This window comes from Primulina eburnea, chromosome 13 (assembly GCF_022965805.1).
Source record: "Primulina eburnea isolate SZY01 chromosome 13, ASM2296580v1, whole genome shotgun sequence".
In the NCBI taxonomy this organism is placed as follows: domain Eukaryota; kingdom Viridiplantae; phylum Streptophyta; class Magnoliopsida; order Lamiales; family Gesneriaceae; genus Primulina; species Primulina eburnea.
The window spans coordinates 7,574,834-7,646,922 of record NC_133113.1 but is presented as its reverse complement, the minus strand read 5'-3'; the positions used below and the strand labels follow the sequence as shown (position 1 = coordinate 7,646,922).

General features: G+C 36.7%; 3 protein-coding genes across 15 annotated transcripts; all 3 read left to right on the top strand.

The window, feature by feature from the left end:
• Positions 1–11,747: 11,747 nt before the first annotated feature.
• On the top strand, positions 11,748–22,547 carry LOC140809584 (membrane-bound O-acyltransferase gup1). 11 transcript variants are annotated; one of them, XR_012113133.1, is made up of 21 exons: positions 11,748–11,911; positions 11,982–12,037; positions 12,372–12,553; positions 12,656–12,704; positions 13,197–13,300; positions 13,396–13,460; positions 13,645–13,715; positions 16,050–16,109; positions 16,227–16,340; positions 16,959–17,083; positions 17,201–17,252; positions 18,399–18,461; positions 18,564–18,673; positions 18,757–18,849; positions 18,948–19,029; positions 19,691–19,768; positions 21,241–21,316; positions 21,391–21,440; positions 21,521–21,579; positions 21,738–21,812; positions 22,068–22,326. XR_012113133.1 is itself a non-coding variant. In XM_073167272.1 (21 exons), the coding sequence occupies exons 1-19, from the start codon at positions 11,815–11,817 to the stop codon at positions 21,575–21,577; spliced, it is 1,584 nt and encodes a 527-aa protein (XP_073023373.1). In that variant the 5' UTR covers positions 11,748–11,814; the 3' UTR covers positions 21,578–21,579; positions 21,738–21,781; positions 22,068–22,326. The 11 variants fall into 11 exon arrangements, 7 of the variants coding, with proteins under 7 accessions (XP_073023373.1, XP_073023372.1, XP_073023374.1 ...); XR_012113135.1 differs by having other exon boundaries at positions 21,521–21,597; positions 21,738–21,781; XR_012113134.1 differs by having other exon boundaries at positions 21,521–21,604; positions 21,738–21,781.
• A 1,097-nt stretch (positions 22,548–23,644) lies between these two features.
• LOC140809583 (nuclear pore complex protein NUP98B-like) lies at positions 23,645–28,482 on the top strand. 3 transcript variants are annotated; one of them, XM_073167266.1, is made up of 9 exons: positions 23,645–23,769; positions 24,507–25,094; positions 25,183–25,398; positions 25,495–26,445; positions 26,546–26,603; positions 26,713–26,848; positions 26,960–27,076; positions 27,209–27,341; positions 27,762–28,482. In XM_073167266.1, exons 1-9 carry the CDS (start codon positions 23,748–23,750, stop codon positions 28,328–28,330), a joined length of 2,790 nt encoding a protein of 929 aa, XP_073023367.1. In that variant the 5' UTR covers positions 23,645–23,747; the 3' UTR covers positions 28,331–28,482. The 3 variants fall into 3 exon arrangements, with proteins under 3 accessions (XP_073023367.1, XP_073023366.1, XP_073023368.1); XM_073167265.1 differs by having other exon boundaries at positions 25,486–26,445; XM_073167267.1 differs by lacking the exon at positions 23,645–23,769 and adding an exon at positions 23,801–24,000 and having other exon boundaries at positions 25,486–26,445.
• Positions 28,483–29,776: 1,294 nt separating this feature from the next.
• Positions 29,777–31,429, top strand: LOC140809586 (germin-like protein 5-1). The gene is made up of 2 exons (XM_073167275.1): positions 29,777–30,024; positions 30,721–31,429. Exons 1-2 carry the CDS (start codon positions 29,901–29,903, stop codon positions 31,257–31,259), a joined length of 663 nt encoding a protein of 220 aa, XP_073023376.1. The 5' UTR covers positions 29,777–29,900; the 3' UTR covers positions 31,260–31,429.
• Positions 31,430–72,089: the final 40,660 nt, after the last annotated feature.

Below are 72,089 nucleotides of genomic sequence, written 5' to 3'. Positions count from 1 at the left end.
TTACAATAGCTGCGTTTTTTAAATATTGAATACCGATTAATTAAATCGAGTTTAGTTTTCAAACCAAGCGGAAGACATTCAAAATAATATTTCGGAAATACTAATTATATATTTTAAAAAATATTGAAAAGATATGACTACTATTCCAAACGGAAGAGGAAATTGGTTATACAATCTAGCGACTCTGAGGTGGATACTCATTCTTCTCCTCCAAAGAAGTCAGGGTTGTACCTATCTCTCAAGTACAAGTAGTCAAGGAAACTGATGAAAAAGCTACCCAAGAGCCTGTTGAGAAGATGAAATTGATAGTTGTTATAGCCCCCACCAAGAAAAATCAGTATGCAAACATCTCTCCCTCCTCCTCCAACCAATAGAAACATGATAATTAGAGATCTCATTCAGTCCACAAGGTCAAGACTGGACTCAAAATTCTCAGCCAAGACCGCATCAGGAAAAAGGCAAAGAAGAAACGACTGACGTTGTGGAAACTGAATCAGTGTCAGTAGTTCATTCCCAAATCGACCTTCTCATTGATGAAGTTAATGAATTTGCTGAAAGAAGGTGATTTTGTTTTATGAATGGTTAGATTTCAGGACAAATTTTTCAAAGAAATTGAAGAATAGGATTGTGCTAGACATATTTATAGCATTAGAGAAAGATGTGCTCAACCAAGTCAAAAAAGTGGTCATATCTAAATCAATTCAACTCAAAACTTATATGCTTGATATTCTAAAAATTCAAAAACTGACTACGGTTGGTGTTGAACGGAGATCAGATTATGATCCATCTTGCCAAATAGCATTTGATGATATAGCAATGATATTTCAATTGGATATGGATCTTGTATCAATACAATTGAAATAAAATTTTGGGAGAACGATTATAAGTTGTTTGAACCAGTAGATCCTCGGGCAAACAGACAAGAAAGCTGCTAGATCATCTTCTCAATCAGCTTCTGAGAACCCAACCGAACCAGTCACTCAAGAATCTCAACTGCCTGTACAATCAGAACTGTAACATCTTCTCCATTGAGACAGATTACTTTCGTCAATGTTGATGAAGTTGTGCAATATATCGTATAACAAAAAAAAGATGATGACGATGATATCATTATGAGCAATCTCAAGTCTGTCTCCCCAGTAATCCAAAAGCTTGATTTTGTGATTTCCGAAGATAAAGTCATCCTATATGAGGATGTAATTATGATAGAGTCTGATGAAGATGTTTTTGTTCAAATATTGAAAAATAAGTGGTTGAGATAGCAATGGCTGGTTGTAAGGCCCGAGATAATAAAGATGATATTATTTTAATCCGAGATTATGTAATTGGAAACTTTTGGAGTGTTGAATTATATTCCAAGATGTTTGCAATTATTAGGATTGAAATGGAATTATTTAGGATTGAATTGAATTAAAAGATTGAGCGGGGGCCAATTTGCAATTAGTGAAAAGTTGAGGGACTAAAGTGCAATTAGCACTTGAGTGGGACACTTGTCATGCATTGAATATATAAAAATCTCAATTCTCATTTAAAGGCAACAGCAAGAACGAAGGAAGTTCAGAGAATTCTCAAATTTCTTCATTTGTTTAGAATTTGATTTTTCCAGCTACAGTTATCAGAATTGTGATCCGAATTCAGTTCTGTGTTCCTATCGACGCAGGCTACAACTGGACGTAAGTTTTATTACGTGTAGACAAGATTTGAATTTATGATATGATCAGAATTGAATATGAATCAGATATGATGTTTCTGCTACCGTAGATATTGTATAACTGAAGTCAGATTAAAGAATAGACTGTTTATGAAATTGTTACGAATTTCAGAGTTAATTTGAATAAGATTCGATATCAGATTTGTGTTATCGTTGAGATTATGAGTTGTACCGGTATTGATTATGAGTTCTGGTATTATATCGGTGATGTTCAGATTGACGGGGTTATTCAGATTGTATTGTTATGCCGTCGAAACATCAGTAGATTGACATTGATCAGATTATGTATTGAGTTGAGTATTAATCAGAACAGATGATATACTGATATTGTATTTATGTGATTGTCATTACCAGACTGGGTATGGACAGATTGGAATACAAGACCTCGTCTTCGTCAGATCGAGAAGATAAATGTATAAATAAATGTTGATTCGGGATTGCACAACTCGAGTTAGGTTTGACTTGAGTTTCCCAAAATCACATACTTTATTTTATTTCATTGATATTTGCAATTATCAGATTGATAGGTTTAGTTTATTGAATTATAGCAGAGCCAGAGTTTGAGTCTAGGACAGATCAGCCTAGCTAGGGCAGAACCGCCAAGTCTTTGTCAGAACTGCTCAGACCCTAGACTTGTGGTATATCGATGAGCTTAGATGTAGGTCGACGTCTATTGTAGACACTCGATATAGAATGCCCAAGTCTAAGCCTTTGTCAGAACTGCTTAGACCCTAGACTTACGGTGTATCGATGAGCTTAGATGTAGATCGAAGTCTATTGTAGACACTCGATACAGCATACCGAAGTCTAAATTAGATCGGGATCCCTAGATTAAAATGAGAGATGAGTTGAGTCTTAGATATTGAGACTAAAATTTGATTTACAGATCCGTATTAATTTATGTTTCGTAGATTACGATTCATGTTTTATTTACAGACTGGTATTGATACATGTTGTGTGATTATGCTACATGTGATAAGATATAATTCATGCTTTTATGTTAATTTAGTTAACTGAATGTACACATTATTTATACTGGGATTTATTCTCACCGGAGTATCCGGCTGTTGTCTTGTTTGTATGTGTGCATGACAACAGGTGGGACAGGATCGGGGTCAAGAAGATGATGAGAGAAGAAGAGTTTAGAGTGGTGATTCCGGACTTATTGTAGACTTGGTTTAATACTTGAAATTTAGTAGTTGAACCTTAGACTAGTTTGCATAATTGTTGTACATTATTGTACTTTCATACTGAGATGTATATGAGTTAAATGCCATTACGTTCCGCACTTACATTCTAAAAAGAAATTTTTTTAGACCCTGTTATCTTAATTGATAATTAAATCCCAAAAATGATTAAGAAGATGATTAGCGTCCGGGTCCCCACAACAGGTGGTATCATAGCGATAGATCCTTTAGACTGAGATAGAAGAGAATGAGCGGGGTAGATTGAGTTTTCTTTCCTTACATGTGATTGCTAGCATGAGATTTATTTTAATGTGGACTTACATTGTGTGTGCTATCATGAGCTTATGCTTTACTGCTTTGAAATACATGTTATCTAAGTATTTGATTTGGATTGGTAATATGTATTATTGAATATGAATCAGATTTGATTCTTGATCAGCAGTAAGATGATCAGAGAAAGATTTGAACAGATTTGTAGTATTTGGGTACTAATGTTTTGATAAGCAGATATACCTCCACGGAGAATTCCAGAAAGGGGTAGTACTTCGACTGAACAGATAGATATATCAGAGAATCAGATGGAAATACAGTGGAAGAAGTTCCAGTCATTTCAACCGCCGATTCTGCAGGGTACTGTGACGCCGGTAGATTGTGAGAATTGGCTTGAAGACATAGAAATGCTATTCGAATTTCTTGAATTTACAGATGATTGTAGAATTCAGTTGATTAGGCATCAGTTACAGGAAGCTGCAAGAAGTTGGTGGCTGGTAACCAAAGAAGCCCTAGAACAGCGTAGTTCACTAATTACGTGGAAAATTTTTAAGATTGAATTCTATCAACGATTTTTCCCCGTATCATACAGACAAGACAAAAGTGCAGAGTTTTCAGATTTGAGACAGGGTCACTTGAGTATTGATGAGTATGTGGCTCAGTTCTTTACCTTGCTACGTTTTGTCCCTCATGTGGCTAGAAATGATGAAGCTATATCTAGTCAGTTTATTCAGGGACTGAATCCAGAGATAGGTACACTGGTGAATGTGAAACGACCGATTAGTTTTGCTGATACTTTGAACAGGGCCAAAAGAGCAGAAACAGTCCTGATGGGACGAAAGAAAGCATCATATGATCTTCCAGCACCGAATTCACAACAACTGCCTTCCAGAGCTGAGATTGGCAGTAGTAGAGGTGAAAAGACAGAACAGTTGAAAATTTGGAAGAAACAGTATAAGGAATTAGGAGGTGGACCGAGTAGTTCATCTAGCTTCAGTGTTTCCAGTCCAAGTTATACGGGAGTATATTACAGAACTTGCGGAGGAAGACATTCCACCGAGCAATGCCAAGGAGTGACTGGGAGATGCAATATATGCCGACAAACGGGACACTTTGCTAGAGTTTGTCCCCAGATAAGTTCCCGAAGATTTCAGGGAGCAGAATCATCTGGTGGCAGTGACCGAGGAACAGACCCAGGGCACAATTGATGATATAGGGACATGTACTGTTTTTTATGATTATGTTGCATATGTATTGATTTATATACTAATGCATTTTCTACGATTATCTTTGACTGAGTTGCATTGATATATGTTGTACCTGTTGGGTCTGTATTTACTGTAGTATTGATGTCTTTATCTTTTGGGAAAGAAAGATTGATATCAGAGATTTCTGTAAAATATTGTATACTACAGTAAGAGGAGAATGAGACCGAGTTAGATTATGATGTACTTGTGTTTTCTGATTTGACTGCATTATTGATATTAATATGCTGAACAAGTACAGAACTATATAGATTCTTTTCAGGAGAGTATAAGATTCCGACCAGAGATGGATGATGAGTAGAGATTTCACGGTAAGGATTCTAGATTCAGAATTCCTCTGATACATGTATTGTTTATAACTCGATTTATACAGAAAGGAACAGATGGTATCCTTATGTATTCAGTAGATGTACTGAAATCGAGCCAAGCATTGACAGATTTGCCAATCATGTACGAATTGGTTGATGTTTCCAGATAAGATTTCAGATTTGCTTTATAGCAGAAAGATATATTTCAGAATTGAATTGAGATCAGGTACTGTTTGTTGTTTTAGAATTCAGTACAGAATGATATTGAATGTACAGAATGAATTGAAAGATCAGTAGAAGAGTATCGACCAGGAGTTACATCTGATTTAGTATTCTCTATGGCATGTTTCAGTATGTTCAGAGATATTCTGATGATTTCGTGCTCGTTGTATCTATGATATTTTAATATATTCGCAACATTTGATTGATTGAATCGAATATCTGAAGATTGTATTGAATATTCTGGGAACTGTGATTATTGTATACAGAAATTATTCAGATATGGATCCTGATTGAAACAGATTGTATTCAGAGTATGCGTTATCTGAAATTAGTATACCGATTGATTTTGACACAGTTGAGATTGTGATCAGTGGCTGAGAAAGATACCGATATCAGAAAGATCAGAAATATCAGAAATGTCAAACATTTATTGTTAGGTCTGAATTGACAGATTATCATATACAATTGTTGTTTTTGTGTTTGCTTGAGTATTGTTATATTTCTACAGCCGTATTTGATACAGATCATTGTGAACCGTTGAGATTATATACAGTTCAATCCGAATCAGAGTTGAATTCGAGAATTTTAGTGATTCAGAAATGTGATCAGAATGTTCAGAACTAGATTTCGATAATCAGAACAGAGCATCGACCAGAGTTACAGATATGTGATTCGTACTGTATGAGAATGATTATCTTGTGATGTCAAATGTTTCAGAATTGTATAACAGAATTTGATATCGATAGTCGGAACCGAATACCAGGTAGGTATTTTTCTTTCATTTATATTATTAACTGATTTGTTTATATTAAATAGTTCGAGTCTGAAATGATAGATAGTGTCAGAAACACACAGTAGTAGATTCAGTTTTCATTTTGGTAACAGAAAGTGTATGTTAATTCGAACAGATAGTTTTGATATAGACAGATTAAATCAGTCGTGGCAGAATTTGTACTGAAATGTTGGCAGGAATTGTACTGAAATGTCTGAATTGCCAATAAATGAAGACAGAAAGATAGAAATCAGAAGATTTATTACAGAATTTGTATATTTCTGACTAGACATGGGGAGTATATTTCGATGAATTTCGTAATGAGATTACTGCAATACTTTCCAGATTGTGATATGATATGATTGTGATTGACAGATTGTTCAATCTATATCTATTAGTTGTACAAGATGACGTGCATACATGACCAGATGACAAAGATCGATGTCAAAGAAATGGTCAGATTGACCAGAATGTTGAAATAAATTATATCAGATTGTAAATTTTGATTGATTTTGTACTTGTGGCAGAATATACCATAAGCTTCCTCATATATTATCCACCGACTGACAGATAGCCAGAATGTACTATCCAGATATTGGAAGTTATCCAGGGAGCTGCAGAGCTGGATGCTAGCAGTAGTTGATATGACATATTGTCGCTGTGTGAATTATTGTACGATAATAGTTATCAGATTACCAGATGGATAATGAGATAGTTACAGACGACACATTGTACAGTGAGTACTGCAGATTTCTTTGGTATAAGAATAATATCTCGGAGATACCTGAGATAGGATCTGATACGGTCAAAGATATGACAAAGAAAATGTAGCTAATTCAGAAGAGAATGAAGATAACTCAGATCAGATAGACTTAATATGCCAACGTCGGATGATGACGATTGGTATTAGAGGATGGACATTTAATATATCCTTGAATGAGATAAACAGATTTGGTAACAAATGATGGTATTGATTTATTATGAGCTATGAATTAGTATATACGAATGTTATACAGCCAGTATTGCGAGACTGATTTTATTAGAGTTATTTTAAGGGGATATTACGATGTTATACTTCTTGAATTCTTATTCCAAATTGAAATCAGAGATCCGTAAAAGAAAAATATTTCAGAACGAAGATTATTCTGTTGTTGAAAACACAGTAAGATTGTCAGTAGGTCAATGAGACTATCTGAAAGACAGAATCTGATATGAGATTGAAATTTCAGAATTGATTCATTGAGATAAGTTTTCTGATTTACCTCTTGTATACGTTTCGTGTTGATATCTGACTTGATTACCTGTGATTTCGAGGACGAAATCGTATCTTAGAGGGGGAGAAATGTAAGGCCTGAGATAATAAAGATGATATTATTTTAATCCGAGAGTATGTAATTGGAAATTTTTGGAGTGTTGAATTATATTCCAAGATGTTTGCAATTATTTAGGATTGAAATGGAATTATTTAGGATTGAATTGAATTAAAAGATTGAGCGGGGGCCAATTTGCAATTAGTGAAAATTTGAGGGACTAAAGTGCAATTAGCACTTGAGTGGGACACTTGTCATGCATTGAATATATAAAAATCTCAATTCTCATTTAAAGGCAACAGCAAGAACGAAGGAAGTTCAGAGAATTCTCAAATTTCTTCATTTGTTTAGAATTTGATTTTTCCAGCTACAGTTATCAGAATTGTGATCCGAATTCAGTTCTGTGTTCCTATCGACGCAGGCTACAACTGGACGTAAGTTTTATTACGTGTAGACAATATTTGAATTTATGATATGGTCAGAATTGAATATGAATCATATATGATGTTTCTGCTACCGTAGATATTGTATAACTGAAGTCAGATTAAAGAATAGACTGTTTATGAAATTGTTGCGAATTTCAGAGTTAATTTGAATAAGATTCGATATCAGATTTGTGTTATCGTTGAGATTATGAGTTGTACCGGTATTGATTATGAGTTCTGGTATTATATCGGTGATGTTCAGATTGATGGAGTTATTCAGATTGTATTGTTATGTCGTCGAAACATCAGTAGATTGACATTGATCAGATTATGTATTGAGTTGAGTATTAATCAGAACAGATGATATACTGATATTGTATTTATGTGATTGTCATTACCAGACTGGGTATGGACAGATTGGAATACAAGACCTCGTCTTCGTCAGATCGAGAAGATAAAGGTATAAATAAATGTTGATTCGGGATTGCACAACTCGAGTTAGGTTTGACTTGAGTTTCCCAAAATCACATACTTTATTTTATTGCATTGATATTTGCAATTATCAGATTGATAGGTTTAGTTTATTGAATTATAGCAGAGCCAGAGTTTGAGTCTAGGACAGATCAGCCTAGCTAGGGCAGAACCGCCAAGTCTTTGTCAGAACTGCTCAGACCCTAGACTTGTGGTATATCGATGAGCTTAGATGTAGATCGACGTCTATTGTAGACACTCGATATAGAATGCCCAAGTCTAAGTCTTTGTCAGAACTGCTTAGACCCTAGACTTACGGTGTATCGATGAGCTTAGATGTAGATCGACGTCTATTGTAGACACTCGATACAGCATACCGAAGTCTAAATTAGATCGGGATCCCTAGATTAAAATGAGAGATGAGTTGAGTCTTAGATATTGAGACTAGAATTTGATTTACAGATCCGTATTAATTTATGTTTCGTAGATTACGATTCATGTTTTATTTACAGACTGGTATTGATACATGTTGTGTGATTATGCTACATGTGATAAGATATAATTCATGCTTTTATGTTAATTCAGTTAACTGAATGTACACATTATTTATACTGGGATTTATTCTCACCGGAGTATCCGGCTGTTGTCTTGTTTGTATGTGTGCATGACAACAGGTGAGACAAGATCGGGGTCAAGAAGATGATGAGAGAAGACGAGTTTAGAGTGGTGATTCCGGACTTATTGTAGACTTGGTTTAATACTTGAAATTTAGTAGTTGAACCTTAGACTAGTTTGAATAATTGTTGTACATTATTGTACTTTCATACTGAGATGTATATGATTAAATGCCATTACGTTCCGCACTTACATTCTAAAAAGAAAATTTTTTAGACCCTGTTATCTTAATTGATAATTAAATCCAAAAATGATTAAGAAGATGATTAGCGTCCGGGTCCCCACATTGGTCAAGCTCATACTGAAGATGATACAAATATGATAGAGCCAGCCAGTCAGTCAGGTAGAAGAAGAACAAATTGAAGCATTTGTCAACCAGACTTATCAAAGAATATCGATGATTGAGCAAGTTGGTCTGAGAAGAAGACTCTTGCTACATCAAAGGAAAATCCCATAATTAAGCCTTCTTCTCTAGACTTAGATCTTTTTGATGAGAACATGTTGGACATGATTCATTCGAGCCTAACAACTATTTTTTCTTCAATCGCAATTTTGAAAATAATCAATTTGAATATTGACGAAGATATAAATTCCTTGAAAGACAATGATCAAGGAGATATTTGATTTTTCAAGATGCATGATCGACATATTCACTTGTTTGGAGCAAATCAAGAAGACTCAAGAGGCTACTGTTATTCATCTTGGTGGCCAAATACAAACCAATAATATTCAGATTTGCACCAAGATTGAGGAAGTTCTGTGAAGACCCGAAATTCCGAAGCAAATCACCTCAAAAAGCTCGGAAAGTAGCTCAAAAGAAACTGATGCAATGAAAAACCATAAAAATTGAAGGGACGTAGCTCGGAGGAGGAAACTCTTAGCTCATAAGCTAAAACCATTAGCTCAAGGAAGCTCATTGATTCTTGGGAGGAAACCCCTAGCTCATAAGCTAAAACACTCAGTTCAAGGAAGCTCATTAATTCTTGGGAGGAAACCCCTGGCTTATGAGCTTAAACCCTCAGCTCAAGAATGCTCATCGATGTTTGTCCCAAAAGAGACAAAAATCCAGCCAAAAGAAGAGCTAAAAATGTGACATAATCAATGTGTAAATAGTGACTTTTGTGCACATCAAGGTGACCCATAGTTGTAGATAACCTTTGACCACGTGGAGGCCAATTGGACCATCAGCCTTGGGCATACGGAAGGTCTTGGGCGGCTGAGTAAGGGGGAGGAGAAGGGTAATTTTTCACCGATAAATATCCCCTATGTTGAGGCAAACATCACACTCCAATCCCTTCTTATTTCACTCCAAGCATTCGGCCAAGGTAAGGAAGAAAGGAAGACTTGTTGTGGTCATTCCGAGCCACAACAAAACACGTCGAAGTGCTGCTGAAACAACTCCAAACTCTACTCAAAGGATCGAATAAGTGATGTCTAAGTTCGGCTAAGGTTTTGTCCAAGTTGCATTCAAGTTCGAGCCGCATATTTGAACTAAGTGTAAGTGGGTTATATATGTTTTAAAGATTATGTACGTTTTAAAATACAGCTGTCTTCTGCATGTTTTGTATAAATTTTGAATTTGATCTTACTAACTTGCTTCAATTCGCATCGTTATGCCCAATTGTTTGTTTATGTCCCTCCGCTTCTTTCTGTGTTGGTGTCGTTCTGTTCGAACCAATCCTTCTCCGAATGAAAAGTTATAAGTTTGAATCTGATAATGGTGTATCAGGAAATCCTGTGAGGGAAAAAGGATCCAGAATGAGCATATCTATGGGAGGAGGCTCTAGAAAGAGCCCAGATGCGGGAAAAGGCCCAAGAGGGAGCCCATTTTTAGGAAAAAGCCCCAAAAGAAACCCATGATCAAAGATAGCCCACAATCATTATAATGTGTTTGCCTGATAAGTTTCTGTTCTGAAATGCTCTATTTGAAATTCTGATTTGTTCTATGTCTGATTTCTGTTCATTCGACTATGATAAATTATGCTATGTAAAATGAAGATAGTTTCAAAATGATGTGTCGAATTTTTTCTAGTATTCAGTCGGCCCCACTTGCTGAGTATTTCCCAAAACGCTCACCTCATTACGTCCCTCCCAAGATGAAAAAGAAAAAAATGTTGAAGAAAAGGAGTATGAGCAGTTCTGGGATTGGTAAAGAATCAGAAGGAGGAGGTTAAAGCACTCAATGTTCATGCTCATCAGGATTCCTTTGTTTTTCTTCACAAATTTTGTACTTCTTCTGTAAAGAATCGTTTCCACAAACTCTGTATTTTTCTTTATATGTAAAAAAATGGAATTTAATGAAATAGTCTGGTAATTGACTAAGTGCTACGATGCTTATTGTTATTTGATTAACAATGCCGGATGTCATTGACGCCTCAGTCTTGGGACGTGACATTTAAGTGGTATCAATGTCGTCATGTTAATAATCCGGCTGAGAGTTTGATAGACAAAATTTGGTGAAGTCAAATTTTGGCAAAAGTCCATGTCTTTCTATCCAAATCATTTTTGATACATCACACTCATCTCCTTTTGTTTAAATCTTTAAATTCAAGATGTCGCCATAATTGGATGGCTTATACTTTCGCATCTTCACAAAGCCACTTCCTACGACACTATTCAGAAATCATATATATAACATTGGGGTGCGCAATTTACGAAATTTGTGAAGAATCGTTCGTCATAACATGAAGGAGAGTTTACGCGATTGCACTCATTTTCCGATTTTTATCCCAACGAGTTTTTCCTATTAAGGTTTTTAACGAGGCAGTATAAAAACACATAATAGAGACAATCATTGTATTGTCATCATCGTCACAAGGAGTAGTGTTGAAACTAAGAGTTGAAATTATGAATGTTCAAAATAAGAGTTGTAAATATTGAAAATTAGTGTATGATGATATATGTACTGATATATTTATTTTTGGATTCTTTACAAAGAAATTATATAAATAGTTCTCTCAATTTGTGAAGAAAAACATAATTGATTGGAGAAAATTTTATAAAATATGTAGTTTAATATATTTTATGTGTTTGATTTTTTTATTTTTTATCGTTAATTTTTATTTTTAAAAATTACGGCCTTCTAGGATGTATAATAATAATTATTAATAATATAATAACAGATATATAGTTCATATTTTTGGTGTATTTACGAAGCGAGTCCAAGGAGAGCAATTTTCAACGCAAGCAACGGTGAAGATGGGCTCTTGGCGGCAGAAGGAGCTCGCATTTCTCGTACTATACGCCGCCGTTTTCTACCTCTACCTCGTTCGCCGCTCTCTTCAGCTCTCCCACGGTGCGACTTCTCTCCCACCTCAGCTTGTGTATGCATTGTTTTTTACGAATTTCGTTAACTGTAATGGCAGATCATCACGCCAAGCTTTATGGTCTGCGCCACGGCTGGATCGCTGGACGACTTAATGTATGTCAATTTGCTAAACTGGATTTTGTTATTTGAATTGTTCTTGACTAATTTTAGTTCCTGACTGTTTTCTTTTTCTTATTGATTTGAAACAAAGTTTTTGCCTTTTGAACAAGAACACGATGTGTGACAGCATTCTGATGCTACTTTAATGAACTTAGAGCTAATTTTAGACAAGATTTTTATTTGATTCTGTTGGTATCGGACACTCGTCAATGTTGTTTTTTCTTTAGCTATCTTGATTTCCCTTTTTGATTGATCGTAAGTTATTTGGGATTATTGAAATTTCTTATGCATTTTTTTTACTTGTGCTTCTCTCCTATTTGTTATATAGGATGTCTCCGATGCCCAATGGAGAAATTTTCGAGGGAATTTACCAATTCTCATCTTGGTTTTTGGGATTTTCACCTTGGTCGCCAGCATTTTCAGAAGATCATTTTGTTTAGAAGCAAAGGGGATGTCTATTGTTTGGGTTCTGATTTCTTTAGCTTATTTATCGTATCTACATGGAGCCTGGTATGCATTGTCAATATAAGAAAGATATATATGTTGTCTCCTTTTTAGCAGCATTTATATATATTAAGATGTGTCATTATGATGTTGTCTCCTTTTTTGCAGCATTATTTTTGTCATCTCCATTGCTTCATTTAATTTTCTTATAGTAAAGGTCCGTTTTCTTCTAGCTCTTGATATTTTCTCTGCCATTGTATTGTATTTATGTAAAGTTCTACTGATTTGTAGAATGATTTATAATTTTCACTTATTCTATATGCTCTTTTTTATTGAATCGTTAAAAGCGTGGCCTATGATTTAGTTATTTAATTTTTATTTTGGTGGGATAACAATGTTGTATGTTGCTCAGTTAATATTCTGTAAACTTCACAAAAAAGAGTTAATTGGACCTGAAAATGTCAAATGAAATAAATAAATTTGGTGACAAAACTTTCTCTGTTTTAGATGCCTTGCTCTTTTTTTATTTTGTCAAGTCTCAGTCATTTAGGATGGCCACTTTGTGTGTTAACTTCAATAAAGCTTCATGATTTGCAGGTTTCACTTTTTCATTTTGATTGCAGTTCATATTTTTAGGTGAAGCAGCTATTCTTGTGCATGTAATAATAAAACTTCTGATCTACTCATGTTTACCCATTAAATTCTGCAGATATTTGGAAGGACAAGATATTTCCCATTTGTGCTCTGGAGCTTTAACTTATTTTTTCTATTATTCAACCGTGTTTATGAGGGATACCGATTCTCTAGTTTTGGGTAAGGTTTGTTGTCTATATGATCTTTTTGAACTTTAAAAAAATGTGTTGTTTTAAATATTTTTATCCATGATCGTTTCAATTTTCTTGTTGTAGGGAGTACTGGTCTTACTTGGATAACTTTCGAGGAACTTTCAGATGGCATATCTGCTTTAACTTTGGTAGAAATCTTGCCATTTATTTCGATTACCTTATCCTGTCTAGAATGATTTCTTCAATTATTTAACCGGCCTAAAATATGTGCGCATGCTTTCAGGTGTCTTTTGGTCCTCACTCTATCACTGATTATTGCAAATTGTTTTTCTCTTGTCTGGCCTTTCTTCACACTTTGTTATATTTTGGCAGTTGTTCTGCGTATGATAAGCTTTGGTTATGACTACCATTGGGCTGAACAGTACAATCGTTTTGATAAAAAGGTATGGAGTAAAGTGTTAACTATCTGTCATTACTTATCCGTAAGGGAAATGTATGAGGTACAGCTTTTTTACTTCTCTGTTGCGCAGAGATGCGGGATCATTCACACATATTGTCTTCCAGTTATATCTTTTAAAAATCAAAACAGAACTTTGTATCCTTTTTCGTTTATTGAGTTTGCTCTAATCACATTGAGAGGTGTTTGTTTGAGCTCTCAAACTCAGCTCAATTAAAAATTCATAATTTTACTAAACATCAGAGTTCTCAGAAGCGCAAGGGGCACTAAAACAGGCGTGGGTTTTGGGGCCTAAGATCAAGACGCTAGCTCAGATCTTTCCCTTATAGTGAGACATACCGTAAAATGATATTTTAGAATTTAGCTATGTTAGGAAAAGTATATCATATATCATCTAATATGAACTTTACATATTATTGAATTATAAAACAAATATTCATTAATATATAAGCAAATATGAAAGTGTATAATACGATTTCATTAAAACACGAAAGCAAGGTGCACAAAGAGACAAACTTCATGGCCAAGCTGAACGCTTCACTAAAAAGGTGTGCCTTGAAATGCCAATAGCATTCGTTGGGCCTCCACTGATGAGCTTTTAATAACCATTCTTTACGTTCAAAACCTTCAGTTGGTTGGATTTTTTAAAATTTTCAATCAAATCGTTATCTTACATTTTGAAGTATTATCTAAAACATTTTATTGCCCATATTTTTTCTGAACCTCTTTTGTCCAAACAACATTTCGAAAAATACTCCAATTTTTTTTTTGTAATTTCTAGTTTAGTTGAGTTGAAAGTCTAATCAAACAACATCTTATTGTATTTTTCTCGCTTGGGTTTGTGTCTGAATGGAAAGAAATTAGTAACAAAACTGAAAAGGAAATGCTCTTTATGAGACGAATAAAAGTTGAATGTGTGGTGAGGTTAAACACAGTCCATTTTGACAGATGTATCTGATGTTTTTTCTGTACAACTGGACTAGATTTGACAGTTGTGTTGCTTGTACATTGCTAATTTTATAATCCTAGCACTATTACCCTATTCCTGCAGATCTTGTGTGGTTACAGTGATATTGACAATGAAAGTGCTTGTTATGTTCCACCTAAAAATAGAAGGAGCAGAATTAGAAATGAGGAGAATGACAAGTAGCTAATTGTGATTCCAAAAGCAACTTTATTTGAAAGCGGGGAGCTAAAAAAGGGAAAGGGTTGGGGAGCTACGAATGAAGACTTAAAAGCGGGGGATCTACGATGGAAAACAATGTAACAACAGTGGAGTTACATTAAATGATAATCAGGAATATTAAAGGAGCCAACTTCAAACAATTTCTACTCTCTCTCTTGTCTATCAATTTTCCATGTGTGCTTGCCTTTAATTACAACCTCATCTAGGACCTATCACTCCTAAAATCATGTATCGGTAAATCAATCCGTAATTCTTGGCTCCAAATCATTCCCATGATATTTGATTCCGTGGTTCTTGATTTTGAGTTGGCCCAGCTTAACTGGGTCGAACAGTTCTCTCTAATGTTATTTTTTGAATTCTGAACCACAAAATGGATCACATGGTCAGAAATTAATTTTGTGACGTGGACATCATTAACTTTTAGACTTGCATTTCTTTTGGCTTCCTGCCCTGCCGATTTTCTCTGATCAATGCCCTTTGGAGAACAATGATCATAACTGTCATTTCCTTGTAGTCCTTCCGCTCTTTAAAAAATGGAGTATATGTGTTGGTGAAAAAATTCACCTACATCCATGCTGTACTCTCTATAGGTCATGAGGAAGTTGCATGGTCTAAAATACGCACTTAGTTGGAAATTCCGTGAGGTCTTTAATTTGATGACACCTGCAGCAAAATAAGTCAGTATGCCACACCTTAAGGACCAGATGGCAATTTTTGATGGACACATCAGTTGGCTAATGTTTTTAAACTTGTCTACACTTTGCCTTGTACACTAAATGTCAAGACATGTTAATGAGAGCTGCTTTAGAATCTATAATTGGAAAGAAAAAAACTCCAAGTTTCTGGTGATTAAAGTAAGCAGTACATTTTAATTTTCGTGGATTATGCGAGGCATGCTGTATGTATCTTTATACTACTCACTAGGAAAAAAGTGCTTGTCATGTTTCTTGATTCTTCAGAACATTGCTAATTAGTTTAAAATAACTCTGAAATTTATTTACATAATGGCTTACCTGTCACCATGCATCATCTAATCTGGTGTTAGTTGTTCTGCCTAACAATATTGACCAAGGAAATTGCATACTTCTATTTTCTGGCACCTTTATGATAATGTATTTATTTTTCCATCTGAAGAAGCATATTCAGCATTGTGACCATTGTTCATTGGGCAAGACTTGTTACCTGTTCTTACAGGTAAATTGTCTTAGCAAGAGTTCTTCTTGTAATTAAATAGATATGTTGAGTTACTTCAACCTTTTTTAATGCTTAGATTAGATTCTTTTGGTTGGACTCTAATCTTACATTTTCCAGGAGCGAAGTGTCACCAATGACAAGTTCTCATTTTCAATATACTTGTGCTACTTGGTGTATGCGCCTCTTTACATAGCTGGTCCAATCATTAGCTTCAATGCATTTGTTTCACAGGTATTTTGAAAAAATTAATTTTTGTTTCTATTTTGTTATGGAGGGTTGTATTCAGTACAATAGCCTGTATAGAATTTTTAAAATTTTGTTATTATATATAATTTTGAATTGTATTATTATTATTTTTTCTTCCATATATTATGAAATGGAATGCTCTATGTTTGTCATTTCCATGAGTGACTTCTCATCTGGATATCAATTTTGGTTTTCCTTGTTGAACGAGGCTTTCACGTTTCAATTTAATCAAATGTCATTATATGGATATGATTTTCTCTCCAATCCTGCTTCATAGAAGAGACTTCAAAAGGAAATTATTATCTTTTTATATGAAACATATCATTAATGGTAAAATGAGAGTTGAAGGTACAAGTACACTGAACATATCATTATTGACCGTTGGCCAAGTGGTAATGAAGTTCTATCCATTCATATAGTTAGTTGTACATGGTTTTTATAATTAATCCAAAAAAATACCATATCATGTTATTTACTTATCTTTTAACCACAAATGGCATTTCTTGACCTTTAAAACAACATAATTTTCCTTGTGATCAATATCTTATTGTACCATATTGATGTGACAGGGAAAAAAATATGACTGACTCATTTTTGTGGCAGCTAAATTCTCCCCAGTCAATCTACTCATCTCGTGAAATCGCTTTGTATGGATTTCGCTGGGTTTCTAGTCTTTTCTTGATGGAATCGATATCACATTTCTTTTACTTTAACGCCTTTGCCATTAGGTGAGTCTTGTAAAATCAATGACGCCAACTGCTGTTTGCACTCAGTTATTTAACTTTATCTTTTGAAAATCATTTAACTTCTCTTTTTTTCTTTTTCTTTTTCTCTTTTGCATGCAGTGGCATGTGGAAACAATTATCTCCCATGGACATCTTTATCATTGGATATGGGGTAGGTGCTGACATTTGATTTGTACAGATTCTTCTCGACTTTAACCCGACTTATGTTAGGATCAATTTTTTCTGGCACTTCAAAAACAACAAGATGATTAACAGAATTCTAGTAATGAGTATAGACCGAAATAGATTGATTCACAGTCCGAGTACTGTCATGCAGACAAAGAAATTATTCCTTTACAACAGGCAATACAATATTCTCTTGCCCTAGCACAAGCTAGCCAAACAGGAAAATAATACTTGTATGCTCCTCCTAATGAACTCCAATCTTGTATATTTCCCCTTTTCCTCCTGGCCCAAATAACTCCTTCTAGGCCCAATTTATTCGAGCCCTTACTTTACCACCCTATTCAAAATCAGCCTTGTCCTCAAGGTGGAAGCTATGAAATTGATTTTCTATGGCGCCAGCATCCTTCCAAGCTGCCACTTTTGATGCTCGAAATCTATAAAAGGCCAAAATTCTCCCTCTTTTTTTGTAGCTAGAATTCATGAATTCAAGTATGGATTGATTGGTGCCATACTGAACAATCTAAGATTCTAGCCCCTCTCCTATTAAGCCACACTACTTCTTTTATGCCACTGTAAGCATAGAGAAAAACATCTGCTTTCTCCAACCCACTGATGCTGTTGGATTGGGAATAAATAGTAGCGACCAAAATCTTTCATGAAAAGTCTACTCCACTTTTACCATTAATGGTGCACTCTGCTGAAGGATAGTCAAGTGGGTAGATTGGGTCAGGTGGAGGGGTTGGAATGGTGTACTGTTGTTGTAGGAGGTTGTTTGGGTGGTTGGAGGTGCAAATGAGGAAATTGGCAGAGGTAGGAGCTGTACAGTAAATAATAGTTTTTGTCTCTGTTGAATTTACTTCATTCAATATTTATCATTTACAAAGTTTTGAGTAATTTCTAGAACCTCAACAGGTTTTCTGTGATATTCGATTTGGTTAGATGATTTAATTAACCAAAATATAAAAGGCTATTCATTGTGCACTATATCTGAAGCTCTTGGACTGGTAGTTGTTAGATATAATACTCGCCTAATGATTGGCAGAGTCATCGATTTTCTGTAGCATTCTTCTGGCTTTTGAAAGTTTAATCATGGTGTAATGTTCATAACCTTATGGTATATTGATATTAACAGGTTCTAAACTTCATGTGGTTAAAGTTTTTGCTGATCTGGCGCTACTTCCGATTCTGGTCACTGGTGGGTTTTGACACAATCACTCATTTTCCTGGTCACAGCAATTTAACAGTTCCATACATGTGGCATGAGAGAGTGCCCTTTAACATTAACATATGCGTGTAGATTAACGGCATTGTGGCTCCTGAGAATATGCCCAGGTGTATAAATAACTGCCATAACTTAGAGAGTTTTTGGAAAAATTGGCATGCTTCATTCAACAAATGGCTTGTTAGGTAGCAATCTACTTTCGAGGTTACATTTATTCTTGGTCTTATATCTTTAGTCAGGCATGTATGACATCTAATTGCGGTTTTAGGTATGTTTATATCCCTCTTGGTGGTGCTCAAAAGAAGATGCTCAACGTTTGGGTCATCTTCACGTTTGTTGCAATATGGCATGATTTAGAGTGGTACTATTTGCTTCTGGGAATTAAGCTGAGTAAATAAAGTTATTTTTACTCTATCACCACATAGTTGCTTATCTAACATCAGTTTGTGTCTATTAAAGGAAACTTATTTCCTGGGCATGGTTGACATGTATATTTTTCATACCAGAAATGCTGGTAAAATCTGTGGCTAAGGGCTTTCAGGTATCTCCATATTTCACTCACATATTTTGTCTCCACACTTAGGTAAATTATCTACTTGTCAGTTAAATTTCAATTTGCAAATTTGTTTCGAGTTTTTAGGATATAGAATAGACTGGATGGGTCTTGTACATGATTTAATTGGAGAAAAAACTACCTATATTAGTTATCTCTTGACATGATGGACCCAAAGCATTGAGAAATTACGGTCCTAGATAGAAAGAAAAATGATTGGGATAGCAAGGCTTTAACTTAAATAACTGTGCCATGAAACTACTGAAGAATTGCATGTAAGAGATGCAAGTAAACTAACTAAGAGACGAAGAAAAATGGACTATTATATGGAAAACAAGGCAGAATCATATCAGAAAATTTCATTTTTATTTTCTATTAGAAAGTGTGTTTCCTAAATAAGGAAACCCTATGTGTGCTGTAATCTTGGAAGACAATAATTACATATGGATAGTCGTTATGCAATTTCTGGGCTTTTCTGACATTTTTGAAGGGGATAATTATGTTATAACTCATACAGGACTTACCATTCCACCCTAGCAAGCAAGTAAATTGATTAAGTAAACAAAGAGAAAATTATGTGCATGCTCATCTTTATGAGTTGGCAACTCATCACAATTCTCACATGGTTCTTGTGTCACATTTATTTCAGGTGGAAGGTGCTCTCAACAGATTTATTTTCCGTGAACTAAGTGCTGTTGCTGGTGCAGTAACTATAACATGTCTCATGGTTTGTCTTCAGCTTATTCATCATTCAGCCAAACAGTGCATATTTTATATTTTTAAAATCATCATCCTGGGTATATGAGAGGCATCTAGGAAAATTTGTGCATGTCTGATAGGAATCCTTGTACGAGTGAGAAGCAAACACGATTATCAGAATCGCACCCTCAACTCAATAACAAACAAGGATCGATTTGTTGTCCCGATCTTTTGAAACAAGTAACGATGTGTGATATTCACCTCTAAGAAATTAATTCTTAGCAACAAACATCAACGAGGATAACAATTGAATCAAGAACGAACCTTTAAAGAACGATTCCTATGACAATCCGTGCGAGAAACAATCGACAAACGCCACAAAGATAAAAATCTTTGATAAGTTTGATTTATGTTGTGAAGAACAAATCCATGCCTTCAAAGTTGAGATAAAACTCAATAATTATCATTCATCTGAATTGTGTCTCGTTCTTGGTTCAATACAATGCATTATATAATAATAAAATACAAGAAAGTAGTGTAGAAAGCATTAAATAAATTAACTAGCAACTTTGACACGGAAGTGCGCGCGGTGGCGCGAGATCTCGCGCTGGGGCGCGCTTGTTACTGCCTTGTTCTCTTCTCTGGGCGCGCGGTAGCGCCGAATCACGCGCGGGGGCGCGCGCTATACTGCATTTCTGCAGCACCCGGCGCGCGGTGGCGCAACTTCTGGCGCTATGGCGCACGCGGGCGCGCCACTTCTGGCGCTGGCGCGCGCGCTGTTCTGCTCTCCTGCGCGAGCGCGTGCTGCTGCACTGCTTCTGGCGTGCGCACAGTTCTGCCCATCTGCGCTAGCGCATGCTGCTGCTTCTGCACATCTGCGCTAGCGTGTGCTGCTGCACTGGTTCTCTCGGGCCATTTTCTGCACTCACATACTTGGTTGTTTGGGACTACTTCATAAGCTTCCAATTCATCCTCTACTTGATTGTGATGCAACCCGAACCCCTCGGGCCTTGTTTCCAAGCTTTCATTGGTTGGATGAAAGGTAAAATTCAACATCTTTAATCGTCCTCTCGGGATTGGTTCTTGGAACGCATAGTAGCTGGCTAGATTCATATCAATGTCGGTACAGTGTTGTTACTCTTTCCTAGTCACGTCTAGTCATAATAAATTAATAATATTTTCCAGAATAAGTCCACCCGTGAATAGAATTTTTTACCATATATGCCTATTCTATCCACCTCTTAGAGAATGATTTGTTCTCAACTTTGCGGTGGCAAATTAACTGAACCGTGGATCTTGAAAAAAATTATCATATTGAAGTTATTTTTGGGATATTTGCAAAAAATTTACATGCACTTATGAAAGACAGCAATATTTTATGCTTTGAAAGTCGAATGAATATCAGATTAATCAAGTTATTATGACCTTGTTAGCACCTTTGTTGATTATGAGCACTCGAAATTCAAATCAGGAGAAAGTAATTTAGATTTTTTCCTGAAGGTGGCTAATCTTGTCGGGTTTGTCATTGGGCCATCGGGCATTAATTGGTTGGTTTCTGGATTCCTCCAGGAAGAAGGTTTGTTTCTCTTACTTCTTGTCTTATAAATGGTATATTACTGATTAAAAACTACCATTTTCTGAGTTTTACAGGACTTGCTACGCTTGGTGGCTTGTTATTTTCGTTTTATGTTGGAACCAAGGTGAAGTGGCCCTGGAGATTTTTAACTGAATCCTTAGTTTCTTGATTCTGTTTAATTTGATTTCTAATCTAAACATGCAGCTTATGTTTCACATATCTGATGCTAAGAAACAGAAGAACAGATTAGATGAGACATAAAGGTGCATTCCTGTCCTAAAGTAAATAGTTAAGTACCAATGTGGAATCTTCCCTTATGATATGTTAAATCAATACTATGAAGGAGAATGGCTTAATTTCCTTTAGCAGTCGAACTATTTGCTAGAATGGGGACAAGTCTCATTATCTTTATCGTAAACAGGACTGGCACTTCCTAGGAGGCTTAAATATAGAATCTTCCATGAGGTTTGAATAAAGATCCTCTGACTCATCAAGGGTATATAAATATGTCTTTACAATGTGTCATTGTAATTGCCCAACCTCCTCAAGAGGAGCTTGTTTAGGCTTATCTCACAGGGTGTTGGTGTGGAAAATAGTATGTTTCTTGTAATACTCAGTTTACGACATCGACATTATTTCTGAAACTTGTCACATTTTTGGAAAGAAAAGACAATTTTTTGATGACCGAGTTTGGTGACGTCTTTGATGCCTCGGTACCCATTTTATAACTTTTTTTTTATTACACTTTCAGATGCTGTTAAGCTGCACAAGTTTGCGTTGAAATTTGGTGGCGAGAACTGTCAGAATGCACCTTTTAATTCCTCGGAAGTAGCTTATTTTGTCCACAAATTGACTGCTTCCTGTTTGGTGTGCTCCTTACTGCTGGAGGATGCTCCTTACTGCTGGAGGATGTCCACAAATTATTTATTTTTATTTTAATATTTTAGGTTGTACTAACATACACATTTGCAGGGGTGTCGGTCTATTCTATGAAATTTTGTTCTTGTGCCCTTTGTCTCTATAGTAGTTTCAGTTAAGTTAGAGTTCAGTTCTCGGTTTCTTGTTGTTTTCTCTCAAGGCAATCGCAGCTGAACATAAAAGAGGAAAACATGTTTGTGGATCTAAATTATTATTTTAGGAGTGGGTTTTTTTTTTTTTTTTTCCCCTTATTTGGTTTGGAACAAGTTTTTCGATATTATGGTAGTTTTGGTATACATTGATTCAATTTCAATTTCTATATAATTCCTAGTCAAATCAAGATCCAATAAAACCATATAAAATTGTAGGCCAAGAAGTATCCATGACCATGGTTCGAAAATTGATAGTTTCGGTTGTGGAAATAAAACTAAACCGTTTGGATTAGGACTGTAAACGAATCGAATCGAATCAAATTTTATGAAATTTTCAGTATTCGAGCTCGAATTCGAAAAACATATTCGAAGCTCGATTCGAAACTCGAACTTTTATTATTTTCGATTCGAATTCGATTCGAACTGAGGCTCGAGTTCGAATTCGATTCGAACTCGAATAATATTATATATTATAATTTTATATATAATAATAATATTATATATATATATTTAATAATATTATATATATATATTTAATAATATTTTATTTATTTTTAAAATATAATGCTAGAGTTCGCGAATAATCGAACAATATAATTTTAGCTCGAATTCGATTCGAAAAATATTCGAATATGTTCGAGTTCGGCTCGAATTCGATAATTTCGAATTCGAATCAAATATTATTCGAACCGGCTCGAAAAGTTCGTGAACGTGTTCGGTTCGTTTACACCCCTAGTTTGGATATGGTTCCGGTTTATGGTGATTTAAGTTTAGATTGAAATTGAACTATTAAAATTTTAAAAATCATGAAAAAAATGGTATGATTTGTGTAGAAATAAAACTTACTAAAGTTTATAATTTGAGAATTATATTATCAAGTATTCTAAATATTAAATTTTATTAAAAAAGCAGGATCCTAGGTATTTTGAAGTTCTTTCAATATTTGTAATTGTATTATATTTTTTATTTAAGGATTTTTTTTTACTAAATTTCTCTGACTTAATTATGCTAATGGTTGAATGTTTCTTTGAGTTTATTTTCTACTAAGAAAAATTCACTTGGAATGTAATATAATATGTATTCATATCAAAGTGAAGGGCTAAAATGTAAATTTAAAAAGTGGATTTGCACCAGAAATAGAATTAACAAAAATCCATGGGCGGCAGTTGAAAATATCTCAAACCGTTTCTGTTTCGTAGCTTTAAACATAAGCTACGAGGTTAAACACCGCTTTATAACTAAGCTACTCGTCACGTCAACCCACCCCACCACGGCCCACGCCATATATATATATGTATGGCACTTTTCCCATATTCGTCATCTTGAATATTTCCCTCTGCTAAACTTTTTGTTTTTGAAAGATGGAGACTGCTTCAAGTTCTTGTAAGTTTGATCTTTCCCTCCCTTTCTGTATATCTCGTTGTGATTCTGGGTTTTTTTGTGTTGAAACTGATTTTGGTTTTTCTGAAACAAATTTGATGCTGAATTGCTGCATGCAATGGGCTGGAAGCCTGAAATCTTCTCGTTTTGAGATTCTTCCTGTCGCCTTCTTGCAGAACAAATAGATGGTCTTATGTTTTCTGGGATTTATGTTGAATGAATGCCTTTGAGACTGTAAACAGATTTACTGCTTTTGTTTCTTGCAGTTGTCTTGGCTTACTGAGATTTGTCATTATTAATTTTTTTTTGTTTTTACTTTTTGTGATAAAATTTGTGTGGTAATGATGAGTTCCCTTGTTTTCTTTGCGCAAGGTTCCAACAGAAGAGAAGAGGGGAATTTACTCTTTTTAATATCTTACATTCTTGATGTTTTCTGCTGAGTATCAATGAATTTGTGAGATTCTTCGAGGGGAGGGGAATGCAACTGGGGGCGGAAGGACCCGATGTTCGGAACGAGGGTTGACTGAATGATTTTTAGGGGCAATGTTTTTATTGTTACAAAAATTTTGGATATTTTTTGTTTGATGGAAGTAAATGTGCCTACTTGAAGTTGCAGTATGAGAAATACGAAATTCAAGATCTTGTTTTGTTTGATATTATATTCTTAGCATGTTTTAATCTACTCCCCTTATTAGTTATTACAGAAACATGCACGATGACAAGTTATTTTTACCTTGCAGGGAATATGTTTTCTAATCAGAACCAGCCAAATCCATTTCAACAGCCAAACACTCAGTTCGGTCCTTCAACTCTCTCTCAGCTGTCAAACCAAACCTCTGTCGCCTCACCATTTGGAACCACAGGCCGAGTATTCGACACCCCACCTGCCAGTTACAAAAATCTTGATAAGCCTCAGAGCAACTATGTTTCTGGTGCACCAAGCACAAATATCTTTGGTGTTCCAAGAAACTCGGGATGTGGTACACCTCCAATTTTCCAATCAAATTCAGCTCATGGTAGTACAAGTTCCATATTTGGCATACCTAGCGTGACATCTCTTGCACCTGAGAGTGCAAACAGTGGTTTTGGCACAATTATGTTTAGCCATCCGAATACGAACAACACCATTGGATCTAGATTTCCTTTGTTTGGCTCAACTTCATCATCTGTTAGCAGCGGCTCAACTTCATCATCTGTTAGCAGCGGCTTATTTGGACCTCAAAGTTCTAGATTTTCTTTCTCGGCCCCATTTCAGAATAGCTCCAATTCAGCTTCAACGTTCATTAACAGCAGCAGCAACAGCAGCATGTATGCAATTCAGAATTCTGGTGAGAATTATGTCTTGAAAAAATATTGCATTTTGATTCTTTAATGACATTAGAAACCTTCATCTTAATTTAACATATCATACTGCAGGATCACAGGGTAAAACATCGCCATGGGCAATTGGCTCAATGACTGGTAAACAGTCTGAAGGAAGTAGTGTTGCGCCTTATTCTGCAACACGTGAAACCAATGGAGGCAGTGGTAGGAATTATCTTGAGAAAATGCAGTCCATTTCTGCAATGCCTATTTATAGTGATAAAAGTCATGAAGAGTTGAGGATGGAGGATTATGAGCTGCGGAATAAAGGTAAAACTTTTGGGCTTTGAATCAGCCATTGTTGTTCTTCTTTGCATTTAGATACAAAATAAAAGTTCTAACTATCCGTAATATTAGTTTCTGCAGGTGGAAACACTTCTCGGGGTGGTCAATCTGGTTTCAAGCATTTTGCTACAAAAGAAAGTATCTTCAATCCAGCAGCATTTGACTTTTGTGCTTCTAAGACTCTCTCTAATTCTCAACATTTCTTTACTCCAGCTGCTACGACCTCCAGTGCTCCAACACTTACAAAACCAGCAAATAGCTTTCCTCCTTCCTCCTACACATTCTCCCCTCAATCACATTCCTTTCAATCTCAAAGCAATGTAACATCTTCTATTTCTTCATTTACCTCGGCTCCAAATCCGTTCTCTTCATTAAATCCTGTTCGTCACCCAATTCCGTCCAATAATCATCAACTCACACCATTTTCCACGGCATTTACTTCTTCGCCTTTTGACACAATTTCGTCAAACAAACAACAGTTCACATTCTCGCCATCTATACAGTCTACCTTTCAACCTCAAGGCACTGTAACATCTACTAATCTTGCATTTTCCTCAACTCCAAATCCGTTCTCTTCATTAAATCCTGTTACCAAGTCAATGACAGCCTATAGTTGTCTCCCTTCATTATCAAAAGCATTCACTTCTTCGCCTTTTAACCCAGTTTCTTCTAGTGAACCATCATTCACGTTTACGCCATTCGTACAGTCTGCCACTCAACCTCAAATCTCCGTAACATCCTCTACGCCTCCTTTTACACAGTCTATAAATCCATTCTCTTCTTCAAATCTGGTTGATCAGTCAATATTGTCCAATAATTTTCTATTTCCCAAATCATCTCCTGTTCTAACTTTTCCGCTGCTCAGCAAGATTTCTTCATGTGAACCTATATTCACATTCTCACCCTCCATATTGTCTGCCTTGGAAAAGACATTAGGCCCTTTCCCATCTTTTCTGAGTACTTCACATACTGGACAAGCTGTTCCAAATGCAAATTTCTCATTTACTACCAATCAGAATGAACCATCAATAGGTAAGCGAATCTTCTAAACGTGTCATTCATTTTCAAAGATCACTTGACATTTCATTGATGTGACTTGTTTTATATATAATATTGTTTTCCTTTGGATCAGCCCAAACTGCCTTTACAAAGGTCTCACAAGTTGACAGTCAGAACGTCAATGTACAACAGTAAGTGTCATTTGCTTATTCGCTCTTTTTATGCTATTCTTGAAATTTGTCGTTACGCAAATGATTTGTTGGTATTTATAAATTGGTTGTAATTTCTGAATGTTAATAGGTTTGTGCCTTCAAGCACTGTGAATGAGCAGCTATCATGTATCCAAAATCCTTTTGGCCCGCAAGTCGAAGTAAATATATCAAATTGTCAACCGGATTCAATAATATCCATACAAAATGGAATTTCAAGCTTATCTGTAAGTCTTTCAGTTCGCCAACTAATTCTTAGTTTCATACTGTGGAATGCTCTGAAAGATGTGAATATTCTTGTAAATTTCATCATTAATTTTTTAAATGAATGTGTGCAGGTTTCAAACAATCTTTCACCTGTCAGAAAGGCAACCCATTTGAGGATCCGACATTGGTCCTTAAGACAAAACAGAAATCCTTCTCTAGGACTCAATTCTGGAAGCAAGGAGGTTAAGGTGAGAATCACGATGGTGCATCATCATTTGTGATATTCAGCCCCACACTTTTTGATTTTTTATCACAGAAAACCTGTCTATCCTGTATTTAATTGTTTCTTCTTTATCTATGACAATTAACTTTTGTCGCAGGTGCCATTTTTCAGAGATACAGAAGACAAACCTTGTACAGTAGCTCCTTTGATGCCACGAATGAACCCCAGATCTTGGGTTGTAAACTCAATGCATGTGGTCGACAATAAACTTCTTAATACTTGTGACAACAGTAAGTCTTCAATTAGACTATCTCAGTATATGATCTTCAATTTCATTCTTTACTGAATTCGTTTTGATAGGTGCATGAACAGAATCACTTGATTCTTGAGCTAGAGTATACCACTTTTGAGTTATCGGCACTGAATTCTAATTATTAAAATCTGCCGAAGGTACCCTTATAATATAGAATTTACCAGAATTACAACATGATATTGAATCAATATTGAGTCACTAGCACAATTACATCAATTATAAATTTCAGTAGTAGTAGTCATTGCGGCATATACACTTATCATATTTTAGTTAAAGGAAAACTTGAACAAATTGGAGAGTGAGTGACAGAAGGATGTCTATTAACTTATACTTCTCTTTCTATCCCCGAATACTGTTCTTTAGTTTCATTCTAATTCTCGATGTTTTATAATTTCAGGTGCAAAAAGTTCTGAAAACAAAGGCTTGGCAACTTCTTCCTCCCAACCAGAGGGGACCTCCCCTGAGGCGACTCATGAAACTTCCATCCAAGAGAAAAACTTTGATAATTTGGTACCACTACTTCCAAAGCTCAGACTTGGAGACTATTATACCGAACCTCCAATCAGCTTGCTGGCAGAAAGTGAAAGGGCAGAACCAGGATTTTGCAGCCATGTGCATGATTTAGTGGTTGGCAGGCGGGGTTATGGAAGCATCAAGTTTTTGGGAGAAACAGATGTCCGTTATCTTGATCTTGATTCTATTGTCCAGTTTAACAAACGTGAAGTGATCGTTTATCTAAATGATCTTAATAAGCCTCCAGTGGGACAGAGCCTAAATAAACCCGCTGAGGTCACATTACTCAATGTCAAATGCATTGATAAAAAAACAGGGATTCAGTACATGGATGGCGGGAAGGTTCGCAGGTATACAGAAATGTTGATCAAGAAAACGGAAGAAAAAGGAGCTGAGTTCATTTCATACGATCCAGTTGAAGGGGTGTGGAAATTCAGGGTGCAGCACTTTTAGTCTATATTTAGTTCACCGAGTGATTCTTGCAAGAATTTTCTGCATTTGTTGCTGTGTGGTTGCTACTTTGCTATTATAGAGTTTGTTTCTGATTCAGGCTTCAGTCTTCACTAAAACCTTTGCTAATGTTTCTGTAAATCAACTTTTCGTCAGTTCCATGTTTCAAGTCTTTTGTTCGTTTGAATCATCTTATTCCAATTAAATTCAAGAAAAAAAATTATGGCATACTTAGAAATATCATAAATTAAGAGGAAGACAATGTATTTTTGAAGTAAATTTCATTTTCAAACAGAATGAATATGAAACAGGCATTTTTTTAATCTCCTGCGAAGTGAATGTCGGCTTCGCTGGAAAACACCTCGGACTGTAAGAAAAAGGGAAAATCGAAAAGAAAAAAAGCCATTTTGTTGGTAAAAATGGTAGATGTCACCACCATACATTGACAATGAAGGTAATTTATATGATGACAATATAGATATGATTTCATTTCCTGCAGAATGACAAAAGTCTTTGAAAGCTTAGTTCCAACATCTTATGACAACATAAAGAGGAGAGATGAGATGTCTTGTATTGCTAAAATGGGAAGTCACTGCCTTTATTATAATATAAAAAATTTAAATATATGCTTAAGATACACCTTATGCCATCAAATTTAAATAACATATAGTAGCTAGATAAAGTTACAGAAGGGTTAAAATACAAGTATAAATAGATTGGTTATTGATATTGATAATAATAATAATGATAATAAGATATTAGTGGGTAATTTTATGCATATAATAGCAATTTAGATATGATTTCAGTTCATTCCACCAAAGAATATTTGTCACAACTACAATAATAAGGTCGGCCAATGTTCAATACCAACATCCTTTGCTACATAAAGAGAAGAAATGTCTTGCAAGGAATTGAACTACTAAACCTATATTTCAATATTATAAGATAAGATAGATACATCAAAGTTAGGTGATGCAATACATATGTATTTTCATAATTGAATTAACTTTGTTTTAAGGAAAACAAAATATAATAAGATTGAAATCCAAACATTAATTTTAAACATAAAAATTTATTTTTCTTATGATATTCACTGAAAATTTAGAGTCCGATTCCAGCAAGTGACACTAGTCCAGAAGCAGGTTTCGAATTTGCCCTAAGCCTGAAATCACGAAGAAGACCGTTAGAAGGGGGCCGGGAGGGTGTCCCGGCGTAACCCCTCCGACCTTCCATTTGGGTTAGAGATGGACCAGAGGTAGTAAACTCATCCATGATGTATCATCTTGGTTTTTATTTATTATGCGTGCACTAATCCATTTAAGACTTATATTTTATGTATCCATCATTCATCCCTTAACTTTGGGTTTACGAAGCCATGTTGTTTCGTGCTTTAACAAACACAGTCTCCCACTTTCTACTCTTTATTAATTTAACTCCAAAGAAACAAAGGGAACTCCCATTTTCTAGGCATTATTATAAGTAACACACCAATATCTCTCTTTACCATCCTAAAAATTAATTTTGCATTATATATTATTACACCCTTTTCACTGTTTATTTACACAAGCCAGCAATGGTTTATTCTCGTGGAGCTGGGATGTTTATGTTTTTGGCTATAGCTATAGTCGTGTTTACAAGTAGCGTTTCTGCGGATCCAGACTTGCTTCAAGATATTTGTGTTGCTGATCTCACTTCTGGTAAGCATTCATTATGCGATACTCATTCCTCTTGCATGTCGAGATTTATTCAGTGGGTAAAATTGGGAAAATGGCTAATGATCTGTGAGTTAATATGTTTATTTTCGAAATTAAGGTCGCGCTGATGTTATGAAATTATGTACAGTAGAGTCGTTAGATCTCGTCGATCGAATCCAGAACCAATATTATTGATATGACGTGGATAATTGTTTGACGTAGTGTCGGATTTTGTAAACAATCATAAGGGAGTAAAAGTTCAAAAGAATCCAAGATAAATGTATGAAGATGAGTTCTTTAATTAGAATATAAAATCAATTTAGGCCAGCACCAAAATTTTAATTTGCATTGGTTAAGTACACCAACTTTACTTTCATATAAATTTTTCTCTCAAAATATCTAGTTATGTTGGAGTGTGTACATTTAATTTACTTTTTTTTACAGTAAGTTCTTTTAAAAAAAGAAAAAAAAAATTGGGAACTCAACCAAGAAAATACAAATCAAAGATATTATTACAATGTAATATATTATTTAGATGGAATGAAATCATATATATATGTTCCTTTATGTATAATTTCATTCTATATAAATGTATGTGGGACAATTAGACAAACATACTCGATCATTTATTTTTGCAAATTCTTGTATATAATTGAAAAGTATTCAAAAAATATATATTAAATCTCTCTCATTGAATAGCCGTGAAGTTGAACGGATACCCATGCAAGTCCAACGTGACGGCGGAGGACTTCTTCTTCGCCGGCCTAGCCAAACCCGGTGCCACCAACAACTCCGCTGGGTCCCTGGTCACCTTAGCCAATGTGCAGAAAATCCCGGGCCTCAACACCCTCGGCGTGTCCCTCGCACGCATCGACTATGCCCCCGAAGGCCTGAACCCACCGCACACTCACCCACGTGCCACTGAGGTTGTGTTCGTCCTCGAAGGGGAGCTCGACGTGGGCTTCATCACCACCGCCAACGTCCTCGTATCGAAATCTATCAAGAAAGGGGAAATCTTCGTCTTTCCCAGAGGACTAGTTCACTTCCAGAAGAATAATGGAAAGAGCGCCGCCTCGGTGATCGCCGCCTTCAACAGCCAGCTCCCCGGAACGCAGTCTATAGCTGCCACACTGTTTGCTTCCACGCCGACGGTGCCGGATAATGTTCTGACGAAGGCGTTCCAGGTGGGCACGAAAGAGATTGACAAGATCAAGTCCAGATTCGCACCCAAGAAATGAAAAGATCCAAGGCTTTTAATTGTATTTGTATTGTTGCTAATCATCGTTAAAGAAAATTAATTACATAATTTGTATTATTAATGTGGTGAATATTTTATTTCAAAATTATATAAATGTAAAAATAAATTGTTTATCATTTATATGTACAAATGATAATAAATTCACACTTATTTGTACTAATTTACGGTAACATGAGTAGGTCTTTTGTGAGACGGTCTCACGAATCTTTAACTATGAAACGGGTTAACCCTACCGATATTCACAATAAAAAATAATACTATTAGCATAAAAAATAATATTTTTCATAGATAACCAAATAAGAGATCCGTCTCACAAAAACGACCCGTGACTGTCTCACAAGAACGACCTGTGAGACCGTCTCACACAAGTTTTTGTCAATATCAATTAGTTGTTCCCAATAATGATGAATTTCTAGGATTAAGTTGTTTTATAGATAAAGATCCGTGAGATCGTCTAACAAAATAACTACTATAAGTAATTTGAGTACAAAAGTACATCATGTGGGAATATGAATAAGTTTATATAGTGAATTTAAAAAATTCAGAGATATATTTTGTATAATTTTTTGGTAATTAATTTAAATAATTATTTAGATACGATATTGGTATTTTTAAAATTAACGATATTGTACATTTAGTAATATTAACTAGTTATTTTCATAATCTGTTTTGCTACACCTATTTGTATTAGTATACTCTTGATCAAGAGTAGGTCTCTTGTGAGACGGTCTCACGAATCTTTATTTGTGAAACAGGTCAATCCTACAAATATTCACAATAAAAAGTAATATTTTTCATGGATGACCTAAATAAGAGATCCGTCTCACAAAATACGACCCGTGAGATCGTCTCACACAAGTTTTTGCCATTAATTAATGGGAAGAACACTGTGAATATACATAATTTTTCATTATAAAAAAATTATGAGTTTACCACTAACTACTTTACCACGTTTAGACTTCTCTCAGCATGGTAATTACCTACTAAAATCAAAATATTATATTATAATTCAAAGACGTAGACAAAAGTGTGATTGCTCACATATTCGTATTCGTTTAACGAAAATAATTAATCTAAATTGTTATAATATACAAATATGAAGTCTTTTCAGATTCCTGGAGTACTAAAACGAATTGAAATGTGAAATTGAGATTTTTCTTAAAATAGTGTGTGAAATGTAAAATAGTTAAGGGGTGGGAAATCGATTATCACTTGTTTATCAAGTAATGAGAGTGCAAAGAGACAAAGACATGCCGATTGCCAGTTCTTGTCGTGTTTAGTTGGTGGGATGGTCAATAATTGCACATTAATAATTCTAAATTTAGTCATGTAATCCATATTATATCATAAGCTATTATGGATCATCATCAAATCTTTGTCTAATGAACAATGTCACACCAGCAACAACAGAGAATCAAACTGACATTTCCGATTAGAATGAAAAATGAAACCAAAGCTCAATTATGTATAACTTGGATTCAACATTCATTCATACCAAAATCGATTGTTCCAATTTCAATAGAAGATGGAACCAAAATCAAAATACTCCTTTGTTGGGTAATTTCTTGAATGACTGGCTTTGATGGACCACTGAAAATCAATAAATGCAAAAATAGTCTGGCTTGATTAGTGATATAGTATTTATTTGATGTAATTGATAATTAACAAGAAACGGCTGGATATGTAAACAAATAAAATGCGTAAGGTAAAAAAGGATAAAAATTTATGAATTTTCGGAGATTAATACTCTTACGTCACACTCATTATTCCTCTTATTCATCAAAAGACTTTGAATTTATAACTCTTTGGAACAACCAACTTCAATTAGGACTTATAACTGACTAAGTTGAAACTCTTAGTGTTCTATCAACAAGTCCTATATGTTTAAGAATCCTCGGTTTACCAGAAAATCCAGTAATACTATCTTACGGTCAGCTTTGAATGACTTGAATTGGTATGTACTATCAAACGGTAAACTCTGAACGGATTGAGTTGGTAGGTGTGAGGCCCAATATAATTAAGCAAGGCCCAGCCCATTTCATTTAATATTTAAATAAACCCAACTCATATGTTAGAAGTAGGAAATCAGAAGCGTTAAATCCAGAAACTCTTCTCTAGCCTTGCCCGTCGTTCTTTTCTTCCTGGTTCAGTCGCGCAGCGTTGTATCGGTCAGGGAATAGTGCAGCAGCTTAGCAAACTTTCTTCCTCCATTCTATTAGCTTCTTTCTTGCTATGTATTGGAAAGTTTTGAGCTCGATTGTCATGATTTCCAGAAGCTGTGCGTGAGCTTCGATTCGGTTTTTAGGTAAGCTTTTGACTTCGAATTTTGGTTGTTCTTGGTGGATTAGTTTGTATAAGTGAAGAATTGAGCTTTTCCCCTAATTTCCAGCTAGGTTTCCGGCGTGAACAGTGTTTCCGGCGACTTTTCCGGCGAGCCATCTTTGCGAAATCACCGTTGTGCATTCTAGCCTCGAGTATTGAGGTATTAAGCTTGAATTCCAGATTTTGAAAGGTTTTATAGGCTGCCCGGGTTTCGGTTTTTAATCGAGCCGATTTAATTTGATTTAGTCGGTTAGAATGCATTATATTAATATAGATAGCGAATTTATATTGTAGGTTTGGTTGTTGGACGAGTTTCATTCGATAGCCTTTAAGATTTACCGGGGTATTGTAAGTTGTAATTGAGGTACGCTCAAACCTATATCATTATGACGCTTATATTGGCGTGTAAGAATATTCGGTGAATGTTGTTTGCTATTATGTGCATTGAATGTTTATTTTGATGCATTCATGCATTAATTATGTTGGCATAACATATTGAGCCTTGACTCCTTTGACGGCTATTTATGTTGATTCTGTTGAAATATTGAGTCATCAGAGGGACGAGTGGGTTAGGATTAGCCACATTCCCAGATGACAGCTAGGGACGAGCGACTTAGCTACTCGCATTCCCGATGCTACGTGCATGGACGAGCGGCAATTTGATGCTGCATTCCTGGCACGGGTGGTCACTGTCACTGTTGATGATGCTATTCGTTTGGACTCCATTTGGTATCCATTATTCCGTTGTTACCATTCATGCATCACATAGCATTGCATTTACTTGATATTATTACATGTCTTTTATTTACGTCGTGATTTTTACTGTTTTGTCGTACTGGGGTCCGACCCCTGTTTTCTTTTGATGTTGTGGTTGTTTTTGATGCCATAGCAGGTCATTCCAGGGGTTTTGACGCGTCTGGTGGAGCGTCAGCGAGTGGTACCCAGTAGTCAGTCGGTTGTGTCGGAGTTCCCAGATATTTATATATATATATATTATTCTGGTTTGGTACATTTGCCAGGGAGATGCCCTGCGTAGCTGTATGGTGTTGTTTTTATGTTGTATTGGATTTTATTTGTGGTATGTTGTGTCTAGTCCTGGCCAGTGCGGCTATAGGATGTTTGTGTGGTTGATTGTGAACTTGATGATATTTTCGAGCGTATATTATTGTTGTTGTGTTTTGAGATTTTTGGGATGTCCTACTTACGGGGAGGTCATGCCGAAATTTTTGTAGGCCCAAATTAACGTTTTAAACTCGTTTTCGCTGTTTACACCATTTAATCCTTGTTGTGTGGTAATTAAATATTAATTAAGTGCACGGGCCCTGACAATAGGTTAGAACAAGATGATCCTTGAAAATCTGATAGATTCTGATAGATGTGTACTAAGTTGAGCAGCTTAAAGTTTGATCTCTTAAGTGTGCTCGGATATCTTGTATATGCAGACTGTAAGATCGCATACTTTTATTGATATGTAGGTTTAGAGCAGAGAGAGCTTTTTTTTCTATCTTGAGTCCGCATACTTATATTTGAAAAACTCAAACGGTCGGATTTGCTTTTCAACAATCATCTGTACTCTTTCCTGATAGAGTAGCCTTGTCGCTTCCGGTCATCGTGTATATCATTAAATTTCCATTTAATACTTATTTTCTTTTGTGAATTTTAGCTCCTAGCTTTTGAAAAAGTTGATAGACCATTGATGATTTAGGAAACTTTATGTAAATCGGGTGTTGGTGGGGGTAATATGTAATCATACTATAAATTGTAGTTGTTGAATGATTTGAATTGCAATATCCACCTTGATTTACTTATATCTGACCAGTTGCAGTTTAACAATTTATATTCATGCACTTTGTTTAGGACTGATCCGGTCAGATGTCAAATGATCTCTTGCAGTTAGAGTTCTGAACGGCTTGAACACTTGGTAATATGTTTGAGTGGCTTGTCTTGATCTAGCGGTTGGAAAACCTGTAAATATATACGAGAAAATGCTGGATCTTGAAACATCTCGGTGCTATTTATTTGTCAATCACAAAAAACATAGGGTAAAAGATATTCTAACAATTCTTTCTTTTTTTTCATGACAAAATCACGCTGGATGACTAAATATATCTGTTACAGATATAACAGAGATGTTAGAAACAAATGTATTTCACTGAGTAGATGAAATATCATTAATACAGGTGCAAGAAAAACACAGAAAAACATACCTATTACACCTTAATAAAACTTATCTACGGTGACTTGAACCCCTGCAACCTCCTCCTCTTCTTCTTTCTTTCTTTCTTCTTCTTCTTTTTCTTCTTCTTCTTCTTCATGTGTACGCCTAACTTCTTTAAACATATATCTATCTGCTTTTCTCTTCTGATCTTCTAGGTTCTTCTGATTTTTTTTCTCTTTTTAACATCACCACACTGCATGAATTCAATAACTTCCTACGGCTAGCTATCAAGAGTATTTTGAAGTAGATCAATTTGTGCGTCCATATGAAGCTTGACTTGAGTTATTTGTCCAAAATGCTCAAGAATTCATATTGGAGGCTTGAGTCTTCATTGATGTATGGCTAGTGTTCATGAGTTGAATCATACTCGCAGTACATGACTATTAAAATTTTCGAACGTGACAGAGTGTGCAAACTACTTAATCTCTATATTGTTGATCTTGGATGAGACAACATGCATGGTGTGCTGTCGTTGACCACCAAATTAATTCCTACTTTTTTGAATAAAAAACTAGTGTAATGATGAGTAGGGTCGAATCCACAAGGAACGGTAGATTTATTTCTTTCGAGTAAAATGTAAATAAAAGGGGGATTTTGGATATGAATTAAATAAAATGCTAAACTAAATTTATCTAAGAAAGTAAAATAATAAGTTAAAATTGTAATTAATCAACTAGAATAAAATGCAGAATTAATATGAGAAAGATCTGATTCAAGGGAGTTCTACTATTTAATTATATCACTGGTCATCGGCAAAAAAATAATTTATTCAAGTTTTTCCAAGCAATTAACCCAGCATCTCGTCAAAACTTATCAATAACTAACTGGGCACGATAGCGTTCCATATTAATTAAAAATAGCATTTTCGTTTCGTGAAAACAGTTAATTCTAAAATCTAACAACCGAGATAGCTGCAATTGGAAGATTTAGTTCCGTCGATTTATTTAGATTAAATATATTATGATAGCACAATACATCTAATCTATGCTACTCATGTACCAATCATTCATGACAATTACGGATCAATGAATTTATGGTTAGCAGTAGAAAATCATACATCGAATTAAATTGTCAGATTAAACGATATACAATATTCATATTATTAAATCATAAATCAACAAATACTTGGAATAAAAAGAATATTAACTCTAAGAACAAATACCTCACAGTGATAAATTAAACAGTAAAAATATCTCTTAAATCAGAAATAAAACTTAGCCAAATAGGGAGAGAGTTGGAGAGAAAATTTCTGCGCCCTTTTTTTTTTCTTCCTTTCTCGTGAGATGTTGGAATGAAATTGGAGAATTGTGAGTTGAATGATGAAAAATCTGCTGCCTCCTTTCTCTTTTTGTTTTCACGTGAGATTGGGGTAGTCTTTTTGGGTCTAAAGCTAAAAAGCCCATTAATCCAAATTAAAACCTAATCAATAAAAAATTAAAAGATAATATGAAATATCTACTAAAAAGTATATAGTTTTTTTATGGAAAAAAAACTCTATCTTTTATTTCTTCTTTGATATGAAAATTCTTCAATTCTCACTAAGCAGCCAAGGAGCATTCATAAGGTGTGATCACGCCTTATCCAAAAACCAGTTCTGAATTTTTCTGTTCAAGTCTTCCACTACGATCATATCGAAAACTTTAATTGTGATATAAAATCACATTTTTAGCCCAATTTTATCGCATGAACAGAAAACTTCATCCTACAATAAATCACACAAAAATGTGTCAATTAAGCACGTTGAAAGTGGTAACAATGAGAGATATGACAACAAAAAATACAAACTATTATGAGCCTATCAAATCTCCCACACCTAAACCATGCTTGTCCTCAAGCATAAAGGAGTTCAATTTATTATCTCAACTCATTATCCTCATTCTGATTCATTTACTTGTCCGTAAAATATATTTTTTTTTATGCACCAAAGCAATTTAGTTGTTAAGCATCTAACTACCAACATCATGAGCAAGTACTTCCATCCGAATGTATAGAAATAAAAATGCATAGAGTCCAAACTGTGGGGACCCGGACGCTAATCATCTTCTTAATCATCGTTGGGATTTAATTATCAGTTATGATAAACAGGGTCTAAAAATTTTTTCTTTTTAAAATGTAAATGCGGAAGGTAATGGAATCTAAATAATATACATCTTTGTATAACAACTACAATTCAGTAGAAAAGTACAATACTGTACGACCTAAGTCTAAGGTTTAGTTACTAAGTTCAAGTAATAAAACAAGTCTACAGTAAGTCCGGAATCACCACGCTAACTCGTCTTCTCTTATCGTCTTCTTGACCCTGATCCAGCCCCACCTGTTGTCATGCACACATACAAAACAAGACAACAGCCGGATAACTCCGGTGAGAATGAATCTCAGTATAAAACATGGTAAGCATGTATAGAAACAATCTAAATCATAAAACATGCTATCATGATCATATTCAAAAGTAATAGATTTCATAATCTATGAAATCTACTCAAAATAAACATGTAACTCAATTCAGATAAACATGCAATTTAAATCAAATCATATAAACATGCTATCATGACTGAAAGCAATAAACATGGGTTTCATAGTCTATGAAACCACATCTATAAACGCATGCAGTTCTAGTCAAATCATGTCTAGACTCGACTCAACTATAACTCTAGGGATCCCGGTGTGAATAAGACGTCAATGGCTGTCACCTACCCTCCCACTCGGGGTGACTGTACGTCTTATTCCTAGACTTCGGTCTGAGCTGTATCGAATAATCTACAATAGGACAGTGTCTGCTCCTATGTAACGATACACCGAACGTCTAGAAGTTTGACTGTTTCTGTCAAACTTTCCTATCTCAAATGCAATGCATAGAAATCTATAAACAAAGCAGTAACATATCAGCATATAAACAAAGCATATTCATATCAGAATATAACAATAATCTAGTATGTGATTTTATTGGAAAACTCAAATAGGATCTTATTTGAGTTATGTCTTCCCGTATATCACATGAATTATACCTTTTTCGTCCCTGTCTGACGAAGACGATGATCTGTATTCAATTCTGTCCATATCAAATCTGAAATGACAATATCGAATACAACGTATCAGTAAATAACTCAATACACAATCTGTTTTGATCAATACTCAACTCAGTACATAATCTGATCAATATCTGAACAAGATACAATCTAAGTCATGTCATCGACATTACAATACAATCTAAGTAATTACTGAGTCTGATCAATCTCAATCAATACTGAATCTGCTCAATCTAAATCAACTGATGTTTCGACAGCATAACAATACAATCTGAATAACCCCGTCAATCTGAACATCACAAATATAATACTAGAACGTATAATCAATACTGATATAACTCATAATCTCACCGATAACATAATCTGATATCGAATCTTAGTCAATATCTTTCAAAAATAATAACAATTACAGAAACAGTCTGTTCTTTAATCTGACTTCAATTCTATAATGTCTACGGTAGCAGAAACGCCATATCTGAATCATATTCAATTCTGACAATATCATAAATTCAAAACATGTCTAAACGTAACAAAACTTACGTCCAGTTGTAGCCTGCGTTGATAGGAACATAGTACTATAGTCGGATTCAAATTCTGACGGACGGAATTTACGTAACAATCAATTTTCTCACAAAAGGAATTTGGAAATTTCTTCCCTCGGTTTCCTTCTTTCTGATTCTAATGGAAATTGCTCGTGTATACATGTGTATATATATACATCCCGTGCAAGCAATGCAAGTGGCGTCGTGTATACTCTGCACGTTGCGCGCATATGCGCCAACAATGTCGCGCATATGCGCCGGTAGCTCACACCAGCATTTTGCCAACTCGCGCATATGCGCCATTTATGTCGTGCATATGCACCCAACCCGCGCATATGCGCCATTTAAGTCGCGCGTATGCGCCGATCATTCTGGACGGGTCGCACATATGCGCGCCTTATCTCGCGCATGTGCGCCGATGCTACTGGATGTTCCGCGCATGTGCGCCAATCCTACTCTTCACACAAAATGTGAATTCTTTTCCGGCTCTCCCGAACTGATCCGTTCCGCTTATAATCACATCAATTATCATCCATGATTATAATAATCATTTCCAAATCTTTTCAGATTAACCGGATTAATTTCTCGGGCCTTACACAAACACTCCTCACAGGATTCGCTCATTTCACTCGTAAGTGTCTAGGTATGTATCAAGGAGCTCTCATGTCAAAACACTGAAATTTTTTTACCATAAGCTTGCAAATATATCACATCCTCCACCAAATGAATGAATTCAAATGCATAAACAAGGGCTGTAAATGGGTTGTACCGTGGTTATAGGTCAGGTAGGAAAGAAGTACAACGGTTTATGGAACTGAAAAACACATACACACTTTTCACAGAAACAATTGCATCCTGCTAACAATAACATCTTCAATCTCATTATAACATCCAAGAACATTTTTTTTCGTTGATCTTATTTTCCTTCTCACCCTTTTTTTTTCTTCATTTTTTTTCAATATAAATATATATTTTTTTCTTTTTTTTTTTGTTTTTTTTTCATAAGGAGTTTTTGAGACAACAATTTCGAGCATTAATCCTCGATCTCAACAATTTGCACTTTCTAGCTCAAAGCGTTGTTAAATGCGAAAAGTTTGTATGATTCTCCAATTCAAGGTTCAAATAGAGGAATAACAAAAAAAAAGGATTTTATCATGGCTTGTAACGTGGTTATTTTCCAACAAATAGGCTCAGGCTCGAACTTGGCTCACTAGGGGTAAATGAATCAGGGTAGGCTCAAAAAGAACGGCACTGATGATGCGAAAAAAAAAGGTTTGAACCTAATGCCCTTTACTTTGTTTATGGACCTAATCCATCACAAGGTATCAACAAAGACATGTATAACAATGCAAGTTCTAGAAAAATCAACAATGTATGACTAACACACAATCAAGAAAAAATTGGAGCATGATATGATGATTGCTCATAGGCCCAAAGCTCACAAAAAAATGGTATGTGTGTTAGACCACATACACTTGTCATTTCAACACATCATCAAGAGCAATTTCCCATAAATGTAGCAGGAAGAATGCAAAATCAGTGGCACACAGAGAATACATCAATTTTTTTTTCATAGACTCGCATCAGAGGCATTCAAGATTCAAATGAGAGAGATAACGAATAAAAACTAGATGCTTTATGGATCAAATAAATTCATTTTGCCGGACTCCCTCCTCTCTTTCTTCTTTATTTTTTTTCTCGAATAAACATGCAAAAAAATTTGAAAAAAATAGAACTTGAAACGAGAAATAAGGCTATATACCCCCTCCCACACCTATACGTGGCAATGTCCTCAATGACACAAAAATTAGATGCACAACGTAGACAGTAAAAACGCAAAAGAAGTTAGAAAACTCCCCTGAAAATTGTTGGACATCATGGAGCAAAGCTTTATATTGTTGTTGCGGTGTTAACGAAGCCTGCGAGAGAAGATGTAAAAAAGGGTGAGAACAAATAGGGTTAGATAAAACAAAAAAAACTCTGTTTTTTTTTCTTTCAAAAATCAGAAGATGTTTTCTCACAAGGCATGATCACGCCTTGTTAGAAAACATCTACTGCGTATAAGGAATATATTTTTTTTTTCAGAAGATGGTTTTGGACAAGGCGTGATCACGCCTTGTCAAAAGACATCTACTGTGTTTAGGGCCAATTTTTTTTTTTTTTGGGTGCAGAAGTGATATTCTTGTAAGGCGTGATCACGCCTTATTAGAAGACATCTTATGCACAAAGGTAACAAAAATTGTACTTTTTGAAAAAAATAAAAATAATAAGAACAAAAAATTTGGGTTGCCTCCCAAAAGCGCTTGATTTTTAGTCGTCGGCTTGACCCTCAAAAATTCTCATTCAAAGAGCGGCTGACGCCCAAAGTACGTGTCATATGACACCATATATGGGTCTTGGTTCCATGTGCTCTCAATTTTGGCTTGATATATGCAATGTAAGCTCGTCTCCTCAACAAAACGTGACTTCAAATAATAGGCATGAGATGAGTGTATCATAGTTAGCTCTTGAAGAACAAAATCGGTTGAAATCGGCAATGGAGAAAGACAAGGATCTCCTAGATGTATATATGATGATATTATCTACGAGCTCAAATCGATAGTCTCAGGAGCTTGTTCATCTCTCAACTTCATTGGTGTCTCATCTTCGTTTGATATTTCTTCCAAAACTCCTTCAGACTGAGGCTCGACATTTTCCTCATTCAATGCCACGCGCTTGTTTACCATATCATTCAATCGAGTTATGATTAATTCAAGACTACATCCCTCATCTTCTTGATGCTCGAAAGGTTGGTCTGTAAAATCAGATTGGCTAATTTCTGGAAGGTATTGGTGGCTCCAACTCTGCAGCGAAGGATTCCAATATTGATGGTAGTCAAAGTCGGCCATATCATTTAGCAAATATATCACACCGTCTTCAGGTCGACTAAGTAGTGGACTACCAGTTGTTAGTGCTCCATTAAATACCCATCTTCGTTTAACTGCATCCAAACCTTTAAGGAAAAGTCGAATAAGAACATAGTTAGAAAAATCATGATTCCTGAATGTTTTTGTTAAATTATTGAATCTCTCCCATGCTGCGTAGAATGGCTCTCCGTTTTGTTGGGCAAAACTTGTGAATACTTGTAAGGCCCAAGACTCTAATTACCGTAATCTGAAATGATTTGGGTATAATTACCGTAATTTAAGATTAATCTGGAATGATTTATTGATCAATTGACATGATTGAGGTTATACAAACTTGAATGAAGAAGGCGGGCATCGTTACATTATGAGCGAAGATGTTCAACCGAACATCTCAAGATGTTCGGCCGAACATCTCGGCGCATATGCGCGAGATAAGTCGCGCATATGCGCGACCTGTCCAGAAGGATCGGCGCATATGCGCGGGAGGGACAGTAAGTTCGGCGCATATGCGCGAGAAGAGTGGCGCATATGCGCGAAACGTGCAGAACATGCACAATGTCAATTGCCCTTATAGTATGCAATGGATATATATATATATATATATATAGACAGCAACGAAAAAGGGGAAGCAAAAATCGAAAAGTTCAGAGGAAATATTGCTTCTTGATTTTAGAAATTGATTTGCGATCAATCCGTCCGTTAGATTTTAAATCCGACTTCGGTACCGTGCTCCTAGCAACGCAGGCTACTACTGGACGTAAGTTTTACTACGTTTTGACATGTTTTGAAAATATGATGTTGTTAGAATTGAATACACGTCATATATGTTGTTCTTGACATGTTAGACAGCGTAGAATCGAAGTCAGATTAAGAAACGGATATCATCTGGAATTGTTATGAATTTCAGAATGAAATTGACTGAGATATGATGTCAGATTTGTATGGTGGTTGATTGTAAATTATTGGAATTGGTATATACTGATATAGTAGTACCGGTGTAGTCAGATTGTACCGTTGTACCGCCAGAATTTGATTAAACAGAGGTGTTGTGATTTGATTTGAATATTAATACAGAATATTGGTATTGTCATTATCAGATTGAGTGTTGACAGACTTTGAGTCGAGACTTCGATTGTATCAAAGCGACAGCCAGAAAGGTATAAATTAATGTTGAGTTGGGATTGCACAACTCAAGTTAGGTTTGACTTGAGTTTCCCTAAATCACATACTTTATTTATTGCATTGATATTTGCAGATTATCAGATTGATATGTTAACGTATTGACTTAGAACAAAGTCAGAGTCCGAGTCTAGGGCAGACAGCCTAGCTAGGGCAGAACCGCCGAGTCTTTCTCAGAACCGATAAGACTCTAGACTTACGGTGTATCGACGAGCTTCAGATGTAGATCGACGTCTATCTCAGACACACTCGATACAGCATACCAAAGTCTAAATTAGATTGGGATCCCTAGATTAGAATGAGAGATGAGTCAAGTCTTAGATAGTGAGACTAGAGTTTGATTTACAGATCCGTATTAATTATGTTTCGTAGATTACGATTCATGTTTTATTTACAGACTTGTATTGATACATGTTGTTGATTATGCTACATGTGATAAGATATAATTCATGCTTTTATATATGTTTTATATGCTTGCATGATTACATTGTTTATACTGGGATATTTATATCTCACCGGAGTTATCCGGCTATTGTCTTGTTTGTATGTGTGCATCACAACAGATGGGGCAGGATCGGGGTCCAGAAGAAGAGGAGAGATCAAGATTAGCGTGGTGATTCCGGACCTGAATATAGATAGGTTTTATTACTTGAAATTTAGTAGTCGAACCTTAGATTAATTGAAAGACTATTGTACATTATTATATTTTTGTACTGAAACGTAGTTTATACAGATATGTATATTACGTAGATGCCATTACCTTCCGCGAGTGTATTTTAAAAATAAAAATTTTTGGACCCTGTTTACCTTAATTGGTAATTAAACCCCAAAGATGATTAAGAAGATTATTAGCGTCCGGGTCCCCACAACAGGTGGTATCAGAGCCAGGTTTCGATCCTGGGATATGTCATCTAGTTCTGTTTGTACGTAATCTGGTACAAACTGATAGATATAGATTGAGAAATCTGTCAATCATAATCATATCATATCAAAATCTAAATAAAATGGCTGTAATGTCATTACGAAAATCATAGAAATGTACTCCCATTTCTATTCAGAAATATACATATTCTGTAACCAATCTTCTGATTTCTATCTTTCTATCTTCTTCTGTTAGCAACTCAGACTTATCAGTATGAGTTCTGCCAACATTTCAGCATAAATTCTGCCATAACTGATCTAATCTGTCTATACCTAAAACTATCTGTTACCCGAATGAAAACTGCATCCATCACTGTGCATGTCTGACACTATCTGTGATATCTGATTGTGATTTTGATGGAGTTGTACTTGTGATAGACTATATCATAAGCTCTCTTGTGTAGATTTATTACAGATTGGCAGGTAGTCAGAGAGATTGACAGATAGTCAGGGGGTAGTAATCAGATATTAGTCAGAGATTGGAAGATTTTTGTACAGCTTTAGTGCTGGATGTTAGCACTAATTGATATGACTTATTATCATGACATGACAATAGCTATCAGCTTATCAGATGGGTAATGAGATAGTTTTAGTCAGGACAGTATACGGTGAATACTACAGATTTCTTTAAAAGAAAATTAGAATGAATATGAAGATAGTTCAGAATGGACAGACTTAAGGAACCAACGTCGGATGATGACGATTGGTATTTGAAGCTGAAGATGGTATATGTCCTAGATCGAGAGCAACAGATTTGATGATAATTGGCTGTATTGAATTATTATAGACTATGGAGTGGTTCATACGGATGTTGTATAACCAACAGGGCCAGATTGACTTTGTCAGAGTTAATTTGAGAAGTATTATGATAATATACTTCATGAAGTCTTATTCCAGATTTAAAATCAGAAGTTGATACAAGAACGAGATTTCAGAATGGAGTTAGTGAGATGAGAGTTGATTTAAACTGTGTTATACATTTCTTCTGATATATCTGAAGTGATTGTTTGTGAGTTCGAGGACGAACTCAGATCTAAGAGGGGGAGAAATGTAAGGCCCAAGACTCTAATTACCGTAATCTGAAATGATTTGGGTATAATTACCGTAATTTAAGATTAATCTGGAATGATTTATTGATCAATTGACATGATTGATGTTATACAAACTTGAATGAAGAAGGCGGGCATCGTTACATTATGAGCGAAGATGTTCACCTGAACATCTCAAGATGTTCGGCCGAACATCTCGGCGCATATGCGCGAGATAAGTCGCGCATATGCGCGACCTGTCCAGAAGGATCGGCGCATATGCGCGACGTAGAGGGCGCATATGCGCGGGAGGGACAGTAAGTTCGGCGCATATGCGCGAGAAGAGTGGCGCATATGCGCGAAACGTGCAGAACATGCACAATGCCACTTGCCCTTATAGTATGCAATGAATATATATATATATATATATATATAGACAGCAACGAAAAAGGGGAAGCAAAAATCGAAAAGTTCATAGGAAATATTGCTTCTTGATTTTAGAAATTGATTTGCGATCAATCCGTCCGTTAGATTTTAAATCCGACTTCGGTACCGTGCTCCTAGCAATGCAGGCTACTACTGGACGTAAGTTTTACTACGTTTTGACATGTTTTGAAAATATGATGTTGTTAGAATTGAATACACGTCATATATGTTGTTCTTGACATGTTAGACAGCGTAGAATCGAAGTAGATTAAGAAACGGATATCATCTGGAATTGTTATGAATTTCAGAATGAAATTGACTGAGATATGATGTCAGATTTGTATGGTGGTTGATTGTAAATTATTGGTATATACTGATATAGTAGTACCGGTGTAGTCAGATTGTACCGTTGTACCGCCAGAATTTGATTAAACAGAGGTGTTGTGATTTGATTTGAATATTAATACAGAATATTGGTATTGTCATTATCAGATTGAGTGTTGACAGACTTTGAGTCGAGACTTCGATTGTATCAGAGCGACAGCCAGAAAGGTATAAATTAATGTTGAGTTGGGATTGCACAACTCAAGTTAGGTTTGACTTGAGTTTCCCTAAATCACATACTTTATTTATTGCATTGATATTTGCAGATTATCAGATTGATATGTTAACGGTGTATCGACGAGATGTAGATCGACGTCTATCTCAGACACACTTGATACAGCATACCAAAGTCTAAATTAGATTGGGATCCCTAGATTAGAATGAGAGATGAGTCAAGTCTTAGATAGTGAGACTAGAGTTTGATTTACAGATCCGTATTAATTATGTTTCGTAGATTACGATTCATGTTTTATTTACAGACTTGTATTGATACATGTTGTTGATTATGCTACATGTGATAAGATATAATTCATGCTTTTATATATGTTTTATATGCTTGCATGATTACATTGTTTATACTGAGATATTTATATCTCACCGGAGTTATCCGGCTGTTGTCTTGTTTGTATGTGTGCATGACAACAGGTGGGGCAGGATCGGGGTCCAGAAGAAGAGGAGAGATCAAGATTAGCGTGGTGATTCCGGACCTGGATATAGATAGGTTTTATTACTTGAAATTTAGTAGTCGAACCTTAGATTAATTGAAAGACTATTGTACATTATTATATTTTTGTACTGAAACGTAGTTTATACAGATATGTATATTACGTAGATGCCATTACCTTCCGCGAGTGTATTTTAAAAATAAAAATTTTTGGACCCTGTTTACCTTAATTGGTAATTAAACCCCAAAGATGATTAAGAAGATGATTAGCGTCCGGGTCCCCACAATACTTGTCGATGAAACATCTCAAAGTATTTCACAAAAAAAAATTCTCAAATTCTTCTTTTCTTGATGAATCACCTGTACAAGAAGAATGAGACGTAAAAAAAATAATAACAAAACTCGAAAAATCTAACCTTGCACCGTTCCCCGGAAACGGCGCCAAAATTTGGTGTGCTGTCGTTGATCACCAATTAATTCCTACTCTTTTGAATAAAAAACTAGTGTAATGATGAGTATGGTCGAATCCACAGGGAACGGTAGATTTATTTCTTTGGAGTAAAATGTAAATAAAAGGAGGATTTTGGATATGAATTAAATAAAATGCTAAACTAAATTTATCTAAGAAAGTAAAATAATAAGTTAAAATGGTAATTAATCAACTAGAATAAAATGCAGAATTAATATGAGAAAGATCTGATTCTAGGGAGTTCTACTATTTAATTATATCACTGGTCATCGGCAAACAAATAATTTATTCAAGTTGTTCCAAGCAATTAACCTTAGAATTATAGGGATAGCCGCTAAAATTCTTGTGTTTACCTAAATTAATTGACTGAACCCAGCATCCCGTCAAAACTTATCAATAACTAACTGGGCACGATAGCGTTCCATTTTAATTAAAAATAGCATTTTCGTTTCGTGAAAACAGTTAATTCTAAAATCTAACAATCGAGATAGCTGCAATTGGAAGATTTAGTTCCGTCGATTTATTTAGATTAAATATATTATGATAGCACAATACATCTAATCTATGCTACTCATGTACCAATCATTCATGACAATTACGGATCAATGAATTTATGGTTAGCAGTAGAAAATCATACATCGAATTAAATTGTCAGATTAAACGATATACAATATTCATATTATTAAATCATAAATCAACAAATACTTGGAATAAAAAGAATATTAACTCTAAGAACAAATGCCTCACAGTGATAAATTAAACAGTAAAAATATCTCTTAAATCAGAAATAAAACTTAGCCAAATAGGGAGAGAGTTGGAGAGAAAATTTCTGCGTCCTTTTTTTTTCTTCCTTTCTCGTGAGATGTTGGAATGAAATTGGAGAATTGTGAGTTGAATGATGAAAAATCTGCTGCCTCCTTTCTCTTTTTGTTTTCACGTGAGATTGGGGTAGTTTTTTTGGGTCTAAAGCTAAAAACCCATTAATCCAAATTAAAACCTAATCAATAAAAAATTAAAAGATAATATGAAATATCTACTAAAAAATATATAGTTTTTTATGGAAAAAAAACTCTATCTTTTGTTTCTTCTTTGATATGAAAATTCTTCAATTCTCACTAAACAGCTGAGGAGCATTCATAAGGCGTGATCACGCCTTATCCAAAAACAAGTTCTGAATTTTTCTGTTCAAGTCTTCCACTACGATCATATCGAAAACTTTAATTGTGATATAAAATCACATTTTTAGCCCAATTTTATCGCATGAACAGAAAACTACATCCTACAATAAATCACACAAAAATGTGTCAATTAAGCACGTTGAAAGTGGTAATAATGAGAGATATGACAACAAAAAATACAAACTATTATGAGCCTATCAATGCATATGAGACATAATATTTGAAAACATGGCATTATTCGAGGGATCATAATCAAAGATAGGAATTTCATCATTCTCAGATAGAAAGAGGGAGCCAACTTGAGTCAATTGAAAGGGTTATGATTGATTTGAGGTGGGGGGGAGGAAGCGGCATGGAAATTAAATCTCCACCAGATAGATTTTCAGAAGAACTGGCTTCATTCAATACTTGTAGATTCAACAGCTGGAGTAACTAATGGAGTAGTTCATGCTTCTGTGGCTTGATAAAATATGGGTTGTGAATCAGCCACTTCTTCCATAAATTCTTGTCCTAGTTGGACTTGATCAGCGTCTGCGGTAAAAGATCTGGGGACTACCATCTCCTTGTTAGTCAGATGAATATGTTGTCATAGGTGTTTTAAAACTATTGTAACTGAGGGTGTTGTTGAAAGTGCATTCAATGACAACGGATTTGTCTTTGGTACTATTTGCGACGGTTTATCACATTAACGATGGTTTATGATAAAAAATTTAGCAACGGTATATTAAACTGTCGCTAATTAATGACATTAACGATGGTTTATGATAAAACGTCGCTAATTTTAGCGACGGTTAGCGACAGTTTATCAAAACCGTCGCTATTGTCATTAATTAGCGACGGTTTAATATACCGTCGCTAAAATTAGTGACGGTTTTCCATAAAGTCTGTCTCTAAAATTAGCGACGGTTTTTCACGATGTCCGTCACTACATTTTTCCATAAAATTTAAAAAATTACTTTTAATAATTTAATAAATCTTAAAAAAATTTTACAATCTAACTATGCTAACAATATTCATGATCTTAACTAACACTTAAAAATTTACCAAAAATTGAAGCGAAAAAATTTACACTAAATCGAAACTAAAATCGTCTAAGAGATAAAAATTTTAAGTGTTGTGAAGTGGTGTGGGGGAAAATGGACCGAAAATACGGATATTTATAGACAATTTACAACAGTTTTTGGTAGCGACGGTAATTTCATAAACCGTAATAGCGACGATTGTTTATTAATCCGTCGCAATTGCAATTAGCGACGGTTGTCTATTAAACCGTCGATAATTTAAAATTTGCGACGATTTTGCTTAAAATAGTCGCTATATTTAGCGACGATTTGTAATTTAGCGACGGTTTTAGTAAAACAGTCGCTAATTTAAAAATTGTGATGGCGTCGCTAATTATAGCAACAGTTTCAAAAAAACCGGTGTTTTTTGTCCAAAAAACATGCTAATCGACAACAGTTTACTAAAACGTTGTCGATTTTCCAAAAAAAAAACGCGCTAATAGATAACGATTTATAGAATCATTATCTTTGACCCTAAAAAAATGCTAAAGAAAACGATTTTAGTTGTCTTTGACCCCCCAAAAAGGGCTAAAAAACCACAGTTTTTAGAAAATCGTTGTCTTTTGCTTAAAAAACTCACCTACGACAACTATTTTCACTAAAACTGTTGTTAAAAAGTCTACGACAATGGTTCTAGTGAAAAACCATTGTCGTTGGTGCGTTGTTGTATGCGTTTTTTCTTGTAGTAAACACATATGAATCAGGTTGGTTACCCTGACCATCAGCCTGAGTTATGCTTTCACCAATAGCTGGAGTTTGAGAGAGTTCTTCTAACTGAAAATTTTCTTTTGTAGGTATCTACATCTCAACATCATGTTGTTTTGAGTGTATTCTCATATGGGTTGATTACCATCTTGACTTTCTCCTTGGTCAAAGAAGGCTGAGATATTTTCTTCTTCACCAACTAGGAGTTCATACTCCTATCGTTTGACCTTGACCATCATTGATAATGAGAAGGCGTCAATTTCCAGTTGACTTATGACTGATGTATCATCCTTAGTGGTTGGACCGTGAGCGGCAAAATTGTCACTCTTTTGTTGGATAAGGTATGACAAGGCACTCTCCCTTAGCTCCATTTCAATGAAGTCTCGTCTTTGTAGAGCTTCAGAGATCACATTTATTTCATCCCATCTCAACATCTTCAGCTTAAGTGATGCCACTGCCTTCACCTTCTTCAATTTTCTGATCACTTCAAATGGACAAAAGTTCGATAATCAACCCAATTGTCAAAGGCGGCTTGCACATTCGAAATCTTGGATTCCTCAAAAAGAATTTCATTTCCTTTGGCTTTTGGATTGACTAGAGCTAAACCGGTCCCGTAACTAGCCTCTTCTCGTTTCACTATATTTAATCCTGTCAGATTGGAGATGTCACGCCCCGAGACCGGGGTTAGTCGACATCGGCGTTGTTTATCAATCAAACAATTAAAAACAACCAGCCTCGTAGCACAGTATACACCGAAAACCAGTTTATTTCATAATTTCTCAAAACTTAATTCTTTACAACTGAAATAACTAATGCGGAAGCGTCTTACATGAGATAAATAATAAAAAACAATGAAATTCGAAATAAAGATAACATGACTAATACTAAATCTCGAAGAATCACCATCCCCAGAACTGTTCTGATTCATCCTCTTCGATTTCCTCCTCGAATTTCTCTGGGACAGGTTGTACGGGGGGGGGGGGGGGGGGGAGTATTTTGGGAAATACTCAGCAAGTGGGGGATATTGAAAACAACATAAACATTTTTACAACATTTTCGAAACATACATATAAATACAACATGCTTTTCATAATCGTAACATCATAATCATATCATAATAACACTGCGATTTTTCACCTTTCATGGTTTACTGATATCAGTCCCTAAGTTTTAATCCTCTAAGGGGGCGAGGCCATAAAACAGTTCTATCCAACTGTTAAGGGCCATATGTTGGAATTCCACCCATTTTCAGGGAATTCTCACAGTGTCAAACATAAACGTACCAACTTTCGTAAAAACGTATAGAGAGGAGACAGGGCTCGACCGAGTTTTTAAAACTAAAAATCGGAACCTTCATATGCATAAGGCCGAAATTTAAAACAGCCCACTTACCTTAAATTCTTGATGAAAACGTAAAAAGGCTAGGGTTTTTCGAAATTCCTACTTCACTGGTTGGACGACGGCAGGGCTTCGTTGTGCTCGAAAATTCCTAAGGAGACTAGAGCACAAATTTTCGAAAATTTGGTGTGATATGTGGTATGATTTTCGAGTCTACAGGGCCCTCCTATTTATAGGGGTTGGCTGCTATCGGGATCGAGTGATATCGCGTTGAAATCTGACTTAAATCTTTTATCTCGAATCGTGATATATCTATCCGTGATATTGTTCGAAATTTAAATCTTCCATCCCCTACAAATTTCGAATTTTGCATAGCATCTTACACTGATAATTTCGAATTCTAGGGATTTTATTATCTCTTGTTTGATTTTTATCCCGGCATCTCAATCTCGACTCAAATTTTGATCTTTATATGTTTATTTCCAAAATTCTTTAATAAATTCCTTAGATTGAGATAGATTTATTTCTCCCAAATTTCAAGTTGTGAAAATAATACCAGCTAACATTTTAAGCTTCAAAATTTCTGCACACGATAAAATTATCTACACGACTTAGATAATCTTGCAACCAAATCTTAGATAATATCCAAGATTACTCCACCCAAGCATACTCAAATTATTCATGGGATATTAATCTGATATGATCTCGATTGTACAAAATCCCGGGTTTTACATCCCTCCCTCCTTATGGGAAGTTTCTTCCTCGAAACTTGGGTTGACTTGGTCTATGAAGAGGTACGTGTATTTGTTTCTCATCCTTTCTTCTAGCTTCCACGTGGCTTCTCTTTTGGTGTGGTTATTCGAAAAGGTTCAGCTAGTGATTCGGCTTAAGTCTTAGTTTCTTAGCAAATCTCTTAGATACCAAGGAATGCGTAGCACCATAATCAAATAACGCATAAGCAGACACTTTTTTTTTGAATTAGGATGGTACCTGAAACGACTTCATTTGCGTTGTCGGCCTCTTCTTGAGTCATAGCAAAGACCCTAGCGTTAGGCTTTCCTTCCTTTGGCTTGTTGGGGTTAGCTCCTGTATTTGGTCCAGTTCCCTTGTGGGGCTCGGCTGCCTGGTTGGCGGCAGTAGGACATTCGACAATTCGGTGTCCCGCTTTCCCACATCCGAAGCATACTCCCATGTTTCTTCGGCATTCCCCCAGGTGTCGTAAGTGACAAGTTGGGCAAGGCTTAATATCCTGGTAGCTTGAGGTAGGCGAAGGCCCTTTAGATGGTTCACCGGACTAGTTAGGCTTCTTGAAAGTCTGATCGCTGCGTGAGGACAGACTATTCATGGGCCTTTTGCTCTTATATTCCTTCTCCCTGCGCTGGATGTCCGTTTCAGCTCGGATCGCTGCGCCCATCAGGTCTGAAAAGTTCGCAGGCTGGTAGACTGCTAGAGCTGATTGGATCCTGCTGTTCAACCCCTTCTTAAAGCGGTGCAATTTCAGAACTTCATCCGCCATGATTGCTGGAGCATAAGATCCGAGGGCATTGAATTGAGAGGTGTACTCGACCACTGACATATCTGGGGCTTGAGTAAGATTTTCAATGTAAGGCCCGAGAAATTAATCCGGTTAATCTGAAAAGATTTGGAAATGATTATTATAATCATGAATGATAATTGATGTGATTATAAACGGAACAGATCGGACCGGAAAAGATAAGAAAATACATCAAATAATGAGGAAGGCCGAAGCCATGGCGCCTATGCGCGATATAGATGGCGCACATGCGCGGAAGGTACAGTAGGTTCAGCGCATATGCGCGAGAAGAGTGGTGCATATGCGCGAAGAAGACAGTAGCTGTGGCGCATATGCGCGAGAAGAGTGGCGCATATGCGCGACATGGTCAGAAGCTTCGGCGCATATGCACGACTTAAATGGCGCATATGCGCGGGGTTGGGTGCATATGCACGACATAAATGGTGCATATGCGCGAGTAGGCAAAATGCTGGTATGAGCTACCGGCGCATATGCGCGACATTGTTGGCGCATATGCGCGCAACGTGCAGAACATGCACAACGCCACTTGCTTTGCATGCACGAGATGGATATATATAGATGTGCGTAGACCTCGATTCTCCTCCATTCTTTCAGCCTGAAAGTCGAGAGTTTAGGGGAGAGATTTTATATTCTTGAGATTAGAATTCAATTTACAAAGAAACCGTTTATCCAAATTGAAATCCGACTTCGGTACTGTGTTCCTATCAACGCAGGCTTCATCTGGACGTAAGTTTTGCTACGTTTAGACATATTTTGAAAATATGATGTTGCTAGAATTGCATGTGATTCAGATATGATGTTTCTGCTACAGTAGACATTATAGAATTGAAGATAGATTAAAGAACAGATTGTTTATGTATTTGTTATGATTTTTGGAGTTTATTTGACTGAGATTTCATATCAGATTCGTATTGTTATTGGGATTCTCACTTGTATCAGTATTGATTACAAGTTCTGGTATTATATTTGTGATGTTCAGTTTGACGGGGTTATTCAGATTATATTGTTATGCCGTCGAAACATCAGTTGAGTTATATTGATCAGATTCAGTATTGATTGAGATTGATCAGACTCAGTAATTATTCAGATTGTATTGTGATATCGATGACATGACTTAGATTGTATCTTGTTCAGATATTGATCAGATTGTATACTGATTTGAGTATTGATCAGAACAGATTGTGAATTGAGTTATTCATTGATACTATGTATTCGATATTGTCTTTTCAGATTGGATATGGACAGAGTTGAATACAGGACATCGTCTTCGTCAGACCGGGACGACAAAGGTATAATTCATGTGATATCTGGGAAGATACAACTCAAATCAGATCTCATTTGAGTTTCCCAATAAAATCACATACTAGATTATTGTTTATATTGTTACCTGATTATGCTTTGATTATAGAATTGTATTCGAGCATGTAAGATAATTGTGATATTCAGTTATGAATATGATTATGCTTTGTTTACAGATTGTTATTCATTGCAGTTAAGATAGGAAAGTCTTGACAGTCATTGTCAGACTTCTAGACGTTCGGTGTATCGTACATAGGAGCAGACATTGTCCTATTGTAGCACCACGATACAGCCATGGCCGAAGTCTAGGAATAAGACGTACAGTTACCACGATCGGTCGAGTAGGTAACAGCCATTGACGTCTTATTCATCACGGGATCCCTAGAGTTATAGTTGAGTCAAGTCTAGACATGATTTGATTAGAATTGCATGCGTATATGAATTGGTTTCATAGATTATGGAACCTATTGTTATTGCTTTCAGTTGTGACAGCATGTTTCATGATTTAGATTGTTTATATGCATGTTTAGCTGATTTAAGTTGCATGTTTATCTAGATTAGATTTCATAGATGATGGAATCTATTACTATTGTTTTAATTTATTCATGACAGCATGTTTCATGGATTATTATGTGTATATGCATGCTTACCATGTTTTATACTGGGATTTATTCTCACCGGAGTTATCCGGCTGTTGTCTTGTTTTGTATGTGTGCATGACAACAGGTGGGGCTGGATCAGGGTCGAGATGACGATGAGAGAAGACGAGTTAGCGTGGTGATTCCGGACTTGTAGCAGACTTGGTTTATTACTTGAATTAGTAATCGAACCTTAGACTTAGGTTGTACATTATTGTACTTTTCTACTGAACTGTAGTTTTTATACAGAGATGTATATTTTGTAGATTGCCATTACCTTCCGCATTTACATTTTAAAAAGAAAAATTTTTAGACCCTGTTTTATCTTAATTGATAATTAAATCCCAAAGATGATTAATAAGACAGATCAGCGTCCGGGTCCCCACAACAGGTGGTATCAGAGCGATAGATCTTTTAGATTGAGATAGTCAGAACTGATAGATCTTTTAGACTAAGATAGAAGAGAATGAGCGGGGTAGATTGAATTTTCTTTCCTTGCATGTGATTGCTAGCATGAGATTTATTTCAATGTTGACTACATTGTGTGTGCTAGCATGATTTATTGCTTTCCCTATTACATGTTGTTTGTTATCTGAGTTGATTGCAGCATGTAATTACTAAGCCTGGATCAGAACCGAGTCTGAATCAGAGGTATATGATCAGAGGAGGGCTGAGACAGATTGTATAGATTGTGTACTAATCTGTTTGATATTCAGATATACCGCCTCGAAGAATTTCAGAAAAGGGCAGTACTTCGTCTGAACAGAGAGATGTATCAGAAACTCAGTTAGAAGAAAAGATGAAAGAATTTGAGTTATTACAGCCGCCGGTTCTGAATGGTACCGAGACATCTGAAGACTGTCAGAACTGGTTTGATGATATAGAAATCTTGTTTGATTTACTTGATTGTACAGATGAACAGAGGGTTAAAATGGTGCCTTATCAGTTACGAGAAGCCGCCAGGAGTTGGTGGATTACCAGTAGAAGAATGTGGGCACAGAGAGGTACAATGATTTCGTGGGAAATATTCAGAACTGAATTCTATCGGAGATTTTTCTCAGCTTCGTATCGAGAGAACAAGAAATTAGAGTTTGAGAATTTGAGCCAAGGGCAATTGAATATTGACCAATATATTGCTAAATTCTCTACTCTACTGCATTTTGCTCCTCATTTAGCTGGGAATGATGAAGCCGTAGTGAATCAATTCATCAGAGGGTTGAATTCAGAGGTAGTTGCATTCATGAATTTGCAACGACCTTACCATTTTGCTGACATTCTGAGTAGAGCAAAGAGAGCTGAGGCGAGTCTGATTAGACAATTGACAAGGTTGTGTGTGAAGCCACTTCAGGCACAGCAATCCCCTCTTAGATATGATCACGGCAGTACGAGTGGTAAGAAAGATTTGTTGAAAGCTCGGAAGAAGTCATTCAAGAAATTAGGAAGTGATTCCTCGAGTTCCAGTAATGCTAGTCCGAGATATACTCGAGTGTATTGCAGGAGTTGCGGAGGGAGACATTCCACCGAACAATGCCAGGGAGTAACTGGTAGATGTAATATTTGTGGACAGCCGGGACACTTTGCTAAAGTCTGTCCCCAGAAGCGTTCCCGCAGATCGTAGGGAACAGAGTTCACGTGAAAACACAGATCCAGAATTCACCACAGATGAGATATGGCAGATGATTTGGGCACTGTGAAGATTGATCAGTAGTCAGAATTATCCGTATTACCAGCAATCGTGGTTTTATGAGTTTCTTAAACTCACTAGATCTGTATAGGTTGTTTTTATTTCGAATCTGATTGATATTACTGTAATTTGCTTGTATGTTTGATACAGAATATTGTAAACAGTTGAGAGTTGCCACAGTTCAGAAATGTGATATCAGAATGTTTCAGAATTATATAACAGAATTTGATATCTGTAATCAGAGCCGAATACCAGGTAGGTATTTCTTCTTTATTTTATATTATTAACTGACTGTTTATACAGAATAGTTCGAATCTGAAAGCACAGATAGTGTCAGAAATGCACAGTAGTGAGTTCAGTTTTCATTCTGATGATTGGGAATGTATGATATTCGAACAGATAGTTGTGATATAAACGGATTAAATCAGTTGTAACAGAATTGGTACTAAAAGGTTGGCAGAAATCGTACTGATGGGTCTGAATTACTAACAGAAAAGACAGAAAGATAGAAATCAGAAGATTAATTACAGAATTGTATAGTTCTAGATAGAAATGGGAGTACATTTCTATTGCTTTCGTAATGAAATTACTGTAATTTTCTACAGATTGTGATATAATAGGATTGTGATGGATAGATTGTTCGATCTATATCTTATTAGTTTGTACAAGATCCCGTACAAACTTGACCAAATGACACAGATTGATGTCAGAAAAGTGGTCAGAAAGATCAGAATGCCACAGTAGATTATGTCAGATTATGATTTTGCTGGAATTTGTATTCGTGACAGAATATATCATGAACTCTCTCTTAAATGGTTTTACAGATTGTCAGACCGTCAGAATGTACTATCCAGATATTGAAAGATTTTGGGTACAGCTTTAGTGCTGGATGTGAGCACTATATAGCTTTAGTGCTGGACGTTAGCACTAGTTGTTATGATTTATTGTCACTATATGAATTATGGTATGACGATAGCTATTGAGACAGTTCAGAATGGACAGACTTAAGAAACCAACGTTGGATGATAACGATTGGTATCTGAAGCTAAAGATTGTATATATCTTGGTTTGAGATAAGCAGATTCGATAACATTTGATGATACTGATATGAAATGAGCTGTAGATTGGTTTATACGGATGTTGTATAGCCAAATATGTGAAATTGATTCTGTCAGAATGATTTTATAAAGTATGATGATCTTATACTTAGTGAATTCTGATTCCAGACTAGAATCAGAGATTGATCGAAGAAAGATACATCAGAATGAAGTTAGTGTGATGAGTTTGGATGTTAAACTCTGTTATACATTTCTTCTGATAGATCTGAATTAATTTAGTGAGAGTTCGAGGACGAACTCAGATCTAAGAGGGGGAGAAATGTAAGGCCCGAGAAATTAATCCGGTTAATCTGAAAAGATTTGGAAATGATTATTATAATCATGAATGATAATTGATGTGATTATAGACGGAACAGATCGGACCGGAAAAGATAAGAAAATACATCAAATAATGAGGAAGGCCGAAGCCATGGCGCCTATGCGCGATATAGATGGCGCACATGCGCGGAAGGTACAGTAGGTTCGGCGCATATGCGCGAGAAGAGTGGTGCATATGCGCGAAGAAGACAGTAGCTGTGGCGCATATGCGCGAGAAGAGTGGCGCATATGCGCGACATGGTCAGAAGCTTCGGCGCATATGCGCGACTTAAATGGCGCATATGCGCGGGGTTGGGTGCATATGCACGACATAAATGGTGCATATGCGCGAGTAGGCAAAATGCTGGTATGAGCTACCGGCGCATATGCGCGACATTGTTGGCGCATATGCGCGCAACGTGCAGAACATGCACAACGCCACTTGCTTTGCATGCACGAGATGGATATATATAGATGTGCGTAGACCTCGATTCTCCTCCATTCTTTCAGCCTGAAAGTCGAGAGTTTAGGGGAGAGATTTTATATTCTTGAGATTAGAATTCAATTTACAAAGAAACCGTTTATCCAAATTGAAATCCGACTTCGGTACTGTGTTCCTATCAACGCAGGCTTCATCTGGACGTAAGTTTTGCTACGTTTAGACATATTTTGAAAATATGATGTTGCTAGAATTGCATGTGATTCAGATATGATGTTTCTGCTACAGTAGACATTATAGAATTGAAGACAGATTAAAGAACAGATTGTTTATGTATTTGTTATGATTTTTGGAGTTGATTTGACTGAGATTTCATATCAGATTCGTATTGTTATTGGGATTCTCACTTGTATCAGTATTGATTACAAGTTCTGGTATTATATTTGTGATGTTCAGTTTGACGGGGTTATTCAGATTATATTGTTATGTCGTCGAAACATCAGTTGAGTTATATTGATCAGATTCAGTATTGATTGAGATTGATCAGACTCAGTAATTATTCAGATTGTATTGTGATATCGATGACATGACTTAGATTGTATCTTGTTCAGATATTGATCAGATTGTATACTGATTTGAGTATTGATCAGAACAGATTGTGAATTGAGTTATTCATTGATACTATGTATTCGATATTGTCTTTTCAGATTGGATATGGACAGAGTTGAATACAGGACATCGTCTTCGTCAGACCGGGACGACAAAGGTATAATTCATGTGATATCTGGGAAGATACAACTCAAATCAGATCTCATTTGAGTTTCCCAATAAAATCACATACTAGATTATTGTTTATATTGTTACCTGATTATGCTTTGATTATAGAATTGTATTCGAGCATGTAAGATAATTGTGATATTCAGTTATGAATATGATTATGCTTTGTTTACAGATTGTTATTCATTGCAGTTAAGATAGGAAAGTCTTGACAGTCATTGTCAGACTTCTAGACGTTCGGTGTATCGTACATAGGAGCAGACATTGTCCTATTGTAGCACCACGATACAGCCATGGCCGAAGTCTAGGAATAAGACGTACAGTTACCACGATCGGTCGAGTAGGTAACAGCCATTGACGTCTTATTCATCACGGGATCCCTAGAGTTATAGTTGAGTCAAGTCTAGACATGATTTGATTAGAATTGCATGCGTATATGAATTGGTTTCATAGATTATGGAACCTATTGTTATTGCTTTCAGTTGTGACAGCATGTTTCATGATTTAGATTGTTTATATGCATGTTTAGCTGATTTAAGTTGCATGTTTATCTAGATTAGATTTCATAGATGATGGAATCTATTACTATTGTTTTAATTTATTCATGACAGCATGTTTCATGGATTATTATGTGTATATGCATGCTTACCATGTTTTATACTGGGATTTATTCTCGCCGGAGTTATCCGGCTGTTGTCTTGTTTTGTATGTGTGCATGACAACAGGTGGGGCTGGATCAGGGTCGAGATGACGATGAGAGAAGACGAGTTAGCGTGGTGATTCCGGACTTGTAGCAGACTTGGTTTATTACTTGAATTAGTAATCGAACCTTAGACTTAGGTTGTACATTATTGTACTTTTCTACTGAACTGTAGTTTTTATACAGAGATGTATATTTTGTAGATTGCCATTACCTTCCGCATTTACATTTTAAAAAGAAAAATTTTTAGACCCTGTTTTATCTTAATTGATAATTAAATCCCAAAGATGATTAATAAGACAGATCAGCGTCCGGGTCCCCACATTCAAATTCACTCAACTTCTGCAATCTGACTTCCGCCGGATAGTACTGTCTCAGAAAAGTTTCTCGGAAGTTCTGCCATGTGACTGGTCCTGTGGCTGTCATGGCTGGCGAGACTGCTTCCCACTATTTAGATGCTCTGTCTTCAAGGAAAGGCACGATCACATCAACTTTGAGTGCCTCTGGAACTTCCAATAGCCTCAATTGAGTCTCGACGCTCTTTAGCCAACTCTGGCCAACTTCAGGATCGGCGTCCCCTCTGAATGTCGGACACCTGTTTTTGCGGAGTGATTCATAATGGAACTTTACTCCATTTGGTGGTGGAGGTGGTGGTGGCTGATTGGCGTTCTGGTTTCCCAGCCCTTGCAGTGTGGTTGCCACAATGGTGGCTATGGCCATAAGATCAGCTCGGCTTAAGTTGACTGCAGGCGGGGGTCCGTTCCCTTGCTCGTTCTCCTGTCCGCCTTCACGGTTGGCATTAGCGTAACGCGGGTTGCGGTTCTGCCTCGGGGGTCTGCCAGCCATTTCCTATAATCGCAAGTTCTAAGAATTTGTACGAGTATGATTTATGCAATAGATTGCGTAGAAGTAAATTGAAATCAATGGAACGAATAAAATATTTTATTGATTTCTCAAGCAGGAAAATAAATGAACACGATCCATCTAAAAGAAATAAAAGTACTTGACCAATCTAATGAAATAAATGTACTAGATAAAAAACGTAGCGACAATGGAAATAAACTACTAAAAACGGTTCACTAAGACGCTCTAGTCTGATATCTCTCCATTTCCCTCGGCTATGTCAGGTAGGGCTTCTTCCTCTTCGGGATCCTCAGGCATCTCTGGGTCTAAGAACTCTGCAAGCTGCATCTGAAGGCTCTGGTTCTCTGATTCCAACTCAGCAATCTCTTCCCTGTAGGTCAGAATCTTTCCTATCGCGTTATTCAATTCATTCCTTGCATGCGCGCAGTTTGCTTTATCCTTCTGGATGAGCACCTTCTCCTTTGCTTTCGTTTCGTCTACCTCCTTGGATAGCCTTTGGTTATTCTCGGATAACTGCATGATCACATTCCAGGACTCTTCAATTCTCTCCTTACCCTTAAGTCGTGCTTCAGTTAGCTCTACGGTACGCCTCTCCATTTCTTCCCTAGCCCGCTTGGCTTGAACCAATGCTGTGCCTAACGAGTCTCGAAGCTCGGAATTATGCTCCTTAGTGATCTCGAACATTTGGAAGACTTCATCAATTCTTTTCTCTGCTGCCTCCAGTTTGGTAGTTAAGTCTTCCACTTGTTGCCTCCTCTCGAAATTATTAGCTCTCAGTCTTCTGATGGTCTTCACATGGTTCTTTAGGGCCAATTCGTTCGAACGTATAACAGCCTGAGGGTGCGTGCGAGATCGGTGATCGTCCAACGGAATTGACTCCCTATGAGTAATCGGGGTTATTTTCTTACGAGCGGTGACACGTATACGAGCCATTTCCTGGAACAATAAGGAAAGGAAATGCTCAGAATATCATAAATAGGACAAAATAAAATATCAAGAACTAATAGAGCAGGGTATCGAAATATATATATTTTCGAAAATTTCCAAAAATAGAAGGATAATGTTGGCGGGTTGACTTGTTGACTCGGCCGGAGTATGGTCGGAGCAAAGGCGCGTGTTGGCGAAGGGGTCAGGATCACGGAACCGGTGGTGGCACGGCCAGAATTGGTCGGAAAGCTACCTAATTTGGCCGGAAAACTCGCACAACTCGGATAACTCACTTGAAATTGGGCGTTTCCGATTGGTTGATCCGAACGCAAAATTGACTGTTGGAAAAAGTTACCCATAAATCGTAGATTGTTTGGGTAAAAGGAATTGAAAATCGGAGTACGTTTGGTAGGGTAATTGGACAAAATAAGATTCGACGTTAGGGTTTGTACTCCCAAATCCTTAGATCCGTAATTCCCGTTGCATCCGAACGCGAAACCTGAAATTGGTTGAGGTCTGTTGTTTGTCTCGTCGGGGCGGTCCTAGATCTGGTCTCTGATCAAAGAAACACTACCGAAAGCGGCGGAGAAAGCGGCGGCGCGCGCGGGCGCTGTTCGCCGGAAATTTCCGATTTTTTTTTTGAAAAATCGATTTTTTCCCACTCGGATTATGAACCTGGCTCTGATACCACTTAAATGTCACGCCCCGCGACCGGGGTTAGTCGACATCGGCGTTGTTTATCAATTACACAATTAAAAACAACCAGCCTCGTAGCATAGTATAAACCGAAAACCAGTTTATTTCATAATTTCTCAAAACTTAATTCTTTACAACTGAAATAACTAATGCGGAAACGTCTTACATGAGATAAATAATTAAAAAACAATGAAATTCGAAATAAAGATAACATGACTAATACTAAATCTCGAAGAATCACCATCCCCAGAATTGTTCTTATTCCTCCTCTTCGATTTCCTCCTCGGATTTCTCTGGGACAGGTTGTAAGGTGGGGGGAGTATTTTGGGAAATACTCAGCAAGTGGGAGATATTGAAAACGACATAAATATTTTTACAACATTTTCGAAACATACATATAAATACAACATGCTTTTCATAATCGTAACATCATAATCATATCATAATAACATTGCGATTTTTCACATTTCATGGTTTACTGATATCAGTCCCTAAGTTTTAATCCTCTAAGGGGACGAGGCCATAAAACAGTTCTATCCCACTGTTAAGGGCCATATGTTGGAATTCCACCCATTTTCAGGGAATTCTTACAGTGTCAAACATAAACGTACCAACTTTCGTAAAAACGTATAGATGGGAGACAGGGCTCGACCGAATTTTTAAAACTAAAAATCGAAACCTTCATATGCATAAAATCGAAATTTAAAACAGCCCACTTACCTTAAATTCTTGATGAAAACGTAAAAAGGCTAGGGTTTTTCGAAATTCCTACTTCACTGGTTGGACGGCGGCAGGGCTTCGCTGTGCTCGAAAATTCCTAAGGAGACTAGAGCACAAATTTTCGAAAATTTGGTGTGATATGTGGTGTGATTTTCGAGTCTACAGGGTCCTCCTATTTATAGGGGTTGGCTGCTATCGGGATCGAGTGATATCGGGTTGAAATCTGACTTAAATATTTTATCTCGAATCGTGATATATCTATCCGTGATATTGTTCGAAATTTAAATCTTCCATCCCCTACAAATTTCAAATTTTGCATAGCATCTTACACTGATAATTTCGAATTCTAGAGATTTTATTATCTCTTGTTTGATTTTTATCCCGGTATCTCAATCTCGACTCAAATTTTGATCTTTATCTGTTTATTTCCAAAATTCTTTAATAAATTCCTTAGATTGAGATAGATTTATTTCTCCCAAATTTCAAGTTGTGAAAATAATACCAGCTAACATTTTAAGCTTCAAAATTTCTGCACACGATAAAATTATCTACACGACTTAGATAATCTTGCAACCAAATCTTAGATAATATCCAAGATTACTCCACCCAAGCATACTCAAATTATTCATGGGATATTAATCTGATATGATCCCGATTGTACAAAATCCCGATTTTACAGGAGATATGAACGACTGTGATTAAAGCTGGTATGAGTAGCTCATTAACATTTTTGATTAGCTTGATTTTCTTCATCCTTGGTTTCTTGGTCTTGTCCTTTGGCTTGTCAGTCTTCTCCTTATGGTCAATTACTTTCTTACTCGTGCTTAAAACTTGAGTAAGAGAAATTTTCTTTCTATCGTTTTCGTAATCAGATGATAAAACAAACTCTCTTGATATCTCTTGTCAGTGTCTTGGCCTTGGCAGTTTTCTTATTCTTTTGTTCATGTTCTTCTCCCTTCTCAATCTTGACAGCCAAAAGTTCTTCACTGGTTGGAATTCTCTTCTTCCAATATGTGTCAATAGTATTCCAATCAATCAGCTTGACTTTGTGGAGCTTAACGACGTTTACTAGCTTGATTTTCATCTGATCCAGGAGATAACACAATAGGATGGCGAATCCTAGAGATTTCGCTTTTTTTTTCACCATGGCAGTGATGATCTTGAAAATAATGTTAGTCCAATTGACATTCACTCTTGATAAAATGGTCTCCATGACCATAAATTTTTTTTCATGACCTTATCTAAAGCTTTTGCCTTGGCTAGCAACGGCTTGCTCACAATGTCGGCATGGAGTTTATATTCTACCTTCATGTATTTCTTCAGGTAGTTCGCAGAAGAAAGAGGCGAACCTAACAATGAAAACTCTACCCTCCAGTTGGCAGAGTTACCTTCTTCTAGAGTAGAGAAGGAGTTCAAACCTACAGTTAGCAGGTTAAACATTTCAGCAAACAATTTCATGCAGTTCAAGGGGAACTTTCATAGCTTATGTGTGATGCAAAGGCTGGAACATTGAACGGTGCATGGAACAGATCCATGCTCCATTTTGGCAATCTCAAAAAGCTCAATGATTATAGTCTCGAAGACTTGCAAATCGAAGCCCAAAAATTTGAGAAGACTCGAAACTTCTAACATCCTGAATATATTAACCATGGTCTCATCTTTCTTGGCCAGAACAGAGGCAAAATTGATGGCGAAAGTGTTGTAGTCATCTTTGAACTCTTAAGGTTGAAATGAAAAACAGTCTAAGTTGATCTGCAGAATGGGTAGAATGCACAGAGAGCAAGAATGCAAATGTGAAGAGTTTGCAGAGTAATGAGAAAGAATAAAATGTACCAAACAATGAATCTATATATACGATTCGATTTTATAGACATGACAGTACACGTGTCTATATGTCAATAGCGATATTTGAAAAGTCAAAATATGACTTTGGCGGTTCATATATCCGAATAAAAATAAAATTAAATTTGAACAATAACTATTAAATCAATATTCAATTCGAAATTTTAAATGTATAATATCGGACTGTTTAATATGATAAGTTTGTTTCAGAGAGAGTCAGAACATTGATAAAATCAAGTTTCTACAAACTCTAGCCGGAGCAGTTAGAGTTTTGTACTGACTTGATACATTGTTTTATCAACTCGACTTTTGTTCTCTCTAAATTTATGCATTTATTCAAATCAACTAAACAAAGTATGATGGATCGTGTGTGGGGCACCTGTGAGAGTGCTTCAAACACAGTATTATCAATGAACTGCAATAGCTCGTGTTCTAAGAATGTATATACCGATGAATTAAATCAAGTTTGGTTTTAAAGCCAAGCGGAAAATACTCGAAGTAATCATTCGTTAAAAAAGCTGATCAGTTTAAAACTTTTAGCTTGTGTAAACTGATTAACTGAAATAAAGGGAATCAGTTCTGGCTTATATCAGTTCATTTATGGCGAGAATTGAACTAATCAAATAGGTTTAAAACAAAGTTAAGCAGTTAATACACAATATATGTTTATGGATGTTCGGAGACTTCAACTGCTCTTACGTCACCTCTTCTACCACATCGGGTAGGATTCACTAGAAGACTTTGATTTATACAAATATTTGTACAAACTCATTCAGCTTAGAACTTACTCTACTACCTAACTGAACTCCTAGCCTAGACTGAAGGCAGCAACTTCCAGCCAACACTTGTTTAACGTCTGTGTGTCAAAGACTATATACACATTGTTTAACGTCTTTGTGCAAAGACTCGCTCAACTGAACTCTTAAGCTCTACTCTCTGATATATGTGAGTGATTATGTGTGCGTGTGTGAGAACTGAACAATGAACACAACACGAAATTGTTCTCACACATTGAGAGAAATAGGCTTCTAAACTAAGCATATATAACTTTTAAGTGTTCCCTCACAATTGGGATGATTGCTTCTTTGTAAGTTGATATGAGTTGAGCGTGCGTTCTCTTGTTTTTCCACACCTTTTGTTCCTCTCATCTCATCGTATTCACTGATCTTCACCTTCTATTTATAGGCGGAAAGCTTGATCGTATAGTGAGAATCAATAATAATGTCCGTTGCATTTTGAATCTGTTCCTTGAAATTTGCGTCTTGTCTTTTTTACTGTTCTGGAACGTGTTGTCGTTAAGCTCTGATGCAACGTTCATAATTTACCTTGATCGTACAATTTCTTTTATACACATGTGCACAATTGGATTATACTTGAGTAAATTTGTCGTGTTTTGCAAACTGATCGGTTCCTAACTGATGCTCTAAACCGATCTTGAGCTGGTGCGGTGAAATCAGTTGGCTTTTCAGCTGAACTGATTCAGTTGACTTGGTCAACTGGGCTCTTCATTAGTTGAACTCTTTATCAGGTGGCCGAACTTCTGAAGGTCTTCTGCTGAACTACCTATCAGCTGATCAATCAATGGAACTGTTCTATGATATATCAGTTGGACTGGTTCAGTTCGTGCGATCAGTTGGTACTTTCAATTTGCATCTCCGATAGCTTTAGTTACGTTCAGCTAACTGCACACTTAGGTTGTAACATCTAACGTTTAAAAGTGCGGAAATATTTTTTTTTGTAAAGCTCACATTTTGGGAATAAACACTTAAATATTTTGCATTCATGCAACCCAATTAAAGAAAATATCATTTAAAAATAATCATAAGTAATTGTCAATAAAAATATAGCAGCGTAAAGCGAGTAAAATCCTAACATCAACTGTAAAATAAAACAGCGTAATGCTTATTTGTAATGCCCGAGATTTAATTACTGTAATCAGATGTTGATTAATTGGTAGACTTGAGGTTATAGGAGCTTACGTGGAAAAGTCGGGCGTCGGTGCAAGATAAACAAGATTTTTGTACCGAACTCGGGGCGCCCGAGCGGTAGAAAGAGACCGCCCGAGCGCCAATGCACCATAAGTTGGGATTTCAGACAGAAAGTGTGGCGCCCGAGCGGTAGAAAACTACCGCCCGAGCGCCAATGGATAATAGGCCATGCATCCGGACAGAAAGTGCCGCGCTCGAGCGGTACTTTCTTACCGCCCGTGCGCGAGACGTGGAATTGGTTGGATGAGCCACTTGCCTTGTTGCATGCGCGAGATATATATATATATATATATATATACATGCAATTCATTTAAGAATTCAGACGGAAAGAAATCGAGAAAGGGTTTCTGGAAAAGAGTGAAAAATCCTTACGCCTTTTGTGAGAAATCCGTCCGTCAGATTTTGAATCCGACTTCGGTATTGTGTTCCTATCGACGTAGGCTACAACTGGACGTAAGTTTTACTACATTTTGACATGTTTTAGAATTATGATATTGCCAGAATTGAATGGAACTCATATATGTTGTTCTTGACATAGTAGACATCATATAATTGAAGTCAGATTGAGAAACGGACTGATTATGGAATTGTTATGATTTTCGGAGTAGTTTTTGTAGTGACCTGTTCCAGAATCACCTACTAATGGAGAACTAAGCATGCAAATAACTTAATTAACAATAATCAGAGATAACAGCGGAAATATGGCCAACGACAGAAGTTATACAACCCAATCGAAAATCAGAATAACTTAATATATTCGGTACAACCATATCGAAAAGACTAGGACTGACAACTAAACCAATCAGCTACTCACTGTCCTCCTCCTGCTCGTCCTGAGCCATCCAACCTGAGACCTGCCCCGTGGGAATGGGGTGTCCAAGATAAACAAAACCGAGGACGTGAGCGATAAGAACGCCCAGTACAAAAGTATGAGTATACAAACCTATATGAAATGCACATGCTATGACATGATACCAGAGTAGTCAAGAAACAGGAGTCACAAAGGATCTCAAAATGCTCAGTCTAGAGGCGCCAAGTGGATAGTGCCGCGCGGTCCAACCTCTGGGTCACTGCATCCACTACAAGACAGACGTGGACCTAAAATGTCCCGGACCACCGAAGCCCTCCCGACCCGTCGGCCACTGTGTACTCTCGGTGTCCATGCGTCCACAAGACAGGGCTGAGCGGCCCCAAGATATAGCTTATCTCGAAAGAGATACAGCTCAACAGTAAAGGCTATCCCGAAGGAGATACGGCTCAACATGATATGCAATATGCATCATAACTCGTGACATAATAGCATGCGTCATATGACATATAATAATGCAGCAGATAATCATGCAACACATATATGTATGTATACTCAACCAGGATATCTCGGATAGTACTTTCGTACCTCTATCACAGCAATCCTAATCCACTGGAATAACCAGACAACAGGTCTAGTCCAAGCCTATTCATCAAGTGAAAACCATCACTAAAACTTATCTACCAGACTTAACTAGATAATCCTGAGATAAATACTGATACAATTCCAAACCTTCGTCCGTCGCTAGCCCGCTGATGCCGCTAGCTCCCAACTAGAGCACAGCTCCGCTACAAGACCAGCAGCTCCCCGCTAGTGCCCGAACCTCGGAAAAAGACTAGAATCTCACAGAAACGACTGAAATGCTATGGAACTCTCTGAATTGGCGAGTCACAAATGAAGCCTCGCGCCTCTATTTATAGCCAATGTTCGGACGATCCGAACCACTTCGGACGCTCCGATCCAGCACACTTCGGACGGTCCGAACCTGATCGGACGATCCGATCCTTGCATGACTTCCACGAGTACAGCCACCTGTCTCGGACGATCCGAACCCCAATCGGACGATCCGAACCTTACCACGTGTCCAGAACCCTTCCACGTGTCCAGCCACCTGTCTCGGACGGTCCGACACCTGGCTCGGACGATCCGAACTCATCGGACGATCCGAACCTTGTTCGGTCCTTCCGATCCCACCGAAAATATAATTAATCCAATAATTACTCACATTAGGAATCGGGTTACTACATTCTCCCCCCCTTAAAAGATTTCGTCCTCGAAATCAAGTTTATAGGATGAACAAAACTGAAATAACAACATTGTTATTACATCTCAATTGTTGCTAGACACAACTGATATTTGAATTACAACGGAAAACATACATACATCCATAGTACAACTACAATACAACTCAAAAGAGCTCTGGATGCTCCGAACGCATACGACTCTCTAGCTCCCAAGTGGCTTCTTCAGTGCCTCTACGCTGCCACTGAACTAAAACAAGAGGAATGATCTTATTCCGCAACACCTTGTCTTTGCGATCGAGAATCTGAACTGGTCGCTCTACGTAAGACAAATCTGATTCAAGTTGAACTTCAGAGGGATGCAAGATGTGAGACTCATCTGCTACGTATCGTCTCAACAAAGATACGTGGAACACATCATGAATACCGGACAGATACGGAGGTAATGTTAACCTGTAAGCTAAATCTCCCACACATTCTAGAATCTCAAAAGGACCAATGAATCTCGGAGACAGCTTACCCTTGAGACCAAATCTCAAAATCCTGCGAAAAGGCGAAACTCGGAGAAACACTTTCTCACCTGGCTGAAAATAAAGAGGTCGCCGCTTGGTGTTCGCATAACTAGCTTGTCGATCCTGGGCAATCTTAATCCGCTTCTTGATTACTGCAACTTTATCAATAGCCTGCTGGACTAACTCCGGTCCCTCAACATGTCGTTCCCCAACTTCATCCCAGAATAATGGAGTACGACAACGTCGCCCATACAACGCCTCAAATGGTGCCATACCAATACTACGATGGTAGCTGTTGTTGTACGCGAACTCAATCAAAGGCAAATGATCCTGCCAAGCGGGTCCGAAATCCATAACACAGGCTCGCAACATATCCTCAAGCGTACGGATAGTCCTCTCTGACTGACCGTCAGTCTCCGGATGATAAGCAGTACTCAGACTCAGTGTAGTACCCAAAACTGACTGGAAACTACCCCAAAACCGTGAGGTAAAACGAGGATCTCTGTCACTGACAATACTGACTGGCACTCCATGCAAACGTACAATCTCTTGAATGTACAATCGAGCCATACGATCGAAAGTGAAGTCACGGTTGTAAGGCAGAAAATGAGCAGACTTGGTGAGTCGATCCACCACTACCCAAATAGCATCACTATTCCTCGACGATAATGGCAAGTGAGTAATGAAATCCATCGTGATATGCTCCCACTTCCATTCAGGAATAGGTAGATTCAACAATAACCCTCCAGGTCGACGGTGCTCTGCCTTAACCTGCTGACAAACAAGACACTTGGAAACAAACTGATAAACACTGCGCTTCATCCCTTTCCACCAAAATCGTGTCCTCAAGTCTTTATACATCTTGTTGCTTCCTGGATGAATACTTAGCTTGCTTCGATGAGCATGAGATAAGATCTCCTCCCTCAAAGTATCATCCTCTGGTACTACAACCCGATTAGACAAACACAGAAGACCATTAGACTGATAATGGAAACCGCTATCTCCACCCGCTAACCGAGCTAATCTCTGAGTCTTCAGATCAGACATCTGAGCATCTCGAATCCGAGCGAACAAAGCTGGCTCAGATAAAATGGTAGCAACACGAATGCTCTCCATACCTTTCCGATGTTTGAAATTAAATCCCAACGAACAACAATCCTGGATAGTACTAATCATAGCACTGGTCTGAAGTGCAGAAGCTCTCACCTTGCGACTAAGAGCATCGGCTGTGAGATTCGCAGAGCCTGGATGGTACTTGATCTCGCAGTCATAATCTTTCAGTAGATCCATCCAACGACGTTGCCTCATGTTCAACTCAGCCTGAGTGAACAGATACTTCAGACTCTTATGATCAGTAAAAATTTCAAACTTAACCCCGTACAAATAATGACGCCAGATCTTTAGCGCGAACACAATAGCTGCCAACTCTAGATCATGAATAGGGTACTTCTCCTCGTGAGATTTCAGCTGCCTGGAAGCGTAAGCGATCACATGACCATTCTGCGTCAACACACACCCTAGGCCTTGAAAAGAGGCATCGGTGTAAACACTGAAACCATCAGATCCTGACGGTAACGCCAAAACAGGTGCAGAAGTCAGAAGTCGACGAAGCTCTCTGAAACTATCTTCGCACTCAGATGACCACTCAAATGGAACATCCTTCCGAGTAAGTTGCGTCAAAGGTCTAGCTACCTGGGAGAAATTCACGATGAAGCGACGATAATACCCTGCCAGACCTAGAAAACTACGGATCTCGGCCACCGTCGTAGGACGTGACCAATTCAGCACTGCCTCAATCTTGCTGGGATCCACAGAAATTCCTTCCTTGGAAATCACATGACCAAGGAATACTACACGATCAATCCAGAACTCGCACTTACTCAGCTTAGCATACAATTGCTTCTCACGAAGAATCTGCAACACAATCCTCAAGTGCTGGACATGCTCTTCCACACTATGAGAATAAATCAAGATATCGTCGATGAACACCACAACAAACTGGTCCAGAAAATCCCGAAAGACTCGGTTCATCAGATCCATGAACACCGCTGGCGCATTCGTCAATCCGAATGGCATAACTAGAAACTCGTAATGCCCATATCGAGTGCGAAATGCAGTCTTGAAAATATCATCATCTCTGACTCTCATCTGATGATAACCCGATCGCAAGTCAATCTTGGAGTAAACAGAGGTACCCTGAAGCTGATCGAACAAGTCATCGATACGAGGTAATGGATACTTGTTTTTGATCGTCACACGATTCAGCTGACGATAGTCAATACACAATCGCATCGATCCATCCTTCTTCTTGACAAACAAGACTGGAGCTCCCCAAGGT

Bases quoted from the DNA above. Each gene is read 5' to 3' on its own strand.
- LOC140809586 (XM_073167275.1), top strand. From the start codon at position 29,901: ATGGTTTATTCTCGTGGAGCTGGGATGTTTATGTTTTTGGCTATAGCT. The intron at 30,025-30,720 runs GTAAGCATTCAT...CTCATTGAATAG, and splicing joins TGTTGCTGATCTCACTTCTG to CCGTGAAGTTGAACGGATAC.
- LOC140809583 (XM_073167265.1), top strand. From the start codon at position 23,748: ATGGAGACTGCTTCAAGTTCTT. The intron at 25,095-25,182 runs GTGAGAATTATG...ATCATACTGCAG, and splicing joins GTATGCAATTCAGAATTCTG to GATCACAGGGTAAAACATCG. The intron at 26,604-26,712 runs GTAAGTGTCATT...GAATGTTAATAG, and splicing joins CAGAACGTCAATGTACAACA to GTTTGTGCCTTCAAGCACTG.
- LOC140809584 (XM_073167271.1), top strand. From the start codon at position 11,815: ATGGGCTCTTGGCGGCAGAAGGAGCTCGCATTTCTCGTACTATACGCC. The intron at 12,038-12,371 runs GTATGTCAATTT...TTTGTTATATAG, and splicing joins GGATCGCTGGACGACTTAAT to GATGTCTCCGATGCCCAATG. The intron at 18,674-18,756 runs GTAGCAATCTAC...TTGCGGTTTTAG, and splicing joins TTCAACAAATGGCTTGTTAG to GTATGTTTATATCCCTCTTG.